Raw genomic sequence first — 71,895 nt, forward strand, 5'->3', positions numbered from 1 at the left:
GGAGGAGGTAGGCCAATGTTGAGTACCCGAAGGGTAATGCCCACATCAGCATGCGCATGTATACTCTGCCTCTCGGCCATCGCCTGCGAAGTGTGTTGTTGTCCCCGTTCAAGCTCTTCACCTCTGCAACTGCAAGCCACGGTTCAAGACACGGTGACCATCAGTCTCTATTCCAAGTTCACCACCGACAAATGAAGCCGCAACCTCATGTTCTTCTTCACGGATCCGAAGGCCGTGATAATAAGATGTAAGTATTTAACGACATTGACCTGCAAGTGCTTCAGAACTGTAGAGAAGGCAGGAGGACTCCGAAGCCGAAATGCTCCCCAAGAATAATCGGGGGGGGGGGGGGGATAATTGCTTGTTTGGCAAGAATTGGAGCAGAAGTCCATGCTAATGGCCAATCTTTTGATAAGATAGCTTCACTATAAGAGGCTAGTACCCTTTTACCCCCTTTCTTGCCACCAATACATGGAAAGCCTTTTTCTGCAGGCACAAATACAATCTTTCCGATCTTTTGGCAAAAATCAGTATTATACAAAGTAGCGAAATTTGCCAAAATCACATTTACAACAGATTCTGCCATAGACCATAACTCAAAGGGAATTTCATTTTTTCTGTCTGACAAGTCTCCATTGAAGTCATCATGATTTTCTGAAGATGACATCACATCATGTCCCATTGTTTCTATTTTCATCGCACACTGTACTATCATATCAGCCTCTGTGGATGTTCGAAGACCCCCTTTTCTGAGTATAGCAAGCCAACCATCTGCCATTAACCTTTCACCAGGGAACTTATTTCTCTCCCCAGAAAATACTACGTTAAAGATTTTGCTCGATTTTACAATTCAAACAAAATCTCGGAGGCTACTGACATAGGCATCTCAAATGGGCCTACTGAATAAGGTACCCGAGGATATTTGGAGACCCACGACCCGAAGCTTTCAAGACCGAGAAGCCCGGTGAACATTGATAAGGAATTTAGAGTTATATTAGGAATCACGAGTCACGTAAGCATACGGGAAAAACTCGGATGGTCTCCCAGAACTTGTAACTTGTACGACACGAAATCCCCCGGCTCTCCCTCCTATATAAAGGGGAGCCGAGGGGAGGAGAGAGAATCAAATCTATTGTCAACATAACCCTAGTTTTCTTAGTCGAGCATCTTTTCGGCTGAACCTTCGAGATCTACTGCGCTCTCGGCCTTCTCTGCTTCCACCCCTGACCCTCCCTCTGCCGGCACCAGCCAGACCTAGGTCTGCGATGCGCCGTGCCTAGCTTGCCCGGCTTGTCCGGCAATTCCACCCTGCCTCCCCGAGGACTGCCCTTCGCTTCCACCGTGCGCCCCCACCACGCAGCAGCCCACCGCGCCGCCAGCCGACGCCGATGATGTCCCGTCCATCCCCATGCCATTCTTCCCCCTTGCACGGCCGCCCGCATCTAGCACAACCACGACGCAGGTATGCTGCGACTGCACATGCCCCCCTCCTCCGCTGTGCCTACCAAGGTTGTGCCCGCCGTCGCCGCCCTGCTTGACTTCGACCCCGGCCGGTGGCGGCGGCATGTCGGCCCATGGCGTCGAGGGACTTGTGTTCGGCATCATCGGGGTGCTCCTCTCAGCGATACTGGTGTGGGTCTACGTCATGGGCCGCGGCGGTGGTCGCCATCACGCGGACGGCCATCCGTGACCATCATCGTCGACATCGCCGCGCAGAGATCCACGACCTCTACCTCCTCGCTGATAGGGTCAGCAGGGCCGGTCCATATTAAATTTGGACATGGAACATGTTTAATAAATATAATTTACATTAATTTTTTACTTTTCTATAAGTTATTGTAGTATTACAATATTAATCTACCTAACTCATTATATAGTTACCATACTTAATTAAATATAAATATTACTCCCTCCAGATCAAAATAATTACCAAAAAATGAATGTATCTACATATTAAAACATGTTTAGATATATCCAATTTTGCACAATTACTTTGAACTTAATTGCCTTGTTTTTTCGTTGCAATTTACATTAATTATTGTACTTGCACTGGGCTAAATATTTGTATTTTGTATGAAAATTTTGTTAATTTCCGATTTACAGAAATTGGCAAATTAAATTGTACCATGCTTGATCTTTTGCATCTACATTATTTTTTATATAAATATATCTAATAATGCGTGCTAGATATAGCTACTGGGTATGTCCTAATAAATATCTTAATATGTATATTTTGAGTGTACCCTTATGTAAGAAAATATATAGAAACTTCTAACTTATAAATTTGGATGTTTGCTTGACTGTCTACCGGGTTTTTGTGGTCCGGTGTGTTTCCTAGGTTATAGTGGGTTCAATCATAATTCGACCAAGCCTGTCGTTTACCTTCAAAAAAACCGCACGAATGAGTAGATGGTGTGAATTCCCTTATTCCACCTTTTCTTCTCCGTGGCGTTTCCCTATGGTCAGTGGCCTCCAAAAATACCTAGTGGAACATGGGTGTAGACGCACCCATTTATTCAAAATTGGAAAAATGCCATTTAAAAGTTTTAAAAATAATTAAAATAAATTTTTGCATGTACATATTATCTTGATACTTACTCGTGCCAACTCTAGATTGTACGCAACGTACATAAAAATGAAAAGAATGAGTGAATGACACTATAATGATTGGATTTGTACTGCTAGAAGAAATACAAATTTCAATTTTCTCGTTTTTGTGTAGGCCTCATATGGTCGTACTTTTAGTTGATTATTGGCACGGGTAAGAATCAAGATAATATGCACATGCAAAATTTCAATTTAATTTTTTTACAGTACTTAAATGTTAATTTTTTTTTTTTGACTTTTTAAAAAGCCGGTGCACCTACACCCATGTGACCTGACCATGTCCACCAAATCTGTGTTGCAGTGGCCTCGCTGCTTATTCTGATTTATGTGTTGTGAATAAAAGAACTTAATGCCAGTATGTGACATGATCTGAACATTACTACTGTATATACATTCCGTTTGTTTCAGTGGACAAATCCTTCCTATGCGTAGTTACTAAGTTTACACATTTGCTCTATCCTCTGTGTGTTGCACGCACATTCATTCTCTGAACTCGTTTCTTCTTACAAGAACCTGAACAAAGCCAGCCACGGCGGCCCCGATGACGAACCAGGTCACACCGGCCAAGACGACCTGGAGCTCGAAGCTGTTGACCACTTCCACAGCAGCCGCGCCGCCGATGTGGTCCTCGATCAAGCCTCCGGCCATGTCCTCCCTGTTGTACCCGACAATCCCCGCGGCAACGATCCCCATCAGCAGCGGTGCCGTCAGGTCGATCCTAGCACGCCTCGTGGGCGCCCTCTCGCCAGTGGCTGGTCTACGGAGGCGCTCCCTCTTTGGCGGCCTGTCGGTCTGAGCGCCCGGTGTCGGGAACGATGCCGAAGACGGCAGGTTCAGCTGCGGGGTCCAGTACTCGTCCCGGCGGCGGGCGTGCACCGCCGACGCTGCCGTGCCTTCCGCTTTGCGCCGTGCGGCTGCCTCCTTGAGCCTCTCCGTCACGGGGTCGTCGGTGGCGGCTGAAGGCGGGGGCGACCGTGGTGGGGGCAACAGGCGGAGAGGGGCAGGGACGGCTGCGGCGGCGGCGGCGCCGGCCGGAGCTCTGAAGGGCCGCCAGTACCACCAGTTGGACAGGGACATGATGGTCTGGACCGCCGATGTCCTCGACTGCCGGGCTACCTCTGACTCCTGCACGCACCATCGACGAAATTAGCAAACAGAGCTTGGCTCTGGTGGTTAGGTTCCTTGTGGTGGAACCAACCCACCCAGGTTCAAGTCCTAGACTTGACATGGGTGTTTGCATTTACCTGGATTTATTCCAGGATTTAACCGGCGCTATGCTTTCAGTGGTAGGTGACGTGCCCGTCAACAGCGAGGCGCCAGTGGTGACTTCGTCAACCTCAAGATATGTCGGCTCAGTCCCTCGGAGGTGCTCATAGGGGTGTTTGTACGTGCGTGTTTGTGAGCGTCTGCGTTGTACTGTGTTCTCAAAAAAAAAAAAAAAAAAAAAAAAAAAAGAAATTAGCTGAGCTGAACGTGTGCAGAGCAGTGGCAATTGGCACTATGTCAGTAGTGGATCAGGCACGACACGAGGCAGCTAGGACTGGGTGAATTTACCTCGGATTGCCTCGTGGTGGACCTCTGCTCCATCTCCTGGAACCTCGCCTTGAACTTGCTGACCTCGGCGAATATGTCCGGCGACCCCGCCGCGTTGGCCTGAGAGAACCGGACTAGCGTACCAGCGTACCCTGCAGTTCCCCGCCTCCCTAAACCTAGCCGCCTCCATCCGCTCCCCCAGGGCGCCGCGATTAGTGCGTCCCTCGCCGGTGAGCAACGACGGCCGGTGACCGGGCTCACCAAGGACCACCAGACCACCTCGTCTTCATGCACGCTCGCCGCCGTCTTCAGCTATGTCGAGCGTGGCCGCATCACGAGCCCTCCCTCCTCTCCCATACTATGGGCATGTGCGAATGCGATGCGATCGCGCGTGTGAGAGTATATGCTCCGAAATTCGAGTGTACTTCAATCTATATTCTTACAATTTTGAATTATTTGTTGGTCACAGGTAGGATCCCAGAACGCACTATCTATGAATGAAGCCCCTGAAGCTTTCTTTGTCCTTGCGTCAGTGCAAGCTCTCCCGGCCGCTCTGGACGAAGGAGCCTCTGGGTTACCACCACCGCTGCTGTTGCAGTGTTTTTGATTCCCCTTCACCGAGGCTGCTCACTCTACCCAACCTTCTCCGCACGGATCCCTCGATTGCAGACACCTCAAAGGTTTCTGCTATGTCCTCTAAGCCTATTTCTTGCATGCAGGAGTAAATTTCTTCTTGTGTTTCGTATGTGAGGTAAAGGATCTTGATGTGTGGAGATGGTTAGGACTTCACTAGATACAAGTGTGAGATCAAGACTCGTTCGTAAATTGGTCAGAATTTGTCAATATGCATTGTCTGCTGTATGTTTTGTCCTAGTTTGAGGGCATCTCCAACTGAAACATACTTTTACTTTGCCATGTCGTACAAGTAAATTGAAGTTCGAATGATGAACATATTACTCTTCAATTTTATAGTTGGCAACATCTATATGGTATAGCAGATAGAATGTGTTAGATGGGAGTTCAGAGTTGCATTATGTGGTAAACTATTGTCCTTGTAAACTATATAAATTTAGCACTTATTTATTATTCGTGGACAGAGGGTTAGAATCAGACTAACCTAATTTTCCTTTCTTGTAACCTAATTTTTCATGGAGTTAAATTGAGGTCTAGTTCTTTAACCAGAATTATATACGAATGAAGTTATCCCCTTCTTTTAATAGCCATGACCGGTGTACTTTAAAATATAAATTGTTAACTTGTTTACAAATTCTAATTTCTTTAATGTGACTACCTAACTTTATTGTATGCACGCTTGACAGTTTACAAGACTGGGTTAATATATATATATATAGAACATGAACTTGCAGATTGATATATTCTACAAAACTGAGGTTGACAACTTGACGTAGTTTTTTTTTTTTTGACAGAATACGACACTTTATTGATTAACTCATATCAATACAAAGGGTCTTCCGGATGCAAGCCGGAGCATAATTGGAAATAAAACCTAAAGACGCTAGATTATAGGGTCTAGCTAAGATGTGTGCCGCTTCATTCAGAGAGCGTTTAACATGCCGAAAAGATGCAACAGATAAGTAAATATTTGGGAAAAAGCAGAAAAGTTGTGTACCCGTTCAATCGTCGTTTCCTTCCGCGCAAGCATCCCTTAAGGAAAAAAGGCAAGCATTTCGATGGCGAGGCAGACCGCCGTCCGAAGCCTGTCCCCCGTAGTGGTGCTGATATATTTGACATGGTCAAGGATTTAAATGTTATCTTTGGAAAGGGTCCAGGCAGTCGACCTGTTCCGAAAGACGATGACGGACACGCGCCCATGTGGAAGAAGAAATCTATTTTCTGGGAGCTAGAATATTGGAAAGTCCTGGAAGTCCGCTCTGCAATCGACGTGATGCACCTGACCAAGAATCTTTGTGTGAATATTCTAGGTTTTCTGGGCGTGTATGGAAAGACAAAAGATACAACAGAAGCACGGGAGGACCAGGAACTTCATAAAGGACGAAACGGCAATCATCCAGGGCAGTTTGTAGGGCCTGCCAGCTATGCTCTTACCAAACAAGAGAAGGAGATCTTTTTTGAAGCCCTATTCAGTATCAAGGTTCCGTCTGGTTTCTCGTCGAATATAAAGGGGATAGTAAATATGAAGGAGAAAAAATTCCAGAACCTGAAGTCCCATGACTGTCACGTGCTTATGACACAATTGCTTCCGATTGCATTGAGGGGACTTCTACCAGAAAATGTTCGACTAGCCATTGTGAAGATATGTGCATTCCTGAACGCAATTTCTCAGAAGGTAATGGATCCAGAAACTTTGTCAGGATTACAGGAAGATGTGGTCCAATGTCTTGTCAGCTTCGAGTTGTTGTTCCCACCATCCTTCTTCAATATTATGACGCACCTCCTCGTTCACCTAGTTGAAGAGATTAGAATTCTCGGTCCTGTATTTCTACACAATATGTTCCCCTTCGAGAGGTTTATGGGAGTCTTAAAGAAATATGTTCATAACCGAGCTAGGCCGGAAGGAAGTATCTCAAAGGGCTACGGAACTGAGGAGGTCATTGAGTTTTGTGTTGACTTTCTTCCTGACCTTAAGCCGATTGGTGTTCCTGAATCTCGGTATGAGGGAGGCTGACTGAAAAGGCACACTAGGAAGGAAAGCAACGGTGTGGAGGGACAAGATTTCTTTCAATCAAGCACACTACACAGTTCTATACAATTCCAGCTTGGTGGCTCCGTACATCGAGAAACATAAGAATGTTTTACGAGAAATAAACCCGGGCCAGCCCGAGTCCTTGGTTACACGTCAACACATGAATACCTTCGGCAGTTGGTTGCAAAGACATCTCATTAATGACCCATCTGCGGTGGAGCAGCTGTACTTGTTGGCCAGGTTACCATCTTCAAACATATGTACATTCCAAGGGTACGAGATAAATGAGAATACATTTTACACGATCGACCAAGATAAAAAGAGCACCAACCAAAACAGCGGTGTCCGCTTCGATGCAACAGACGAGAATGGGCAGACCACCACATATTATGGATACATAGAGGAGATATGGGAACTTGACTATGGTCCCACTTTTAAGGTCCCTTTGTTTCGGTGCAAATGGGTGAAGCTCAGCGCTATACATATTGACGATAAGTACGGTATGATAACAGTGGATCCCAACAATCTTGCGTACCTGGACGAGCCTTTTGTCCTAGCCAGCGAGGTGGCTCAAGTTTTCTACGTGAAGGACATGTCTAGCAAATCAAGAAAAAGAAATCAACAAAAGAATACATCAACCGAGGAGCCAAAGCGCCACATAGTTCTTTCGGGGAAAAGAAACATCGTGGGAGTGGATGACAAGACAGACATGTCAGAAGATTATAATAAGTTTAAAGAAATTCCGCCCTTCACGGTGAAAATTGACCCAAGCATCTTGCTAAATGATGAAGATTCTCCATGGCTACGGCGTAGAAGATCACAACACTAGATGGCGATGTAATAATGTATTCTTCATATATAGTTCCCAAGACAATCTCTACATTTGTGTAATAATGAGAACCCTTTCCCCAACACTGTTAGAGGAGACGGAGTCTTTCACGGGCTTGCATGGAAATTTTTCCGAGGAGCAGCTTCCGAAGATGTCGTAGGGCGTGTGCACCAACGACATCTTTGAGAAGCTGCGCCACGGGAGATTTCCCAACCCTTTCCTTCATCCATGGGAATGAAACTGTGCTTGGCTTGTTGATCTGCTTGGCAAGGCGTATCGATGCTCCTTTTATAGGCACGGCACCGCTTCTACTTTGTCTTATTCCTTCGACAGGCCGTCGTGCGCTACATGCTTTATCTCATCGAGCAGTGCGTCCACCCACGCGTCCTTATCCTGCCGACACCTTTAGTCGCGGTTGCAGCCACCAACCGTGACAAAAGGTTACCGACACATCCTTATCCTGCCGACAGCTTTAGTCGCGGTTGCAGCCACCAACCGTGACAAAAGGTTACCGACACATCCTTATTATCCTGCCGATAGCTTTAGTCGCGGTTGCAGCCACCAACCGTGACAAAAGGCCCTCCTAGATAAGCCTCCCCCAGTCTTTTGTCGCGGTTTGAGCCTCCACCCGGGATGAAAGTTTCGCGCGCCACTTCGTTCCCGCCTATTTTCTTCCCGCATTCTCGCCATTTTTCCACTATATATATGTAGGCTTGGACTCATATCTGCAAACCTCATCACTCTCTCACATGGCTTCCATCGTATGTCTAACACCCCGGGAGGCGGAGGCGCTTTGCGCCTCGAACTACCCCTGCCCGCCCGGCTACCGCGTCCCGACCGGCTGGTTGCTGAGCGTCGGAGGCGTACCGGTCCCTCCTATCCCTCTTGGTGTGCCACGCGAGATGGCCATCACGAACCACTACTATTTCGAGCTCACGCCTGAGCAGCGGAGGAATCCCCAGTGGCATCCCGACTACAGCCCGACTTGGGACAGCTTCTTCATCAATCGGCGTGAGAGGGCGGTTGCCAGGTACGAGGAGGACGGCCCGCCTCCTTCGAACTTCAACGAGGCCGGCCGTCGGATGTGGTGGCGCGGCCGGACTCTCCAGAGCGTCCTGGCCTATCGTGGCCCCCGCCTGCGCTACCCTCAATCCCAGCCCACGCGTGCTCACCCGCCGAGGTTGGACAACCGCGACCCCGATGCTAGCGACGATGACGTCGGTGACTATGATGACTACAGTGGCGAGTATTATAGGGCTAGGCACGACTATGATTGAATGGCTCAAACATTCGAATCTGGCCATGTATCTTAATTTTTAGTTGAGCTCTGTACTTTAATTTCAGTTCAGTCGTAATAAATTTCGTGTCAACCACTTTATTGAACAAACAACCGTCAACGACTTTATAAACTAAATTTAAACTAATAGAACCGACAACGACTTTATTGAAATTACAATAAAATAGATAAATTACTAGTCTAGTCTCAGTCATCGTCGGAGGTTGTCTCCGTCCAAATGTCATCCCACCGAGGGTCGTCTTCGGTCCAAGTTGTATTCGGGTTCTCGAGCTCGAAGTTGGCGACGGCCCGACGGTGGCGCCTGTTGGACCTGCGTTGTGCCCTAAGGATAGCGAAGAACGCGTCGGTGTTCTCGACGTCGTTGGGGAACTGCGCCCTCCACTGGCGCATCAACTGCTCGTCGTGCTCGGCGATGGCGATCTTGCGCTGCACCTGGCGGTGCCGTCGACGGTCCTCGTCGTCGACGAGGCACGGCGGTGGCGCGAGGAACTCTGCCTCCTCTAGCGATTCAACATCCGGGAAGTTCATGTCGCGCCGTGGCCGCCGAAAACGCCACGCCGCCGCGTCGTAAGCGCGCGCCGCCAGCTCCGGCGTGTTGTACGTGCCGAGGGTGAGGCGGAAGCCACCGGCGCGTATCTCGGCGTAGAACCTACCGCTCGGACGCACTCGAACGCCACGGAAACCGGACGCCCCTCGACGACGTGGAGGCATCCCGGAGATGAATGAGCGGAGGAGGCGGTGGCGACGTGTGGTTGCACCCGCACTCGTCGCTATATATAGCGCACGCGGGGCATGGCACGTGTAAGTCACGGCTACACACGTCGCACGCCGGCGTCGACGGGTGAGGCACGTGGAAGCGGTGGCCACACGTCGCACGACGGCGTCGGCGGGTGAGGCACGTGGAAGCGGTGGCCACACGTCGCGCGACGGTGTCGACGGGTGAGGCACGTGGAAGCGGTGGCCACACGTCGCACGACGGCGTCGACGGGACGCGACACGTGGCACGGGGACGCGACACGTGTGGCACGGCGGCGGTGCACAGGGGTGAAACATACCCGACTATCAACGTTTCATATGACGCGAGATGCAAAAAGGTATATGGATGTTCATTACCTTTTTCTGATCAATATTCATATATAAAACATTTGTATTTGAGTTACCATTCAAAAGTTATTGAAATAATGGTTTTTTTAATTTAAAATACAAAAAATAAAGGGTGAAGAGGCTCTAGATGGACTGATCCGTGGCACAGCCCATCCAACGGCTCTAGGCCGTTGGATTCAAACGGCCAGAGCCGTTGGATGGGCTGTGCCGCGGATCAGCTCCAAAGGCCTTTTGTCGCGGGTGGGGCTTGACCCGCGACAAAGACCCCCTTTTGTCGCGGGTGGGGGCTTGACCCGCGACAAAGGGGGGTCTTTTGTCGCGGGTCAAGCCCCCACCCGCGACAAAAGGGGTGGGTATAAGAGCGCGGAGCCGCGGGCGGAGCCGCCACCCGCGACTCCCGGAGGCCAACACTTAGCCGTTTTTGCGCCGCCAGGCTGCCAAAATTGGCCGCGCCGCCGCCGTCTTCTCGCCTCCGGCCGCCGCCCTGCGCCGCCCCCGCCTCTTCCTCTCGGGCCGCCGCCGTTCCTCTGCCGCCTCTCGCGCCGCGCCTCGGCCGCCGCTGCGCTTCTCCTCTCTGCGCCGCGCCGCGCCTCGGCCGCCACCTGCGCGTCGTCCTCGGGCCGCCGCCGCGCCCGGCCGCCACCTGCGCGTCGTCCTCGGGCCGCCGCCGCCGCTGTCTAGCCCGAGGTAGCGCCGCCGCGCCTGCTCGCGGGCGCCCTGGTTTTCATTTTTTTTTTCATTTTTTTTACTTAATTGTGTTAATTAGTTATTAATTAGTTAGTATGTAATTAGTTAGTAATGTACTTAGTTAGTTTAGTTAGTATGTAATTAGTTAGTATATAATGTTTAGTTAGTATGTAATTAGTTCGTATGTAATTAGTTTAGTTAGTATATAATTAGTTTAGTTAGTATGTAATTAGTTAGTATGTAATTAGTTTGTATGTAATTAGTTAGTTTAGTTAGTATGTAATTAGTTAGTTTAGTTAGTTTAGTATGTAATGTAATTAGTTAGTTTAGTTAGTATGTAATTAGTTAGTATGTAATTGATTAGTTTTAGGTTGAAAAATGTTTAGTATATGTATTTACGGGTTTTTAGTATATGTATTTGCTTTATGGGTTTAGTTTGTGCCGACACCCTCTCTCCACCGACACCGACACCCTCTCTCGCAAACCGACACCCTCTCTCTCTCGCAAACTAGCGTCGCCGACACCCTCTCTCTCTCGCAAACACGCGTCGCCGACACACTCTCCCTCTCGCAAACACGCGTCGCCGACACCATCTCCCTCTCGCAAACACGCGTCGCCGACACCCTCTCCCTCTCTCTGGCAAACACGCGTCGCCGACACACTCTCCCTCTCGCAAACACGCGTCGTCGACACCATCTCCCTCTCGCAAACACGCGTCGCCGACACCCTCTCCCTCTCGCAAACACGCGTCGCCAACACCCTCTCCCTCTCGCAAACACGCGTCGCCGACACCCTCTCCCTCTCGCAAACACGTGTCGCCGATTAGGGTTAGGGTTTGGTTTGTGTTTGATTAGGGTTAGGGTTTGGTTTGTGTTTGATTAGGGTTAGGGTTTGGTTTGTGTTTGATTAGGGTTAGGGTTAGAACATGTACTTATCGATTTAATTCTTTTGCAGAAACAATGGATCCATTCGAACGGGACTTGGAACAGGAAGACATGTTCGCGGACATAATCCGCGATGGTACAGAAGCCGACCGAGAAGACCGCGGCTCCGGTGATGGAGAAGCCCGCGGCTCCGGTCATGGAGAAGCCGACGGCTCCGGTGACGGAGAAGCCGACGACGGCTCCGGTGACGGAGAAGCCGACGACGGCTCCGGTGACGGAGAAGCCGACGGCTCCGGTCATGACGAGGTATTAATGGAATTCTATATGTACATATGTATTGAGGCATTAGTATAGAGGCATTAATGCAATTCTATATGTATTCTCTTAGGCCTCCGAAGATAAGATAGAGAAACGAGGCCCGGCAAAGAAGTTGACCAAAAAAGACCACTTCACAATTGAAGCTATATCACCGGAAGGCCAACCGGTGGTACCCGAGAATGTCGGAGTGAAGTTCAAAAATCAGTGCGGAGTTGTGGTTAGAGATCGTATCCCGATCACTGTCAGAGAATGGAACAAGACCAAGAATGTGTCCGAAAATCAGGTTGCCGATAGGTACAAAGACACACTTTTCAGAGACCTCATGGCACATTTCACTTTGCCAGATTTGGGATCGGAGTCTGAGAATGCTAAGCAGCGGGCGCTAGTGAAGAAATGGGCTCTTAAGAAGATGGGGGAACTTTTCCGGGCGTATAAGAACCGGTTATGGAAAAATTATAAGAAAGACAAGAAGCCTCCATTATTCGAGAACTACCTAGCGAAGCAGGAGCATAACTGGGAAGAATTTGTGAGGTACAAAGAATCAGAGGAGGCTGTGAACCTGTCAACGAAAAACAAGAAGAATGCAAGCGAGAAGAAATATCACCATCATACGGGGCGAGGGGGCTACGGAAGAGCCATGCCTAAGTGGGATGCACAAGAGGCTGAGATGGAGCTGAACGGGATCACTCCAGAACCCACGCGAGAAGGATGGGACACTAGGGCTCGAAATTGGTTCCTCGCGCATGGCTGTGAGTATGACATGAAGACAGGGAACATTGTTGAAAGTGACACCAGGGTTAGGGTACCCAGGCAAAAATGGATTGAAGTGACGACAGATATAAAGGCGGGAAAACTAAAGTTTGCTCCCGATAGAGAGAAAGACTTGCTGACGCTTGTCCTCGGTAATCCTGAGAAGGGAGGACGAACAAGAGGCTTCGGCCCTAGTGTTCCGTGGTCGCTTGGGTTTCCGGCCGACGCAGAGACTTATAGAAGCCGAGCGAGAGCTAAACAACGCCAGCTGGAGGTGCAGAATGACCGGATGGCCGAGTTCCAACGCCGACTTGACCAGCAGCAGCGGGAGCTTCAGCAGCAGCAATGGAGATAAATGAACTAAAAGGACAGCGCCCGCCAGATAATACCGCTGACATATCTCAGCGATGAGACAGCAGCGTGGCCGACTCGGAGGCCCCTCCTACACGGATGATGATAGATGTCGGTCCTGGCGACCCCTTGGATGGAATCAAGGAGCAAACACCTTGTGATCTCCATGAGGTGTTCAGGAAGGTTTCTGTTAAGGTGGCGGTCGGCTATGTCTTACCGGCATTTGGACCTGAAGGTGAGCCGGCAACATGGCATGGCAATCCGATTCCAGCTGGCTATGCTCGTGTCGGGGTGGATTCAGTTGTCCCGTCGTGGGAGACATTGGAGCTCGATATCCCTGGAGGTGATGGGGGCTTACACTCGAGAGGTTCTCGGGAGAAATCATTCTCCGGGAAAAGAAGAACATCAGGCTGCCAGGCTGGGTAGCACCTAGTACCGGTCGTCCCGAGGTCACCATCACCTCCAGGTGATCGCAGGCCACCATCACCTCCTCCTACTGATCACATGTCGCCACCATCACCCCGTGGGTACGACGTCGACCACGACATCGGTAGTCCATCTCCATCTCCAGCGCCGCCGCCTCCGCCCACTAAGACTCGGAATGCACCCAGCCGGAAGCGTTTCAAGAGTCCTGTCCGCAAGAAGTCGCCCCTCCCAAAAGTACCAAAGGTTCCTCCCCCCCGTCCTTACGATCGTACCCCGGAGGAAAATGATGCCATTGTTAAGAAATACAATTATGATTTTTTTCATAAGCCAAAACCTCCAGCGCCAGAGCCATACACAGAGAAGCAAATAGAATATGCTACTAGTTTTCTGAACACACCATCGCAGTATGAGTTACACGAGAAGAAGGATGACTATACACGCACTCTTGCGAAGGTAATTGACCAAAAGAAGGATGAAAAGGCTAAGGAGAAGGACATTGCTGGCACGAGCAAATCATCAGCTAGAAGTGCAGATGAGAAAAAGTCAAGTTCAACAAGTGCACCCCTCAAGGCCAAGCAAACGACAAAAGGCAAAAAGAGAACTCAGCCCAAACAATCGATCCCAGCACTCAAAGTGCTTAATGTTCCCAAGCTGTACCAGGAACATCATGGTGGTATCGATATGGAAGAAGCTGCAAGGCTAGCGGCTGCTTGTTCAGTTACCGTGGAGGAATTGCTGTCTGCAGCAGATGCTGCAATACCCACTGCTGATATAGCTCCTAAATTTGTCTACGGGGCCGACTTGGTCAGCAGAGAGCAGCTGCATAAACTGCCAACACATATGCGGAATTTGCATCAGTGGTACCTTGATGCATGCAAGGAGAACATAATGTACATCGTGGCGAGTATACCATGGGAATATTACTACCGAAAGGAGGAGATCCATATTGAGATGAATGAACTCTGGCAGTTATTCAATCTAGAAGCTCTCGACAAATCTCTCATGAGTTGCTATTGCTTGTAAGTTGTTAACTACATATAAGTTCATTTTCATTCAGTTCATGTTCGTTTTCATTGCATATATATACTCATTATATCTTATGGGTTCTCTTATGCAGACTGAAGATCAGTGAATGCAAAAGTAATAATATTATCAATGTTGGGTTTGTTGACCCAGATAAAATACATGTTGAAACGGTGAAGCATAAACGCGAAGAAACGGGGGGAAACCTACTAAGGTTTTTGGGGGAGCAATATTTCTGTGATTCAATATTGTTTCCTTACAACTACGAGTGAGAGTCTTAATGATCTTTTATGCACATTCAATTTTTCTTACTCGATGTTAAGTGTAATTCCTGACGTATATGCATAACATGTGCAGCTTCCACTGGATTCTGCTAGACATTCAACCTGATAAGGGAATAGTTGAAGTAAAAGACCCACTGAGTAGAGGCCTGGACGGGTTCCAGGGACTTGCGAGTTGCTCCAAGTGTAATTTCCTTCATCGCCGCGCTTTATCTTTCGTGAGATATCAATTAATTATCCACTCATTCAATCATTCTTTTGCCTGGCAGGGCTTGGCAAGCTTTGAAGAATGTTCATAAGGAGATTACCTTTGCAAAGAAGCTAACATTTACTCCTGTACCGTGCCCCCAGCAGCCACAAGGGACGAATCTATGTGGATACTACGTTTGCGAGTTCATTCGCATGTTAACCACTGAGAAGCAGAACAAAAATAAATTCGACGTAAGCAATAACATTCACAACTTTATTTATTATCATCAATATTTCGTTATCAAGACTGATATAGTCATACTCATCTCATTTTCGTATATAGGTCGACTTCATGCGGAATGAGACTCCAACCAAAGGAACACGCACTAGGAATCGCGGAGGAACTGGCGAGACTTTTGGTTAGAGAAGTAATAAACAACAAAGGCTTGTTTAGTCCAAATAGATGCTCTACCTCCAAATAGACGGTCGTTAGTACCGTTTGTCGATCGTGAGCTCCATGTATATATGTAGGGAATCTACGAATATGTGTAAGGGGAATCGACTTCTGCTTCCAATATTTGTTTGATCGATCTATATATATATATAATGAATGAACGTGTACAACTTCTAGTAGCGTACAAATATATGCAACTTTTATTTTCGAACGAAAAAAATGAAATAACAGGCGGTCGGTGGCGGGGGGGAGGGGTGCTGCACCCCTCAAACCCTAAAGCAGCAGCGTTGTGCGCGCGCCACGTAGAGGGCCTTTTGTCGCGGGTGGTAATACCGCCCGCGACAAAAGGGCCTGTGCCCTGCGCGCCCCGCGGCTGCCACGTGGTGGACCTTATGTCGCGGGTCGTAAGCGACCCGGGATAAAAGGCCTCCCTTTTATCGCGCCTTGCTTGTCGCGGCTGGCCGCCCGCGACAAAAGGCCCTAACCACCCGGATCAAAAGGCCTGTTTTCCACTAGTGCATATCTGCTAGCTCCGTGAGTCAAAGAAGTTTGATGGAACACCGGCTGAAACCGGCTGATGCTGGTGTCTCCCCGGAAAAAAAACATGAGTATAGCTAGTCTTGTTTCATCCGTAAGTCATTTTCAGTAGGTGTAGGATTACCGCTGTCAAATTGTTGGCTCACATGCATGCTGCAGAGGCTAATTTTCAAAACTTATGACATGGAGTATTGCTTTCTCCGGACAGGGCCGGCCCATAGGGTGGGGCAGAGGGACACTCGCCCCGGGCCCTCAGTACCTATTAGGCCCTAACCTCAATATTTTTTTGCATATTTAATGTATTTGTATTTATATTTTTACTAGAAAATATAGATGTCTTAAGCTGCAGCATACTGTGCCTTTATTCTGACTCCTCTTACCAAAATAAATATTTTAACATTTACTCTCTAGGTCGTACGGTTTAGAATAATTTTAGAAAATATGGAAGACCGAAGCAGCATCTTACTATGTCTCTACTCCGACTCTTTTTAACAGAAAAAATACTTTAATATTTTTAAATAATTTCCCCGATGACACAATTTCTCTCTGGCCTTCCCAAATGCGTAGGACAACGCTGACACTACTAATTTTCTGTGATTAGTTCTATAGATACATATGTATATACACATGGAGTAGCTATTGGTAGAAATAGGAATCATGGAATACATATAGTTAGCTGATCAATATAAATAAATAGTTTCAAATATTTCCACCGAGAATCTGAAGACCATGGATCTTTCAAATGTAGATATTATTTAGTTTTCTAATGCATTACCCTAAAATTCTCTTGCGGAATACTAATATTTTTTAAGTATTTTGTGTGTGACCAAAGTTGCAAACTTGATGGTGATTGTTAAGGGTTCCAAAACACCCATCATGCTTAAACTTTGAGTACCATTTAAAATTTTATAGAAATAGATATATCTAAGGATATATCTAGAGTAGGGGGGCCATGGCCCCCTACCCTAGAAATCTTGGCCATTGTGAACAATGGGCCCATGGTGTTGTGTCGCCCTAGGGCCCCTGAAATCTATGGATTGGCCCCTAAAATCTATGGATCGGCCCGTGACGTAGGCCCACATGAGGATCGTGATAGGATCACCACGATGATGCCGAAGACTAGTCCCTCGACGCCATGGGCCGACATGCCGCCACCGCCGGCCGGGGTCGGAGTCCCTATGAAATTATAGGGCAGCGGCGTTGGGCAGAGCCTTGGCAGGCACGGCGGAGGAGTGGGGCAACTGCAGTCGCAGCATACCGGTGTCGTGATTGTGTTGGACGCGGGCGGCGGTGCTGGGACGGCGGTGTTGTCGCGGGGGTAGAACGGCATGGGGATGGACGGGGCATCGTCCTCGTCTTCGTCGGCGGGCGGCGCGGTGGGCTGCTGCGTGGCGGGGGTGCACGGTGGAAGCGAGGGACAGTCCTCGGGGAGGCAGGGTGGGATTGACGGACAGGCTGGGCAAGGTGGGCACAGCGCAGCGCAGACCTGGGTCTGGCCGGTGTCGGTAGAGGAAGGGTCAGGGGTGGAAGCGGAGAAGGCTGAGAGCGCGGAGAGGAAGATCATGAGCGAGATGAAGGACGGAGACCCACTTGTCGGCGGCCCCCATCGCTGCCCTCCAACAGGGCAGGATCAAGCAAGCAGCCGAGCAGGAGATGCTGCAAGCAGGAGCGAGCAAGGCTAGCCTATGCAGATGAGGGAGGGAAGATGGGAACTGCGAAGAGCGAGCGATGTAGCTAGCGCGTTGGCAAGCAATGGTTTAAATAGGCCGCAGGGGAGGCGGTCCAGGCGGAGGGGGTGGCCGGTCCATCGTCGGTCGTCGCCATGCGTCAGTACAAGTGCGAACGTACGGAGTGCACTGCTGGTCTACACTGTAGAGGTTAGCTAGTCCGGATCGGTTGCCGATACGTACGCCATGCCCAAAATGCATCTACTGCTAACTAGTGCGACTGCCGCTCCATCTGATGCGCGTTCAACGCGATGCTCGGCTCGCCACGCCGTCGGCATTTTACTTACTTAATTTGAACCGGAGATAGGGCCGATCCATAGATTTTAGGGGCCCTAGGGCGACACAACACCATAGGCCCATTGTTCACAATGGCCAAGATTTCCTAGGGTAGGGGGCCATGGCCCCCCTACTCTAGAAATATCCTTAGATATATCTATTTCTATAAAAAAATTAAATGGTACTCAAAGTTTAAGCATGATGGGTGTTTTCGAACCCTTAACAATCTCCATCAAGCTTGCAACTTTGGTCACACACAAAATACTTAAAAAATATTAGTATTATGCAAGAGAATATTAGGATAATGCAATAGAAAACTAAATAATATCTACATTTGAAAGATCCATGGTCTTCAGAATCTCGGTGAAAATATTTGAAACTATTTATTTATATTGATCGAGCTAACTATATGTATTCCATGATTCCTATTTCTACCAATAGCTACTCCATGTGTATATACATACGTATCTATAGAATTAATCACAGAAGATTACGAGTGTCGGTGTTGTCCTACGTATTTGGGATGGCCAGAGAGAAATTGTGTCATCGGGGAAATTATTTAAATAATGCGTGTGACATGATCTGAACATTACTACTGTATATACACTCCGTTTGTTTCAGTGGACAAAACCTTCCTATGCGTAGTTACTAAGTTTACACATTTGCTCTATCCTCTGTGTGTTGCACGCACATTCATTCTCTGAACTCGTTTCTTCTTACAAGAACCTGAACAAAGCCGGCCACGGCGGCCCCGATGACGAACCAGGTCACGCCGGCCAAGACGACCTGCAGCTCGAAGCTGTTGACCACTTCCACAGCAGCCGCGCCGCCGATGTGGTCCTCGATCAAGCCTCCGGCCATGTCCTCCCTGTTGTACCCGACAATCCCCGCGGCAACGATCCCCATCAGCATCGGTGCCGTCAGGTCGATCCTCGCACGCCTCGTGGGCGCCCTCTCGCCGCTGGCTGGTCTACGCGAGCGGCTCTTCGACGGCGCGGAGGTCTGTGCATCCGGCGACGGGAACGAGGCCGAAGACGGCAGGTTCAGCTGCGGGGTCCAGTACTCGTCCCGGCGGCGGGCGTGCACCGCCGACGCCGTCGTGCCTTCCGCTTTGCGCCGGGCGGCTGCCTCCATGAGCCTCTCCGTCACGGGGTCGTCGGCGGCGGCTGAAGAAGGCGGGGGCGACCGTGGTGGGGGCAACAGGCGGAGAGGGGCAGGGACGGCTGCGGCTGCGGCGGCGCCGGCCGGAGCTCTGAAGGGCCGCCAGTACCACCAGTTGGACAGGGACATGATGGTCTGGACCGCCGATGTCCTCGACTGCCGGGCTACCTCTGACTCCTGCACTCACCATCGACGAAATTAGCTCAGCTGAACGTGTGCAGAGCAGTGGCACTTGGCACTATGTCAGTAGTGGATCAGGCACGACACGAGGCAGCTAGGACTGGGTGAAATCAGTACCTCGGATTGCCTCGTGGTGGACCTCTGCTCCATCTCCTGGAACCTCGCCTTGAACTTTCTGACCTCGGCGAAGATGTCCGGCGACCCCGCCGCGTTGGCCTCCGAGACCCGGACTCTGCGCCGCGGCAGCTTGGACATGAGGAACTCCAGCGCCGCCAGGTCCGACCTCTCAACCATCCTAATCGACACAGAGCGATCAAATCAATCAGGTGGAGACTGATAAATCATCAGAAAGTAAAATCAAGGCTCGAATGGAAGCATACGAGATGCAGTCGACGGGGCACGTCTGGATGGCGTCGGCGATGCGGTCCTCGGGGTCGGCCCACTGCGCGACGACGCGGGCGCGGCCGTGGACGGACTCGATGGCGAAGGTGCGGCCGGCGTGGAGCGCGCACTTGAGGCAGCCCACGCAGGCCACCTCGTCGACGAACACGGCGCGGCTCTCGGCCTCCGCGCCGCGCCACGACGAGTAGAGGGGGCGCCCCGTGTACCCCTGGAACTCGGACCGCTTCGCCTGCTCCCGGTCGTAGGCCTGCCGCTGCGCCGGGTCCGACAGCAGCGCGTACACCTCGTTCAGCACCACCGCCATGTCGTGGGAGCCGCCCGCCGTGCCGGCCACGTCCGGGTGGCACCGCTTCTGGAGCGCCCGGTACGCGGCCTTGATCTCCGAGTGCGGCGACGACGGCTCCACCCCCAGCAGCGAGTACAGGTCGTACTCCGTCGCCCACGACGACCCGCGCCCCGCGCCGCCGCTAGAGCTTGATGACGACGACGACGACCCGCCGGTGCTGGTGGACGCGGCCTGGCATCGGTGGTGGTGGCGGGACGAAGGCCTGGAGCTGAAGGACGGCTTGGGGTTGCCGAGGGAGACGGCGGTGTTGAGGAGGAGCGCGGGCATGGCTGCTCCTGGTATGCTCTGCTCTGCTTTGCTGGCTTGGATTTGCCGCTGCCTCCCGAATGGTGGGAGAAGCTTCAGCAAGGCGATGCGTACACGACGTTGTGGAGCGAGATTTTTTCGCTGCAGCTTTGGAACTTTTTGCTCTGCCTTTTACTTCTGCCCACGTAGGTAGATAGCACCGCCTGGGCGCTACTGATATTTTGGGCCACCGTGGCTAGGATCCAGAAAAAAAAGGACGACTTCCTGTAATCAGAATGAGAAATAAACCCAAGAGGTGACAGCTCCATGTCCATGATTTCGTCAGCAAGAAAATGAGATGTTCAGTACTACTTGGAAGGAAAAACCAAACGGTTTCAGCGGCTAGAGAACGAGCCTGAAAAGAAGGAATACCTGATATGTCATGCAAGCATCCTGGCAGCTGTATTTCTACAAGCCTACGGTCATGAACCAGGCCAGCTTGGGGCTTGCATCTTCTCTCATAAAGACTAAACAATATACTACTAGTTCGTATCATGTCAGGAACCGAGCATTGCTAGACAAGTTGGAGTGACAAGAGACTTTGCAACGAATCTGCACTAAAATGCACTGTGGCTATACAAGAGCTAGAGTTATAATATTTACACAGAGGCCCATTGTTTTCCACCCTAGCAAATCATGGAAAGCAAATGGCACGGCAATCATGCCCGGTATGATATGATGACACAACCCGTAACGTCAAACAGATGTCCCTAACCTATTTTCATGGCCTGAATATTTTCATCGTTCTGGATACTTGTGTCCGGCAAAATGGACACCGTGACACCGAGCTCGAGCATCTATTACACAGGACATGGCCGCATGGTATTAGAGTCATGTTGACCTCGGAGTTCAGGCAGACGCGGCATGACCACGCAGACTTGGCAATATCAGCTTCTTTGACTGCCGACTCCGCTTTCTCCTACAGTGGTAGTTCAAACAGGTTTTCAGTGTCATATGCAAGCATATGCAAAAGAAGTGCATTCAGTTGGAATTCAGAAGAGTGACTCTATAATGCCAACTAGGCAGCTTACGATATGCTATGCAGCGCAACAGTGAAGTTTTTTCTACCTAGAGTACTACTATATTTATCAACTATGAAATGATGAATTTCCCAGTCAATGAGTTGACATCCAATGAAAATATTGTTTGATAAAAATCCTGGTGAAAATCTCCTAAAACATGGTACACAAGAACAAAGACTGTCCTAGTAGAGATGACTGACTGACAGACGCTACCAGTAAGAAATGCATCAAGAGATATTGAAGTGAACAAACCTGCTCCATCAATAGAGCCACTTGAGATTCTTTAAGCTGGTCTTGCAAGGTAAGAGTAGTCTGCAGCAGTGTTTCCTTCTCGGCATCCACCCTTACCCCTGCAGCTGAAAGCATATCGTGGACTGCTTGCACCAGCTCAGTGGAAGATACTTTGCCGTATTCAAGCCCAGGAGCCTGTAAACAGTAAATCTACTTTATGGCAACAATTCAGCTTGCAAAGAGTAGAGACGCACAACAAAGGAAACTAACCATATCGCCTGCGACCTCAGTTCTACCACTGATGGACGACTGGCCCGGTGGTCCAGCTTCTTCCACTCTACCACCATCCAGTTGGAAAGGTGCAGAAGAGAGGTCAGCCATTGAAACGCTCTTAAACGAGTAAACCTGACTGGAGAGTAGCATGCGAGTCTCGCCGGGAGCTGTCTCCACTGGAAACCTGTAAAGTGCTTGGCCGGCTGATGGCCTTACATCTTCAGGGACCCTACCGTACCTAAGCTTTTCCCCCTCTTTTCCTGTCTTCCATGCCACAATTTCTCCGCTATAGAATGGTCTTAAAGGAAGGAACTGTACCTGACGAGCATCTTGTGATAATAACTCTGCTCCCAGGGAACCAGCATACCTTCCTTCGCGCTTCGAAACTCCAATGTCAGTGCCTAGATGGAGTATTTCAAGCACTTCTTTCTCTGAACCATCTGGGCATGCAAATACCGAAGCAATAGGCAAGATTACTGGTGCCCCTAATCTATGGCTCACGACAATTCCAACAATGTCATGTATTGTCAAAAAACTTGGGGGCTCTGCAATTAGAATATGACCCGTGGATTTGTTGGCAAAATAAATGCTTCGGTGCTTTCCATTGCTTGACCATTCTGGAATAGAAGGATGCTGAGCAGTCCTTGTAACATCTTGGAGATTGGGAAGCATAAGAAAGCGAGTATGGACATGTTTAACAAGCTGCAGATTCTGTGATATATCCTTCAGTATTGTTTCTATCTGCACTAGATTGAGGGCTTCAAAAGAAGGGAAATGATTGGTTATACCGATCATCACAATCCTTAATGCATCATGCAAAGATTTACTGAGTAGCTTCGCTTTTATTATATCCAAGGTAACTGAGCCAATGCTGTCCAGAACCTGAAGTTCTTCTTTTCCATCAAGTTCCTGACAAGGGAAAATTTAAGTTAATTTGAAATAGAAAATCAATTAAAATTGCTTCCACAATAATCTAACTGGCAACAAAGTTTTAGAACCCATTAGAGAAGTGTACCTCTGTAATGACATCGGAGAGTTTCTTTATGCCCAAGGCCTTGCAAATGTTCTGAGGAAGATCTGGGTGAGCAAACCTTATCCTGGATGTATTTATATTACTCAGCAAATGAGAACCATATGGGTCAATATACACACATGATGTAGCCGAGACAAGCCTGCAGCCATCATCTGGTATTACAGAATCAAAAAGTCCTTCTGAACCATCTGAGATAGCCTGGTTGACTCCTGAAGACATGTAGTCCAAGATTTCCATCACTGCGCGGAGTTCATTTGGGTTCAGGCGCTGGTAACCACATGCCTTTTGGATATCTAGAAGAAGCTCCTTTGCGTAGGAGTTTGTAAGACTTTCCTGCATCCCAATTTCTCTAAGAATGGAGACAGATGGAAGATACAGACTTGGAAGCTCGAAAGCAAAAGGTGACATGTTGATAGTCAGACGAGCAAAGAGTGATTTTGCTGCTATTAAGCGAGTACCATTTGCAACTGGTATAAATGCCAGTTTCTGCAATTCTGTTTTTTCTGCAAAAAAAACAAGCAATTAAAAAATCAGTTTAGAGTAATGGCATATCTCTTTTCACAAAGCAGCAATAACCCATTGCACCTTTCCCTTATGTGTTTCTCTTTATATAGCATAGCAAAGAAGAGCAGGATTTTAAAAATCAGTTTAGAGTAATGGCATAACTCTTTCCACAAAGCAGCAACAACTCATTGCACCTGTCCCTTATGTGTTTCTCTTTATATAGCATAGCAAAGAAGAGCTGGCTCAAAGGCATGTCTTAGTAAGTTCAGTATTAGAAATTTCGCTTTATTATGAGTGATGACTTCTAAGTTCATTACAGTTATGAGTTATGACTTCTTAATGCCCTTATCAAGCAACATGGATAGGCATACTGAAACATGATCATGCAGCTGTTCACTTCTTCATATTATCGGTAAGAAGTAAATCTCACTCAGTAACAGAATGACTCTGGCAGAAATAAATGAAGATATTGAGTGGGTGCAGAAAACAAGCCGCTTGCAATATTTCACTACATCCTATATAGAAATACGGAGTATCTACAGAGCTTGCCCCCGAAGTTTTGGGTGAAAAAGAAACTTAGAAAAAATCTAGAGTTTAGGAGACTCGCACATCCATTTCAGGTTCAAGAATGATGTCGCCATAAAGGCCACACAAAAATATGCAAGATTACACTCAAGTATTAATCCTCACTGAATAGAATCGGGACTGGTTGCAATGTTAAGCATAGCATTAGGTGTCTTATAGTAAAAAAAACAAAAGAGAGAGCACACTTCACCACAAGTAATTGGAATCGAAGACAGTGCAAAGATGAGGAACTAAATATGTTATCACAAATGGCAAACGAATATATGGCATATTCAGTGAAGTAGAAGTAATTAGTTGTTTCTGAGCTACCTGAAGACGATATTGTCCCCCATACTTTATCCAAGTACCGCAAGATCATGAGAAAGGCGTCTTCTACCGTCATTATCCCTGATGAAGATGGCCAGTGCGCCAGCGTGTCCTCACCATTGCCTCTCCCAACAGTCTGTTTAGATCAACCAAAAGTTAAGGAAGAAACATTTTGATAATAAGATGTAAGTATTTAACGACATTGACCTGCAAGTGCTTCAGAACTGTAGAGAAGGCAGGAGGACTCCGAAGCCGAAATGCTCCCCAAGAATAATCAGGGGGGATAATTGCTTGTTTGGCAAGAATTGGAGCAGAACTCCATGCTAATGGCCAGTCTTTTGATAAGATAGCTTCACTATAAGAGGCTAGTACCCTTTTACCCCCTTTCTTGCCACCAATACATGGAAAGCCTTTTTCTGCAGGCACAAATACAATCTTTCCGATCTTTTGGCAAAAATCACTATTATACAAAGTAGCGAAATTTGCCAAAATCACATTTACAACAGATTCTGCCAAAGACCATAACTCAAAGGGAATTTCGTTTTTTCTGTCTGACAAGTCTTCATTGAAGTCATCATGATTTTCTGAAGATGACATCACATCATGTCCCATTGTTTCTATTTTCATCGCACACTGTACTATCATATCAGCCTCTGTGGATGTTCGAAGACCCGCTTTTCTGAGTATAGCAAGCCAACCATCTGCCATGAACCTTTCGCCAGGGAACTTATTTCTCTCCCCAGAAAATACTGAAGCCAGCAAAGCATCCGAAGGGTCAAGTAGTTCCTTTGGTTTGAATAGCTCTGTAGAAAACTCATCTGCATTTGTCACAAAATTAGTCTCCCTCAATGTATTTACTGTAGCTGGATTCAGTTGCAGATCTTTCCAGTTAGCATACAAGTAAGCTAAAATTTCTTCCTGCTCTTGAACTGTTTTACTCCCAAAGCCAGGCAAAGCAAACCTCATTAGTATTTCTTGATCATTTAATTGTTCAACCCCCAAAGCCTGAAGAAACAAATTTCCATCATCTGAGCTAGAAAGACACCGGGAATCACTGGGGTGAAAGAACGCTGTAGGAGAAATAATGCAATGATCGGACCCTAACAGACTAGTGTATGTTCCTGTAACTGTTTTATACATTGGAAGTTCTCTCAAGACCTCCAGTTCTTCTCTCTGATACAGGTGCCTGCTAGATAATCTGAACTCTGAGACAAATAACATGAACAGTCTATCACAGTCTTCACTTGATAGACTGAGTGATGAAGGTAAATGAGCAGCATTTTTTGATGAAACTAACTTAGAAGCAATCATCTGTCCAAGAGCTCGATCACGTGAAGGAAACAAATTGCATATGGCAGCACACTCTGGGAAAGACAAATCGAAAATTGGTATGTTCAACTGATTAAGCAGAGCAGTCAACCATGGAAACTTTGAGTTCATTGACTCGAATGCAGTATCAAGTGCGCTCTTCTGTACAGCTTCACCAGTGTCGTCTCCTTGTGGACCAGACGTGTCAACCTCTCTAGCTGCATCATCAACAACCCCACTAACATGTGACGTCCGAGTAGTTGAATCATCCATCGGAGGTACAAATATTAGATGACAGTCTTTCACAGAGCACAGAACTGGCCTGTTTAGAAAAGCAGGAATCAAGGGCCAATCAGACAAAAGTGAAAGGTCACCATTCAAGGAGCTAAATATTTTCCAGAAGCTTCTAATCCATTTAGGAGTTGGCCCAGTAGTTGATGAATCAGCATTATTGACCCAGGGAATCCATTGTGGCTTCCTCTCGACTGCACGTACCCAATGCTCATCAAATAGGTGCTTCAAATGGCCTGATAATAAGTGAGGAGAAAAACTCCTCAACTTCAGAGGCACATGAATAACCTGAGTGGACAGCAGCAGCGCCAAGAAGGGTTTTTCTACACATTGATGATGGATAAAGCGATCCAACAAGGGGCGCATCAATAGCTGCTGCTCCTCACTGGCAATCCAAAGTTCAGTAGCTCCCAGCCTTGTTAGACATTTTGTTGACGTCGGAAATGGGACACCTTTGAGTTCAGATATGATAGATGACAACACACTATTCTCACCAGCTTGGGCCCTATGGGATGCTGGGCCATTAGTATTGCTGATATCCTCCACAACCCCCCGACCGAAGTCGTATAGGGCCTTCCCGAAGTATGTCATAATTTCAAGTGCGTCGCCCCCAGAAGTACCTGGCCTCTGTGTACTTGTGTGGTAAGACAAGGAGCTCCTTGAAGATGGCATAAAATGTGGTACGGAAGAATTCAATGGTTCAGCAAGTTGACTGTTAAGGTGTGACTGCTCGGGTCTATGTAGATCAGAAAACCGGTATGGGTCCATATCGGAGAAGCAATATGCAAGAACATCTATATATGTTTCAATAGATCGAAGTAAAATGGTTGAAGACTCTTTCAGTAGATTTCTAATCATCTTGGGCCTGATCTCTCTTACAGTAACTCCAACTGCTTGGATTTCACTAACCAACTCCCATGGAACAGAAAAAACAGGATAGTGCTCTTTGATGAAACTACAGACCGTAGCAGATGGAAGGTTATCATCATCCCCGCTCCCTGAGTGAGACAAGAACATACCCTCACCTACTTTAACAAGATTTCCCCGGTAAAGTTGCCAAACAGGGAGATCAGCCAACCGTAAATAGAATGGTCTTATAACTTGCTCTATCAGGGATTGCCAGTCTGCTTTAGATGTTCTTGGTGAATTCAAATTGGTTATAGTAGAACCATGGCCAGTGAGTGCAGCTGTAGGTTGTCTTGATCTTGGCCAAAAAGAATATACTCTATCACCATAAGCCTGTAAAATAATACTCACAGAGTGTGCACACCTTGACTCAATAGCAGAAGATAGAGGGTCCTTCCTAAGCTTTTGAAATTCTAAGACCATCTCAACATATGAATCACGCACACATAGCATAAGTTCCTCATTCCATGCTTCAACCAATTTGTTTCTGTCCATTTCAAGTTCTCGCAAAGATCTATCATGTGTGCTGCCAAAAATGTAACGCCCGCCATCATGCCTCACAATGAAATGGCCTAGAGTCGTAACTGGCATGCTTATTGACCCAGATAGCGGTAGAGGAGATAGGATAGAACTGGATGCATTTATATTGGTTGGTACTCCATTTCGAGCTATGTGAGCTGCTACTCCAGCGACAGGGGTTAAGTTGTAGGCAAGATACCGCCTGAAACAGAAATAAATCAGCATGACAAAGACGTTTTCATCAGCAGACAGATTTAACAAAATTCATGGAAGTTTATTGGGAAATGGTCAAACTAGGTAAATCAAATGGATATTTAATATATAAAAGGCTCACAACTATGGTATGAGCTGAAAGAGACAAACCTGTCAAGAGCCATATTCCGTGTTTGCCCTGATCCAAGGCAGAGGGCAACAAACCATTTATCAATATAACTGCAGCCACTCTCAATGACATGCACATCTATAGCTTGCATTTTGATAGCTGCACTTGTACTTGAAAATATTCTGGATAGCTGAAACTTTCTCCATTTCTTTTCCGAAAATGGGTTCCTCAGAGTAGCTACTGATGGGTCAACAAGCACGGAATAATTCAGGGTTGGCTGAGAGGATCCATCCTCCCATGTTGATAAAGATACCTGATCAAAACATATTGACAGCACACAATAAATGCCGAGGATCATGTTTGAGTTCTATAAATTATGCTCTCAAATCATCCATTAAGACTTTATCATCACTGTGTCTGAATAGATGCCATGTACTGTATTGTCACTATCAAGTGGATGCAGTAAACCTTTTTAGTTGCGACTACTATCTATAAAAATAGTATACAGGTTGGCCATGTATAAATAAAAATAGTAGCTTCATAAAAAAAATAACCATGTAACAAATGTTGTTCGATAAATTATTCTACATCAAAAGGATCAACAGATATCGAAAGAGCTCTGGCATTTCTACCAATAATATTATACTAGTACATCCAATGTTTTAGTCCACAAGAAATAGTGTCCCTCTGAATACACTGAGTAACAAGTTCACATTATACACTGAATAAATCTAGTAACATAGAATAGCAGACCCAAATTATCCCAACAGAATTTAATAAAACAGAAGAGAAGGGTAATACCAATTAACAATATGCCAAAAATCAAATAAAGGAAGTACTTGCTAATAATCTTGGAAGAAATAAATGTCGATATTGAAATATAAGATAGGCTCTTAATCAAACAAACTACAAACAACGTGAAACTTTATCTTAAAGGAATGAACAGTGTAATGTAAATGAAAGTGTCTTATTTGCGGTTTAAAGTAAATTGATGTGGTCACATGATATGGAAGTCGATAGTAGAGCAAGATGTAACACATGCAGCGGAAAGACTTGATGGAATGTACAGAAAGTATTATGGTTCTACTTTAATGTGAAAGCTATCCACGAATAAACCTTACCTGAATGACTGACCGCAGGGACAGGAGAGTACTAGATGGATTCTGTATAAATCGATCAAAAATCTGCTGTACTCTGTTACAACCTGCCTCAAGTTCTTTTAGGCATTTTGATGATAAAGGCATCCGAATAACCGTGGAGTTTGCAGAAGATAATGACGCCTCCTGTGTAACACGCATTGGGATGAATTGATCGCGAAACCTCTCAACCAAGTCATTTCCTGAAAAGCCAGCAGTGTTAAGGGCTTTATCCAAACTATAAAAACATGAGCAGATACTAAACGAGGACTTCCTCCAAAATATACTAATATAAACGACAACGAATAAACAATGAAATTAACATGTGCATACAATTTGCGTAACAGTAATACAACAGTTCAATTGATGAACTATTGCAGTGGCATAAATAATACATCCAGCAGACATGGAATAATATGCATCTCAATGTGGATTCAAAACAAATTTAATGGATTAATGAGTTCATTAAGTTTTGACCCTCGACAGAGCCCTCTGCCCAAAGGGAATTTGGCGCAGATCATCAGATGGTGAAACTTATTTCTTTTAGCTTATTTTCCGTTTCTTGTCTAATTTTGGATCATGTAAAAAACCAAATATATAATCTAGGATAGTATATCTTTATCCAAATTTAAGCTGGTGGTCCCTGCAATTTGCAAGTATACATAGAAAAAAATGGTCAATCTAATGATTAACATCTTGATCAGACTCAGCAGTTGGAAAGTATCACAAGTTTGAAGACTTTAAGCAAATTGTGATACAAATTATTCTCAATGTGCAATGCTTATGTTTAGACCAATAATCCTGAACATTTTGAATGAAGCATAAGCCAGTGATTATACTTTTCAAGTCACAAGATATTTCCACGACAAAGTCCATATTGCTTATAGCTGTGATTAAGTGATGAAAAAGCCTAACAGTTTCTTTCTACTGGCAGAAAAGTGTATCCATTGTGGTAAAGAAAAGTGGCTCCAAGGTTTTCTAAGGATCTTATATAAGTAGGCCACATTTGCCTTGGCTCAGACTTTACTTTGGACATTTGAATATGCCCTAACAATTCCTAACCAATGAGAATGTGAAAAATAATTATACAGATGAATTCAGTGAATGTAATTGAGGTAATAACTGTACCTATCAAAGAGAAGAATTTGGCAGATGAGGTGGCAGTGGAGGTCGCACCACCAGTCAAGCCCAAAGGATCGAAAACGTAGAAATAACCAGCAGATAGAATAGTCAAGGCATCACATACAAAATAGCTGCTAAGAAGTCCCAAACCATAGTTAAGAATGTTTCCCCTCAGTTTCCAAGGAGGAGGAAGTTGGAGGCTGCAAACTTCTTCTCGGCTTATCATGGTTCCTTCAAAGACCACTGTCAATGAAGAACCCTGAAGGTCACCTACAGTTTTTTGGGGGGGAAACAATCATTAAGCATACATTAAATGGGTCAACATTCAGGTAAGCAGAAAAAACAAAATAATAACTACTGATAGCAGACTGTTTTTTGGAGTAAAGAAAAATACTCCCTCCGTCCCAAAAAGGATGTATCAGATTAATGTATAGATACATCTGGATTTAGAAAAAGTTGAGACATACTTTTCAGGGCAGAAGGAGTATCATTGAAATAAATGGACAGAGAGACGGTTTCTAGCATACCTAGATTTTGCTGCAATAAGGACTGCTTTGGATGATCTCGTTTATCATATATTAGGTGCACTTTCTTTGCATTGCAAGAGTCAGCAAGCTCTATAAGGTCAAACAAAAGGAAATCACTCTCACCATACAGAGCCAGCAACTCGCTTATTTTAGCATATTCCATGCATGGCAAATCTCTCATTAGCTCATCATCCAGTAACGAAGATCCGCGAAGAGATCGTACCCCTAATCTATTAGCCAGATCATTACCAATAGTATGATGCACAAAATGCTTTGAACTAGGATCCGTATCCATCCAGGGTGCATCATTATAGATAAGATTTCTCGAAGGTGTCAGGACACCAAATGAATCTGGAATCACCAACGAATTCAGTACAGCATCAGCTGCTTGACTGTCAGGATAACAATCCACAAATGCTTCTAAAACACAATGAACAAAACTCAGTTGCTCTGCAGACAATTGCTCTCCTTTGGCATCACCTTGTAAGCGACGAAGCACATTAAGATAATCTATTGCATCAAATGTCTGCCTCACACCCAACTTCAAGAGTAAACTTTTATATTCCGACAGTTCAGACGGAACTGCATAGAGATAAGGATGATATTTTACAGGTGATTCAAATGCAAGTGCATCTGGAGGCACAAACCTGTCCCCTATATAAACCCATGGAATTCCATCCAGATTCTTTTTTAGAATGTTGGCATCACCACTGTCAACAATATCTTGTAATTTCGAGTAGATTAGTTTGATCTCCTTTTGTAGGACTGCATCAATGTCTGTGTCTTCAGAAAACATCTTCAGTTCATCATAAGACTTGGAAAGCTCAACTAATTGTGACAACAAAATGTTCAAATTTGGTGTGTCTAACCAACCAAGTTTTCTTTGCAGATACATGGAACAAGAATCAGCACTCAGTATCCGCATTTTTGATGAAACAAGCCACATTTGTGATCTCGGCCTTGTAATGACTGGGGTTGCTACATGATCTTCGGATATGAACCATGGAATTCCTTTGAGTAACGGTGCAACATGGACAGGACACCAAGAAATGTTTTTCAGCTCTGACCAAAACTCATGCTCTGGTAGGTCAAGATCAAAGTTTGAGAACAAAGACATAATAGTTAGGTCTGGGTCACACCTATCCTCTTTATTTTCTGCCTCCAAATTTCCATCAGTGTTAGAAGCTTCCACAGCACCATCCTCATTGAAGGTATCCTTGTCCTCCATGTTTGACGTCTTCCATTCAAGCACATTAAGATATGTAAGTAGCATCTGTCCACGCACAAATGCATCATCATCCTGTCCTGAATTGTGCACCAGTGAGACTGACCTTGCAATGTCAAGCAAAGTACTAAATCCCATTTTTCTTTTCAGTCCAAAACTTGCCAATAATTCAATCATTTCAGTTGCCATGAACTTTTCTGAAGGAAAGAAGGTTTCTTTGTGCAGTAACTTATGGAACTCTGGCACACCAGGATCATAAAGCCTGAAGAATTACAAGTGTTACCTTATTTATACTGAAGTCCAGAGAGTAAATGAAGGACAAAAGAGAAGAAATCAAAATAAATGTTTAGGTTATTGACACCTCATCCTAGTGGAATCGCAAATAAAAAAAGCAATTGGAGCATACAAGAAAATCAAAATAAGGTCTACCAACCTAAATGCTCCACTAGCAATTGGAGTAACATTTTCACATGTCACACACACACACACACACACACACACACACAGAGAGAGAGAGAGAGAGACCTGGAAGGATGTAGCCATGCTCCACTAGCTGTTAAGACAAAAGGGATTTCAGACAATAGATCTCTCACAGAACTATTGTTTTCTATCAACAGCTTCACATCACGAACAATTGCTGAAAGAACAGCTGGCTGTGATAGAAACTCTGACATCCGAGGAAGCACATGGTCCGTGTAAAATTCAGCCTTTTCAGGTTCCCTGATACCAAAGTATGACACTAAAATCGACTTTTCCTTTTCAGACTCGGTTCTTATAAAGCTTCCATTCAACAGATCTTCATGTACACCATCAGGTTTAAGCCACTTTCTAGGAGTTGTCAAACTAACAAGCTCCCTAGATTTATAAGATTCAAATATAGGGAGGTTCCTGATTGTATTCATATGTGATGTGTTTATCTGATTTCCTGAAAACCACTTTGACTGGAAAATAAAACTGCGGAGCTCATGTGTTTCTGCCAATGAAGTATTCTGGAACAGTTCTTTAATATCCTGGACATTAGAAGCAACAGAATGCAGAGCATTAAGAACACCAGCTGCAGTGGATTCCTGAACATAATTAGCTAACTGTGGATGCTCTATCTGCAGATCAGGTCTCAGAAAGAAACAGCCCAGTTTCTGAAGCAATGAGTGCATATTTTCACTCCAGCCATCATCTCTTATTACATTTGAAGCACTACCAAGTTGCATAAGCTTGCCATCTGCAAGCGGTAGTATGGGCCATTTTGCAAATATTGAAAGATCTTCACATGAATGAAGCAAGAAATTCCAAAGTGACATCATCCATTCCACGCTTGGCTGGCCTTGCTGTTCAGGAAACCAAGATACCTGCTTGGCGTGCTGCCATTCAGGCGGCAAAATTCTGGGCAACAGCTCAACGAGGATACTGCAAGTAAATAAGTAAATGTTTGAGCGTGCAGAAGAAGCTATGTCAAACAACTGCTTCAAAACACCATCTGGTAAAGAGTTATCAATAACAAGATGTGGTATGGAATCCTTAAGAAAGTCAAATTCCATTTGTGAAGTAAAGAATACTCTTTCACCCTCCCCTCGGTTATTAAATGTTGTGAATGATCCATTTACCAAAGGAAGAAGAGCCAATCCATGCAATTTATCAGAAAGGGAAGGATCATCGATATCACTCAGGCAATACTCCAGGGCAACTATGGCCTCTTCTCTGCTTCTGAACCCACGCTTCCGTCGGATCAACAAATTCCTTAACAAATGAGGATTCAGGAGATGAACTGATGGATATGCATTCCTGAAACTGTCTACTATTGGCTTGGATACAGATACCAAAGGCAAACCAGCTTGCGAGAGCACTTCCGCCAGCTCGGTTGCCTTTGAGAAACTGAAATCAGGGAAAATAGCTTGCCTTGTTGACACCCAATGGCCACCTCGAGCTTTTGTATACAAAACATGAAGTCCAAGTTCTGCAATCGATACATACAGCTTCCTCACCATGGAAGACCACGGCTCCACACTTACAGCAGTAGGCCAAAATGAGAGAAACAGGTCAGAGGGACCAAGCTCTTCTGCCATGGCTGCAAGGAGGTGCCCATAAGCAGGAGCAGCAACATCTTCAAGCAGTGCAAGATTCCATTCAGATCGCACTCTTCCTCCTCCAGCCATGTCATTTCCTATCCAGATATCCCTCCGATTTGAAGATAGTTCAAAATAAGCATTTACATGCACTGGTATGCTAGTATTAATTGGTAGAGGAAGAAAGCAAAAGGCCCGACCCTCAAATAAATTCCTTCCCTGAGAAGATCGAAGAGCTAAATGCTTGAGAACAAAATCGTCACGGTTGACTTCAGCTTCACCAGACAGTTCTTTGGTATCGTCCACACTCACAGAATGCAGATATGCAGCAACAGATGCCCAGGGAACAAAGAAATGAGACTTACTATCGGAGGCAGTTGACAACTTTCTAGCATGACCCCCACCTATACACTCGGTTAAGATCCATGAATGCACAAAGTGCGCAGTAGGGCTTTGCTCAAGAATAGCAACCTTTTGACAACTCCAGGGTAAATCACTGTCTTTTGTCTTATTCAACTTATTGAAGAAAGTATTTCTATCCATTCCTGCTGATTGATTTCCATTTACATATGCAAGCATCGTATTAAGTGCATGTGGCTCTTTGGACACCTCGCAACTGTTATGCTTCGAGGCACAATGAACAAGTCGCATCTCCTGGGAGTCATGTTCCTTGACATACAAAGTTATCTTTTTAACATTGCGGAGAAAAAGTAGAGCCTCAGATACAACTTCAGAGAATGAAGAGAAAAGCATCTCTACATCATGGGTTGCATATTGTTCACGCTTTATTTGACTTCTACAAGCAGCGGCTTCATTCCTGAGAGGAAACCGGAAAAGTGTACCTGGAAATGGCTGTTCCAGGTCACAACCAAAGTGTAAGAATGGTGTGAACTGATCAGGGAACTGTTCTAAGATCCTCCGTCCTACAAATTTTATCCTTAAACCTGGATGAGAAGGGGATATTCCTGGTAAATAACATGCATGTGGATCAAACATGACAATATTCTCGCCAGAAACAAATCCAGGCATGTCAGTGAAGTGATAGACACAATTGAAGCCAAGACCAAACCTTCCTATAGCAAAAGGCTTCTCAAGTTTGCTGTCTTGACCGATTCGTGAAATGGAATAAAGATCTTGTGGACTAAAAACTGAATCGTTAAAGCAGTAGAGAGCAGGCCCCTGCCATTCAGCCATTTCAGGTGAAAGAATTGATGAAGTACCATACTGGGTTTTATCCAATAGAAAAACAACCTCAGAAGCTTTAGCATCTTCCGCATTCTGTACCAGCTCAAAGAGAATCCCAGGACCATCTGCATACATCTCCACAATATGCTTGAGTCTTGTAGTCAAATCTTCATGTTGTCCAAAAGCCTCTGCAACCCCTGATAAACTCAAATTCATTGAATCGGAACTCTCAGCAAGCAAGAGACGGCGAAGAGAGCGAACACCGAGCCTTTCTGCCACATCATTAGAAATATTACCATGCACAAAGTTGTGAACATACTTCTTTGAGCTGAAAGCAATGCTCGACGCATTACCAATGATGTCATGACCAGAGTCAAGAAGCCAAGGGGCATCATTAAATACTAGTTCAGAAGATAGACAGAGCCTAGCCGAAGAATCAGGTAAATATATCTGTGTTTGCTGATCCTGAAACCGGAACTCAGCTAGATGCTGCACCACCAAGACAGCTGTTCTTAGTTCTTCAGCTTCTAGGGAAGCTGTGGCTTTCCTCGTGGCCATTCTGGTCAGAATACTAGCATAATCCACAGGGCTAAGGTGCTCCTTTATGCCAAGATCCAAGAACAAATCCTTGAAAACTGCTAAATCAATTGGAATGACACGAATGTAAGGTGCAAGGTGGAGGTGGCCACTAAGAACAACTTCCTCAACTTTCGCAAATCCATCACCCACCCAAATCCATCTGCAGCCCTCAAGAACGACTTTGACAATATCCATTTCATCAGAACCAATCAAATTAGTCAGTAACGAATAAATCTTAGGCATCACCAAAGCTAATTCTTGCCGAAGGACTTGATCGGTCACAATTTCATTGTTCTTACCAAGCTCAAGCAACTGAGCCGCGATTACACTTCCAGAAGGAGGAGATGACCATCCTAAGCTGTAAGACAAAGCTGAGGAAGTGCATTCACCATCAAGTATACGCGAGCTGGCAGAAACGATCCACATATCCTCCTGCAGCCTTACTTGCTTAGGTGGAGCTATCATGGAGGATACTGAAGGCCATGGCAGTGTTGGGCTTGGTGCAGTGACCAACACAGGACACCAACAAATCATTCTCAAGTCACTCCAGAACTTATCTAGATCAAATCCCCCAGAAGTATCACGAGGCCTCAGCGCAGTAGTAACTTTCACAAGCATATTTAACCTCTTCCGGACATCAAGTGCCTTATGTACATGCCACTTTTGAGCATGAATTTCAAGATATGAAAGAAGCACTTTACCCCTTGAATGAGCCTTCTCCTGATCTTTGTGCACAAGCGAATCAATTTGTCGGGCACTTTCTATTATAGTATCAGTAGAAACAGAGGTTCTAAGACCCAAACAGAGCAACATATCAAGAACTTCTGGGTTTTCAAATAAGCCGCTGGGAAAGCAGTCTGATTCCTGCAGAAGAGCATAGAGTTCTTCCACCCGAGGATCATAAAGAGATTGAGGACTTCTCAAGGTCCCATTAATAGTTGGGACGAATCTAAGGACTTTCAAGCCTTCCTTAAACCTTGGATCCTCCAAGGACAGCTGGGGCAGATCTTGTAAGATGGTCAGTAGAACTGAATCACGAACCCCTGTTTGCAACTGATCTAACTTGTTCAGAACATACCTCTGGTAGAAGATTGATTTTGACAAGCGCTCAACACCATAGTACCTCATTATGATATCTTCATTGCTTGGGGATATACAGAACAGGAAATCAGAGTTGAGTAGGTGCTCAGGAACACCAAGAGGTGGCATATACTTTCTTGAATGGGACAAATCGGAGAAGCCATAAGAACTGGGACATCCTCCATCAAATACTCTGAAGATGGGCAACTCTTTGCATAACTTTATGTTCGTATCAGAAAGGCAGACTCCTAAGTACCATTTTGGATCCAGAAGAAACTGGTACAGCTCATTTTTCTCACCAGGTGTGATGTGTTGAAACAGCGCATGCAAATCTACTCCCTCTAGTGAAACAATCCCAAAGATTGAATGGATAACTCCAGTAGCATCGCCTTTATACACGTAATGAGCCAGTTGTTGATATGCACTTAAATACTTGGTGTCTAGTATCTTGCAACCTAACTTGGCCAAGAGTTCCTTCATCAAACTAGATAGCGACTCTGTTTCAATTAACTTTGATACTGTAGATGCTCTGTAAAGGTGTCCAGAAGTTGAAGGCAGTATAGGCCAGTCAGTAAACAAATCAAGATCATACGAGTGTTCCCCAATATACTGCCAAAAGAGTTTAAACCAGTCTGCCGTAGGAGATGATCCACCCGATAATTGACCCCAAGGAACTTGGTTTCTACACTTCCATCCAGGAGGAAATAGCCTGGGGAAGAACTGAAGAAAGATTGGACCATCAATCAGTGAAATGTTTACCTGGGAACTTTTGGCTATCTGATGCAACTTTTCTAGTAGCACGGGGGTGATACTTCGGTCAATTATTCTGTCACCAAGCGCAGAAAGAAGCTCATATTCTGTCTTACTGCAGACATAATAGTGGTTCCCTTGTGAAATATCAGAAAACATCCCATACTGCTTATTTGCTAGTGGAATCAGTGGGAGGCCATTCATGCATTTACCAATATCAGCACTATCCAGATCATTAAGGCAATATTCCAGTAATATTAGCTTATGAGATTTTCCTAACATACCAAGTTTTACAAAATCTCGGAGGTAATGTCTCACTGTAGCAGGAATGACCCGTTTTAGAGACTTCACATAGAATTTCGAAAACATATCAACAATTTCACTTGGTACACGAACAACAGGCGTGCCTAACAACACAAGAGCTTCACTAAGATCATTGCTTCTCAAGAACCCCTCATCATGAAGCAAAGCCTCAGCCGGTGATATCCATGTCCCACCTTTGATCTCTGAGTGCAAAACTGGAGAGCCGTAGATAACTTTGTATATTTGTTCCACAAGAATACTCCAGGGTTCCTCGTATACACCAGTTGGCCATAAGGAATAATACAATATTGTGGAGTCTGAAAGTGTCCGTAACGCCAGCAACAGTTCTCTGAACAATGGAGCAAGAACATCTTCTAGCAATAGCCTGTTCCAATCAGAGCGAAGCTTACCACCCCTGTCCATGTCAGCTCCGTACCAAATGTCACGCCGATTGGACGAAACTTCAAAATAACCATTTACATGCACAGATAACCCTGTCCTTACTGGCAAAGGAAGAAAACAGAATGCATGACCTTGTCTGAGATGACTATCCTGTAAAATTCAGTAATTACCATAAAGCATAAAAACAGCAAACGCTAACAAACGAAAATCAAGACACTGAAATAATGTGCCATGTCATAGAAAAAAAAAGTGCTATTGTGCCAGGCCATGATGTTCATTCTGCAACATAAATCAACCAAATAATTTGTAGTTCTAGAAACTATGACTCACCATTGAAGTTTTTAAGCTAAAAGGATTCCGTGAACTTAAACCAAAAGGAATGACACTACACAGAACCCCTCTTTTAGACAAGAGCACTGTTGTTGATGTGATTTTTAATTAAGCAACAGCAGAAAACAACAGGCAGGGCCCAGCCGTTGCCACCAAAGAGAATAACCATTAAACAATGGTCATTGCATTAGCCATAGCTAATAGACCAAAACAATTACCTATAAATCTGTGTGATCTAGTCACATACCCATGTCGCTAGTTTAAGTGCAAAATCAGATGAAAACAAACAAGCTTTACAGTCCACACAACCGATCACGAGTTCCATTCCATGAACAACCAAAAGAAATAACTGTTGACATGTATGAATGACAGCTACTATAAATCTATAATCACGAACCAAAAGCAGAAAGCATGCCCAAAAGTAAAAAATAATAATGCCAGTGGTTCATAAACTGAACAAAGAACAAATCCAAGATAGTAACGGGAGTATATGTATATCTAGTCTAGGTTAGCAAACTGAAACTGAATTCGTCCATTACCTCAGGCCCCAATTTGGAGATGCAAGCAGCAACAGAAGCCCAAGGCAGTAGATGAAGATCATATTCATTGGCAGCACCAGTTGCGAAAATGCCTATTTTACTTAATGCGGATGCCATTCCCTGTACAATAAAATAGGTATGGCTCTTTTTCTCAAACTTGTCTCCCAGGTATGCCTCCGATACAAAATCCATAGCAAAGGAATCTATGTTTTGCTCAAGGGATTCATCAGAAGTGCCAGAGAACCTGATTAGAGCTTGGCGATGCCACGACAGATTATCATCCTTTGACCGTAAGGAGCAAGAGTATACTAGCTTTGGCTCAATCATATCAGACTCCCACACGTACATTTCAAGCGCGAGGACATTCTTAAGAAAAAGCAAATTGTATACAGCTTCCTCGTACAGCTGAGCAAAGAGAAACAAGACGTCATCTTCCGTGTACACCTGTCTCGATAACCGGCTGGAGGATGCTTGCTCGGCATTCCTCAAAGGGAAACGAAACAAGGTTCCTTGAAACGGCGCCTCCATGTCGCAGCCGAATGCTCGATAGGGCGAGAGCTGATCGCTGTACAACGCGACTGCTGTAGAGCTGACATAGTCTATGCGCTTCCCAGGATTTGCCGCCGACACGTTTGGAAGGTAAGCGCCCTGGGGATCGAACATGACGACGTACTTGCCGCTCACGAACGACGGCAGGTCGGTCAAGTGGTACACCGAGTTGAAACCAACCCTGCAGAAACGTAAGCCATGGGGAGTTACATGGGTGAAACGTTGACAAAACAGTTACAGGTCGCAAAATACAAATAACTTGCTTCCTAAGCTTTCCAGATAGTACCGACTTAGTGAACATGTGGCAATGAGTTGTAGAACTAGAATAGTAAGTTAGTAACGGCATTATCATTCATGTGTGTAGTAGAAAGGTGCATAGCATTGCAAAACGAATGGCAACAGCGGAACTCAAGCTGTACTCGATCATTAAATAAGGAAGGATCTGCAGGGTCATAATCAAACTAACTATCCTTGCTGAGACTGCTGCTACATTCCTGTGTAAATCATGAATGATCATGCCCAGCAAACAAAGCACCCCAGCAATCATGGCATCGGAACATAAAACAGAAATAAACAGGGAATACAGACGCCAGCGCAATTCCAGTGGTCGGGAAGCTCAGATTGCAGATTACAGCTCGAAGCAAGGTTGGCATTGACTAACTAGTGGGAGAGAGTTGGGGAGGGAGGGTACCCGAAGCGTCCGGTCTTCCATGCCTGGGAGACCTTCTTGCTGTCCCCGATGCGCGAGATGCTGGCGAAGTCGTCGTCGGTGAAGACGGCGTCGTTGTGCGCCAGCAGCGCCGGGCCCTGCCACTGGGCGAGCGCCGGGGCGAGCAGGGAGCGGGCGCCGTGGGCGCGGCGGTCGAGGCAGAGGCGGACGCGGGAGGCGCCGGCGTCGTCCGCGTTCTGGATGAGCTCGCGCAGCGCGGTGGTGCCCTCCGGGTAGTTGGCCAGCACCTCGCGGATGCGGCGCGTGAGGTCCACCCGCTGGCCGAAGTCCTCGAGCAGCATGCCCCCGCCGCCCACCGGATCCATGGCGGTCCGGCGATCGGGACGGAGCTAGCGGGGCATTGGGGCTAGGGTTTGGAGATGGGATTGATGGGGATTTGGGTTTGCCGATTTGGGTGTTTTGTTTGGTTGGTTGGTGGCTTGCTTGCTTGGAGAGATTTTGACTTGTGACTCGTCGCCGGCATTTGCTTCTCTTTTCTTGGAGGGGAATTTTACTTTTTGCCACTATTTTCTTTGGTCTTCTACAATTTGCCCTCATTTACATTAGACTAGTTTTTTTGCCCCAGCTTTCTTTGAACCTTTATGATTTGCCCTCGCTCAAACTGGACCCACACCCAAAGACAAAAATGCCCCGCTCGGCCTGGTTCCAACTTACAAGGAAGCAGCGAGTTGACCGAGTTCTGTATACGCCGTTCTCGCCGATGCAGCGCCGAAGCGGCAGGGCTCGTCGTCGTTGATGGCCAGCCCCCGGCGACTTGCACGTCCCTTGCCGCCCGGATCGACGCCTCCCTTCAAAAATCTGGCGTTCTTCTCCATGTCCGGCGAGATCCTATTCTCCTAGCTTCCGATCTCCATCCTTCCCAGCGCGGAGGCGACGGCACTAGGCCCAAAGCGGCGGCCAAGTGCGGCTGACAGAGGCGATGCAGGAGTCAATCAGCAGCGCGAGCCGGCGCGGGAGCATGGCGAGGTTCCGTGGCTGCAAGGACAAGCGCGGCGCCATGAGCAAGCCCACGAGGCCGGTGAGCGCGAAGAAGACATGGGCCAGTGGCAGCCTCCTCCGCCTCGGCGGTGCGACGAGGCCGACCTCACCCACTCTTACTTCCAGAGGTGGCGACCTCAGCGCAGAGTGCCAGCAGCACCGAGGCGACGAACCAAATTACAGTATGTCTGAGATTAGAGAGGGATTGGGGATGGAGGGTGTTTGGTCTTTTCACGCCGTCTTAATTCTGAAAAATATAATAAACAATCTAGAAGGGGCAAATGATTAAGGTGCAAAGAAAATAGGGGCAAAAAATCTAGTCCAATGTAAATGAGGGCAAATGGTAGAAGACCAAAGAAAGTAGTGGCAAAAAATAAAATTTCCCTTTCTTGGAGGGGAAGCGAGTGGCCCGGTCGCCGCCGGCCCGCCTGCCTGGCTGGTCGTCGGGACCCACGCTCCGGGGTGAGGATATCTTCAGCGGCCTGATGTATTTTGAACACTAAGAATAATAGCCACGTCCGTTTACATCCGGCTGCGGATGCGGAAATGGTCATCGGGTTAGCATTATCCGTTTGCTTCTAGGGTGCTCCTAGCGGCCCGATGCATTCTGTCTGGCGATGCTGGTTTAGGATTATTTGCGCCGAATATATCCAATATAACAAACAAATTTAGCCATAGAAAATAGAGAAAATAGAGGTTCTAAAATACTTTATTACTTCAACCAAATAAATACGAAAGTCTATATGCATTAAGCACTAAAATATATAGAGCATAGTCCACAATTACATAGATGAGATTGGCTACTCATCCATCTATTGATGCCCAGCCAGTCCTCACTCATGGCCATTCAAATTCTTCTAGAGACGTTTCAAAATGTTGCTATCAGAGACTTCGACATTCGAATGTAGAAACTCCTCCCATGTACCTGTCACAGGGTTTGGCTCAACCAACTCACCCTAAAACTCACATCCGTTTTCATTGCGGCCACCGGGGCGCTCATGTTGTGCATGACCACACAACAGGTCATCACTTCATGCATGATCTGAAGATACCATGTTCTAGTTGGGCGACGAACAGTAGCCCACCGAGGTTGGAGCACACTAAATGCACGCTCCATATCTTTCTTGCAAGCCTCTTGCACCTTGGTAAATCTCTTTCCTTTTTATGTTTGGGGATTACGGGTTGTCTTCACTAGTTTGGTATAGTCAGGATAAATGTCATCAACAAGATAATATGGCTTATCATATGCATTGCCATTGATCGTATACCTCACCTTTGGAGTTGCCTTTCATAAGCCGGTTGAACACCCGAGAGCAGTTGAGCACATTGATGTCATTGTGGGAACCGGCCATACCAAACAAAAAATGCCAGATTCACAAATTTTGCGATGCCACTTCCTCCAGAATAATAGTGCATCCCTCGGCATGGCCGTTGTACTGGACCTGCCATGCAAATTGTCGTGGATATGCTAACTAGGTATACCACAATAGGCCCTTGATTCTGGTAAGCCCGGGTGGCCCAAATATGGTGGTGAGGCCCATGGCCCGACCGGGCGGCAGTTGCCGGAAACCAACGAAGGAGGGTGATGTCTACGGGAGCTTCTATTCTTGTAGACAGTGTTGGGCCTCCAAGAGCAGAGGTTTGTAGAACAGCAGCAAGTTTCCCTTGAGTGGATTACCCAAGGTTTATCGATCTCAGGGAGGAAGAGGTCAAAGATATCCCTCTCAAGCAACCCTGCAACCACAAAGCAAGAAGTCTCTTGTGTCCCCAACACACCTAATAGGTGCACTAGTTCGACGAAGAGATAGTGAAATACAGGTGGTATGAATAAGCAGTAGCAACGACACCAAAAAAGTGCTTTGCCCAGGACGGTAAACAAGCAAAGAGTAACGTAAAGAGTAGTAACGCAAAGAAACAAGAAACAAGCAGCGATAGCAGTATTTAGGAACAAGGCCTAGGGATCAGACTTTCACTAGTGGACACTCTCAACATTGATCACATAACAGAATAGATAAATGCATACTCTACACTCTTGTTGGATGATGAACACATTGCGTAGGATTACACGAATCCTCAATGCCGGAGTTAACAAGCTCCACAATTGAATGTTCATATTTAAATAACCTTAGAGTGCATGAAAGATCAATAAGACTAAACCAAGTACTAACATAGCATGCACACTACTACCATCACACTATGAAAGGAGGAATAGATCACATCAATACCATCATAGTAATAGTTAACTTCATAATCTACAAGAGATCACAATCATAAACTACGCCAAGTACTACATGATGCACACACTGTCCACATTACATCATGCAGGAGGAATAGAGTACTTTAATAACATCACTAGAGTAGCACATAGATAAATAGTGATACAAAACTCATATGAATCTCAATCATGTAAAGCAGCTCATGAGATTATTGTATTGAGGTACATGGGAGAGAGATGAACCACATAGCTACAGCGGAGCCCTCAGCCTCGGGGGTGGATTACTCCCTCCTCATCATGGAGGCAGCGTTGGCGGTGAAGATGGCGGTGAAGACGGCGGTGGAGATGGCTCCGGGGGCACTTCCCCGTCCCGACAGGGTGCCGGAACAGAGACTTCTGTCCCCCGAATTGGAGTTTCGCGATGGCGACGGCGTTACAGTAGTTTTCTGGAGTTTCGTCAATTGGCGTCGAAGATTTAGGTCACGAGGCATCTTATAGGCGAAGAGGCGGCGCAAGGAGGCGGCTGGGGCCCCCACACCATAGGCTGGCGCGGCCAGGGGGCCACCCGCGCCGCCTTATGGTGTGGGCCCCCTGCTGCCCGCCTCCGACTCTCCTTCGGTGTTCCGGAAGCTTCCGGAAATTCTAAGACTTTCGGTGTTGATTTCATCCGATTCTGAAAATATTTCCTTACTAGGATTTCTGAAACCAAAAACAGCAGAAAACAGCAACTGGCCTTTCGGCATCTCGTCAATAGGTTAGTTCAGGAAAACGCATCAAAACGATATAAAGTGTGAACAAAACATGTAGATATCATCAATAATGTGACATGAAACATAAGAAATTATCGATACGTCGGAGACGTATCAGCATCCCCAAGCTTAGTTTCTGCTCGTCCCGAGCAAGTAAACGATAAACAAAGATAATTTCTCAAGTGACATGCTATCATAATCTTGATCAATACTATTGTAAAGCATATGAGATGAATGCAGCGATTCGAGGCAATGATGAAGATAATGAGTAAACTATTGAATCATATAGCAAAGACTTTTTATGAATAATACTTTCAAGACAAGCATCAATAAGACTTGCATAAGAGTTACTCATAAAGCAATAAATTCGAAGTAAAGGTATTGAAGCAACACAAAGGAAGATAAAGTTTCAGCAATTGCTTTCAACTTGTAACATGTATATCTCATGGATAGTTGTCAACATAAAGCAATATAACAAGTGCAATAAGTAAACATGTAAGAATCAATGCACACAGTTGATACAAGTGTTTGCTTCTAAGACAGAAAGAATAGGTAAACTGACTCAACAATAAAGTAGAAGATAGACCCTTCACAGAGGGAAGCATTGATTACTATATTTGTGCTAGAGCTTTTTATTTTGAAAACAAGAAACAATTTTGTCAACGGTAGTAATAAAGCATATGTGTTATGTATAAGACATCTTATAAGTTGCAGGCCTCATGCATAGTATACTAATAGTGCTCGCACCTTGTCCTAATTAGCTTGGGTTAACACGGATTATCATTGCATAGCATATGTTTCAACCAAGTGTCACAAAGGGGTACCTCTATGCCGCATGTACAAAGGTCTAAGGAGAAAGCTCGCACTGGATTTCTCGCTTTTGATTATTCTCAACTTAGACATCCATACCGGGACAACATAGACAACAGATAATGGACTCCTCTTTAATGCATAAGCATTCAACAACAGTTATTATTCTCATAAGAGATTGAGGATTAGCTGTCCACACTGAAACTTCCACCATGAATCATGGCTTTAGTTAGCGGCCCAATGTTCTTCTCTAACAGTATGCATACTCAAACCATTTGATTGTGAAAACCGCCCTTACTTCAGACAAGACGAACATGCATAGCAACTCACATGATATTCAACAAAGGTAAAAGAGTTGATGGCGTCCCCAGAAAACATGGTTACCGCTCAACAAGCAACTTACTAAGAAATAAGACACATAAGTACATATTCTTCACCACGATAGTTTTTAAGCTATTTTATCCCATGAGCTATATATTGCAAAGGTAAAGAATAGAAATTTTAAAGGTAGCACTCAAGTAATGTACTTTGGAATGGCGGAGAAATACCATGTGGTAGTAGGTATGGTGGACACAAATGGCATGGTTATTGGCTCAAGGATTTGGATGCACGAGAAGAATTCCTCTCAATACAAGGCTAGGCTAGCAAGGTTGTTTGAAGCAAACTCAAGTATGAAACGGTGCAGCAAGACTCACATATGAACATATTGCAAACATTATAAGACTTTACATCGTCTCCTTGTTGTTCAAACACCTTAACCAGAAAATATCTAGACTCTAGAGAAACTAATCATGCAAACCAAATTTTAACAAGCTCTATGTAGTTCTTCACTAATGGGTACAAGGTACATGATGCAAGAGCTTAAACATGATCTATATGAGCACAACAATTGCCAAGTATCAAATTATTCAAGACATTATACCAATTACCACATGTAGCATTTCCCGTTTCCAACCATATAACAATTAACGAAGCAGTTTTAACCTTCGCCAAGAAAATTAAAGGCTAAGAACACCTGTGTTCCTATGAACCAGCGGAGCGTGTCTCTCTCCCACACAAGCATTTATTCAAACAAAAACAAAAACAAGAAACATACAGACGCTCCAAGTAAAATACATAAGATGTGACTGAATAAAAATATAGTTTCAAGAGAAGGAACCTGATAATTTGTCGATGAAGAAGGGGATGCCTTGGGCATCCCCAAGCTTAGACGCTTGAGTCTTCTTGAAATATGCAGGGATGAACCACCGGGGCATCCCCAAGCTTAGGCTTTTCACTCTTCTTGATCATAGTATATCATCCTCCTCTCTTGACCCTTGAAAACTTCCTTCACACCAAACTTCTCATAAACTTAATTAGAGGGGTTAGTACATAATGAAAAACTCACATGTTCAGAGGTGACACAATCATTCTTAACACTTATGGACATTGCTCAAAGCTACTGGAAGGTAATGGAACAAAGAAATCCACCCAACACAGCGAAAGAAGCAATGCGAAATAAAAGGCAGAATCTGTCAAAACAGAACAGTCCGTAAAGACTAATTTTTAATAAATACTTCCGTTGCTCAAATTAGAAAACTCAAAACTAATGAAAGTTGCGTACATATCTGAGGAACACGCACGTAAATTGGCATATTTTTCTGAGTTACCTACAGAGAAAACAGCCCAGATTCGTGACAGATAGAAATCTGTTTCTGCGCAGAAATCCAAATCTAGTATCAACCTTCGATTAGAGGCTTCACTTGGCACAACAAGACACAAAACTAAGATAAGGAGAGGTTGCTACAGTAGTAAACAATTTCCAAGATACAAATATAAAACAAAGTACTGTAGCAAAATAACACATGGGTTATCTCCCAAGAAGTTCTTTCTTTATAGCCATTAAGATGGGCTCAGCAGTTTTAATGATGTTCTTGCAAGAAATAGAATTTGAAGCAAAAGAGAGCGTCAAGAGGCAAATTCAAAACATATTTAAGTCTAACCCACTTCCTATGCAAAGGAATCTTGTACACAAATGAATTCATGAAGAACAAAGTGACAAGCATAAGAGGATAAAACACGAGTAACTTCAAGATTCTCAACATAAAGAGGGAAAACTTAATATTATTAAGATGCATATAACCATGTTTCCCTCTCTCATAATAACTTTCAGTAGCATCATTGATGAAATCCACAATATACCCATCACTTAAAACATTCTTATCATGGTTCATATGCATAGAAGTATCATTAATTTTGGCATAAGAAGAGTTCTTCTCATTAACAGTAATTGGAGCAAGATTATTATCAAGAATTTGAACATGGTAAACAAGTTGCATATTAAGGGAATTGTTTTTGGTAATCCAATCATGACTATGACAAGTTTCATAAGGATAGTTATAACCTATATCATAGCATTCTTTATAATAATCATCAAAGGTCGGAGGCACAGTGTCATCATAAGAAATAGAATAGTTATCTTTCACAGTTGGTTTATCTGTGTCCATACCATCATTGTTATTAGAAGGAGATGTATCAAACACATAATGATCAGTAGCAAAAGGATTTTCAAACACCTCTTCCCCAAGCTTAGAGCTTTCTATATCATTATGGGAGGAAGCATGGATAGCACTGACACTATGGCAATTATCATCATCATTTTCAAAATTAGTTTCCCAAAGATTTGCAATATCAAAAGTAGTGTGCTCATTCAAATCATGATCACTAATGTATGTAAAGGGCATAGAAAGATCATCATATTCAGATTCATTGTCATAATAATCATTAGGAGCAACATACTTACGGTTACCTAGCGTTATCTCATTCACGCGGGGATGTGTCGTTACCTCTTTCTTTTTATTCTCCTTCTTCTTCTTCTTCGTTCCCTTCTTCTTCTTCTTCTCTTCCTTCTCCTCGTTCCCTTCTTCAGGAGGAAGAGGCTTGAAGGGTGGCTTGTCCGCATAACCTGATTTACTTTCAGAAACAATAGAAGAAACTTGGGAGGATCCCTCCTTTTCATTAATTAGTTGAAAACACACAGCGGTCCTATCATATTTTGGCAAGGTGTCATCTTCTAAAATATTTTGTATGTAAGTATTTGTATGGCTATTATCAATGCAATAAGAAAAACACCCATGCAGGACATCATCAATATCAAGATCACTCATATGTAACAAAGAGATTTTTCTCGACAGTTCTTCACACCCCAAAAATAAAGTAAGTTCATCATGCTGATTAGGAGTAACTTCATCATCACAATACAAATTTGCAGCACTCATTGGGTTCAAATTATCATTGGAGGAGCATTGAAAATTAAAATGACCCACTTCATGGAAAACTTCACAAATAAAAGGATAGGGGGCACAAACTTTTTTACCAAGATCATCTAGAGCTCTAGACCACTGTCTAGTTTTTTCATTCATATGGTGGATACAATATTCATCTTCGATTTGATTAATTCCACAGGGTCTATGTATTCCACAAAAATTAACATACTTATAGGAAATAGCATTCTTAGGAGTTTGAACATGCTTTTTGCAATCATTAACAACAATTTCATCCTTCATGCAAGCCTCTTTAAAAGGTTCATGATACTTATCAAAATTCTTTTTAGGCAATTCGAAATGAGAAGCAAAGGCTTTATAAAGATTTGCAGCAACTTGAGAGTCAAGACCATAAGTAGCACTCATATCTCGAAATTTATCCGTATCCATAAAAGCTTCAATGCATTCATAATCATAATTTATACCTGACTCTTCACCTTTGTTGTTCTCCCATCCTTCAGCGTTGTCCTCAATCCGATCAAGAAGATCCCACCTAGCTTCAACCTCCTTGCTTGTGAAAGATCCCTCCGAACAGGCATTCAGATAGTCCTTGTGTTGTCCTGAAAGCCTCGCATAAAAATTGTTAACAATAACACTACGGGGGAGCTCATGAATGGGACATTTGAGCATTAGTGACTTTAGTCTCCCCCACGCTTGAGAAATACTCTCTCCATCACGAGGATAAAAGTTATAAATATAATTCCTATCAATATGCACTTCATGAGGAGGATAAAATTTAGAATAAAACCGGGGCACAATATCATTCCATTCAAGAGAATCCCCATTATCCAGTAATTTATACCAATGCGCTGCTTTACCAGACAGCGATATAGAGAATAATTTCTTCCTTACTTCATCCATCGCAATACCTACACACTTGAATAAACCGCATAATTCTTGCAAGAACAATAAATGATCTCCAGGGTGGACAGTTCCATCCCCTGTATAACGGTTATCCATAACGCGTTCAATAATTTTCATAGGTATTTTATACGGAATACTTTCAGCAGGTGGATTTAAAATATCAGAGGCATCATTAGAGTTATCGCATATGGGAGATAATGCATTATCAGAGTGAAATAGTTCTTCCAAAGCTGAGGAACAAAAAAGATTATTTTTATATAAACTAGCTTCCCCAAGCTTAGACTTATCCATAGTATTAGCAACAATGGTGTTCAAAGTATTCATGCTAACATGTTCCATGGGTTTTTTAATTTTCGGATCAAACCATCCATGTCTTAAATCTGGAAATAAAGTAAGAAGCTCATTGTTGTCCATTATGCCTAACTAGTGTAAACAAGAAACAAAAAGATGCAATTGCAGGATCTAAAGGAAATAGCTTCGAGCACAAACACAATGGCGCCAGAAAATGCATCACTGGAACCGAAGTATGAGTGCCTTTTACCTTTCCTCCCCGGCAACGGCGCCAGAAAAGTGCTTGATGTCTACGGGAGCTTCTATTCTTGTAGACAGTGTTGGGCCTCCAAGAGCAGAGGTTTGTAGAACAGCAGCAAGTTTCCCTTGAGTGGATTACCCAAGGTTTATCGATCTCAGGGAGGAAGAGGTCAAAGATATCCCTCTCAAGCAACCCTGCAACCACAAAGCAAGAAGTCTCTTGTGTCCCCAACACACCTAATAGGTGCACTAGTTCGGCGAAGAGATAGTGAAATACAGGTGGTATGAATAAGCAGTAGCAACGACACTAGAAAAGTGCTTTGCCCAGGACGGTAAACAAGCAGTAGTAACGCAGCAGTAGTAACGCAGTAAAACAGTAAACAAGCAGCGATAGCAGTATTTAGGAACAAGGCCTAGGGATCAGACTTTCACTAGTGGACACTCTCAACATTGATCACATAACAGAATAGATAAATGCATACTCTACACTCTTGTTGGATGATGAACACATTGCGTAGGATTACACGAATCCTCAACGCCGGAGTTAACAAGCTCCACAATTCAATGTTCATATTTAAATAACCTTAGAGTGCATGAAAGATCAATAAGACTAAACCAAGTACTAACATAGCATGCACACTACTACCATCACACTATGAAAGGAGGAATAGATCACATCAATACCATCATAGTAATAGTTAACTTCATAATCTACAAGAGATCACAATCATAAACTACGCCAAGTACTACATGATGCACACACTGTCCACATTACATCATGCAGGAGGAATAGAGTACTTTAATAACATCACTAGAGTAGCACATAGATAAATAGTGATACAAAACTCATATGAATCTCAATCATGTAAAGCAGCTCATGAGATTATTGTATTGAGGTACATGGGAGAGAGATGAACCACATAGCTACAGCGGAGCCCTCAGTCTCGGGGGTGGATTACTCCCTCCTCATCATGGAGGCAGCGTTGGCGGTGAAGATGGCGGTGAAGACGACGGTGGAGATGGCTCCGGGGGCACTTCCCCGTCCCGGCAGGGTGCCGGAACAGAGACTTCTGTCCCCCGAATTGGAGTTTCGCGATGGCGGCGGCGTTACAGTAGTTTTCTGGAGTTTCGTCAATTGGTGTCGAATATTTAGGTCACGAGGCATCTTATAGGCGAAGAGGCGGCGCAAGGAGGCGGCTGGGGCCCCCACACCATAGGCTGGCGCGGCCAGGGGGCCACCCGCGCCGCCTTATGGTGTGGGCCCCCTGCTGCCCGCCTCCGACTCTCCTTCGGTGTTCCGGAAGCTTCCGGGAATTCTAAGACTTTCGGTGTTGATTTCGTCCGATTCCGAAAATATTTCCTTACTAGGATTTCTGAAACCAAAAACAGCAGAAAACAGCAACTGGCCTTTCGGCATCTCGTCAATAGGTTAGTTCCGGAAAACGCATCAAAACGATATAAAGTGTGAACAAAACATGTAGATATCATCAATAATGTGACATGGAACATAAGAAATTATCGATACGTCGGAGACGTATCAGAGGGATCCGGTCCAGAGATGAGTTGTCGGATCCGGCCCATGGCAAAGATCGGTCGGATCAGCGACGTGCACGACAAAGAATGCTTAACGTAGTCTAGGCTTAGTCGTATCTGTAAGATCTTTACCTTTGTAACCCCTATATCTGAAACTTTTATAGGATGGATCTTGTGAGCCCCTAGGGCAGAACAAGACATCTCATTGCAACCGCACATTAGCAGCACGTAGGATATTGTCGCCGTTGCGAGATATGAAGCTGGGTAACTCGTGCAACCCTGTCCCGGTGACTCCTCGCCCAATCGCTCCCCATCTCTCTCCTACGTGAGGCTCCCCTCACCGGAGTACCGTCGAATACGCAATGACACTTGGCGCCCACCATGGGGCCAACGGTGTCGGGAGGCTGGATCCGGGCACGTCCTCTACACTGGCAACATCCCCATCATCCCCAACGACGAGTGCTGGGTTCCGGCTAAGGAGAACTCCATCCATTGTTCCGTCATCCCATCGGCGGAAGTCACATCTTCATAAGGCGAAACTAGTCGCTCAACTAGGTCTGTCGGATCAAGCCCTGCACGACCGTCATTGAGCAGGACACGTTTGCGGAAGATTGATCTGGGCGGGAACCGTCTTTAGCCGGATCTGCCTCAGATCGAACAAATACAAGGCTCACCCAAACCATCCCTATTGTGAATATGACGGTGGAAGACCGATGCAGATCCTCCTGAGCTTCCCTAGCGTTAGAGAAGCAAAGGTATCACTTCGTCCACTACATCGGATCTACGTCCGGATCCGCTCCCGAGGGGACCGCACGATCCGACGAGCCAATCGTAGAGGCCAAAAATGACGAATCTATTATGTATGCTCTCAGCCCTGGACTTGATGCACTAGTAAGGAAAAGCCTGCCTGTCGCGTGCCAAATTGGGCTATTAGTCGCGAGCCCCGGCACACGATTGGTACCTCGCTAGTGGAAAGGACCTAATAGTCGCGTAGGACCGGACACGCAACTAGTAAGCCTGTTACCTGTCGTGTGCACCGTCCGCACGTTGCATAGTAATCGCATGCCCGCGACGCGCGACTAGTAATACGCTACATGCCGTGTGCTAGCCGCACCCGCTTCTATTAGTTTATTAGTCGTGTGTGCCCCCACGCGGCTGGTACGTTGTACTGGCCGCGTTTCCTGCCTGCCCGCTACAACTACCCCGTGTTGGGTTCTAGATTTGTGATACGCGTACAACACGCGTCCGTTGGGAACCCCAAGAGGAAGGTGTATTGCGTACAGCAGCAAGTTTTTCCTCAGTAAGAAACCAAGGTTATCGAACCAGTAGGAGCCAAGAAGCACGTTGAAGGTTGTTGGTGCCGGAGTGTAGTGCGGCGCAACACCAGGGATTCCAGCGCCAACGTGGAACCTGCATAACACAATCCAAGTACTTTGCCCCAACTTAACAGTGAGGTTGTCAATCTCACCGGCTTGTTGTAACAAAGGATTAGATGTATATTGTGGAAAATGATGTTTGCAAAGAACAGTAAGAACAAGTATTGCAGTAGATTGTATTCGATGTAAAAGAATGGACCGGGGTCCACAGTTCACTAGTGGTGTCTCTCCAATAAGATAAACCATGTTGGGTGAACAAATTACAGTTGGGCAATTGACAAATAGAGAGGGCATGACAATGCACATACATATCATGATGAGTAATGTGGAATTCAATTGGGCATTACGACAAAGTACATAGACCGCTATCCAGCATGCATCTATGCCTAAAAAGTCCACCTTCAGGTTATCATCCGAACCCCTTCCAGTATTAAGTTGCAAACAACAGACAATTACATTAAGTATGGTGCGTAATGTAATCAACACAAATATCCTTAGACAAAGCATTGATGTTTTATCCCTAGTGGCAACAGCACATCCACAACCTTAGAACTTTCTATCACTGTCCCAGATTTAATGGAGGCATGAACCCACTATCGAGCATAAATACTCCCTCTTGGAGTTACAAGTATCAACTTGGCCAGAGCCTCTACTAGCAACGGAGAGCATGCAAGATCATAAACAACACATATATGATAGATTGATAATCAACATAACATAGTATTCCATTTTCATCGGATCCCAACAAACGCAACATGTAGCATTACAAATAGATGATCTTGATCATGTTAGGCAGCTCACAAGATCTACAATGATAGCACATGAGGAGAAGACAACCATCTAGCTACTGCTATGGACCCATAGTCCAAGGGTGAACTACTCACACATCAATCCGGAGGCGATCATGGCGATGAAGAGTCCTCCGGGAGATGATTCCCCTCTCCGGCAGGGTGCCGGAGGCGATCTCCTGAATCCCCCGAGATGGGATTGGCGGCGGCGGCGTCTCTGGAAGGTTTTCCGTATCGTGGCTCTCGGTACTGGGGTTTTCGCGACGAAGGCTTTAAGTAGGCGGAAGGGTAGGTCAGGGGGTGTCACGAGGGGGCCACACAACAGGGCGGCGCGGGCCCCCCCTTGGCCGCGTCGCCTTAGTGTGGCGCCACCTCGTGGCCCCACTTCGTTTCCCTTTCGGTCTTCTGGAAGTTTCGTGGAAAAATAAGACCCTGGGCGTTGATTTCGTCCAATTCCGAGAATATTTTCTTACTAGAATTTCTGAAACCAAAAACAGCAGAAAACAACAACTGGCTCTTCGGCATCTCATCAATAGGTTAGTGCCGGAAAATGCATAAATATGACATAAAGTATGTATAAAACATGTGAGTATCATCATAAAAGTAGCATGGAACATAAGAAATTATAGATACGTTTGAGACGTATCAATTTGCTTCGTCGCTTCCAGCAATTCAAGCAATTCTCAATTCAAAGCAGGTATGCATAACAAAATTCATTCACATTGGTTCATCACAATAATACACAAGTTAGTATACATGTAGATACAACTAGGATGCATCTAACCCATGAGAATCACATACAACACAACTGCAATCACAAGCAACATTGTGGAGACTAGGATGGCCCTCTTCCAGTTCTTCTTCTCTGTTCCTCCTTCACCGCTTCCCCTAACAGGTTCTTCGGTCACATAGTGGCCCTCTATTTCCCCGAGATAGAAAGTCACCGTTTTGGCAAAATCATCTCCTTCCCGGCCTCCGCCCGCTGGTGTCGTCCATGCCCAGTCTCCGTGAGCTATTTCTTTGGTGCGCGAGAAACCACATCGAAATGGGTATACTCTACTTTTACGCCTAGTTAACTCGATTATTTCTTGATCTGTCGGATTGTATGGTCGGGGTCACATATTACTAGTCCATTCGGTGTGAAAAGTTGTGCCACGTGACAACCCGCAATAAGGACACGTGGCGACATAGTAAACGCTCGAGTCTTAGTCTGATTGGCCTATTTGGCTAATCTTGTTTCGTCCACGTTTCGACTAACGTCATCATAAACGACAAATGTGATGCCACCCAACAGACTGGACACCTCAATCATTAGCTTGACACACCTGATGCAATGGTCGCTGAATGGGGAACCGACACTATGATGGAGTTTTCGCGTCACGATGATATGGGTCGGGTGAGCTTCGGGATTAGGCGAATCTTCACGGATCCATGACGGGATGCCCAAACTGTCAGCCAGGCCATCTGTGACGCGGGGTTGCCCATGGATTTCCAAATCATCAGCATCACGTGTTCGTGACGGTTTTTTGACTTTCACTGACGATGTAAAATCGTAAGGGAACCTCGAACTGGTTGTAGTGTAGGAACTTTTTTGAAAAAAATAATGTTTGACATGTAGTAAACCGGGATTGAGGAAAAAAATGATTTAATGAGTTCAAGTCGAGAAGAATGGGAGAGGGAGTTTGCCTTATAAGTAGAGAGTTTTGATGATGAGGATTGTTCTCCCGATCTTTCACGCTGCACCTTGATGATCCATAGGACCGATAGATCTTGAACTCCCTTGATAAATTCAAGGATACCCAAGCACACGTGATTACTCTTGACAACTCAAGAACTCACACATCTTTATTGATAGATAACTAGACGAATGTCCGAGACGCCGTCATGGAGCCAACCCCTGATACGTCTCAAACGTATCTATAATTTCTTATGTTCCATGCTACTTTTATGATGATACTCACATGTTTTATACACATTATATGTCATTATTATGCATTTTCCGGCACTAACCTATTAACGAGATGCCGAAGAGCCAGTTGCTGTTTTCTGATGTTTTTGGTTTCAGAAATCCTAGTAAGGAAATATTCTCAGAATTGGACGAAATCAAAGCCCAGGTTCCTATTTTTCCACGAAGCTTCCAGAAGTCCGAGGGAGAGACGAAGTGGGGCCACGAGGTGGCGCCACACTAAGGCGGCGCGGCCAAGGGGGGGCCCGCGCCGCCCTATTGTGTGGCCCCCTCGTGAGCCCCCCTGACCTATCTCCTCCGCCTGCTTAAAGCCTTCGTCGTGAAACCCCCAGTACCGAGAGCCACGATACGAGAAAACCTACTGAGACGCCGCCGCCGCCAATCCCATCTTGGGGGATTCTGGAGATCACCTCCGGCACCCTGCCGGAGAGGGGAATCATCTCCCGGAGGACTCTACACCGCCATGGTCGCCTCCGGATTGATGTGTGAGTAGTTCACCCCTGGACTATGGGTCCATAGCAGTAGCTAGATGGTTGTCTTCTCCCCATTGTGCTTCATTGTCTGATCTTGTGAGCTGCCTATCATGATCAAGATCATCTATCTGTAATGCTACATGTGTGTTTGTTGGGATCCGATGAATAGAGAATACTATGTTATGTTGATTATCAATCTATCTATGTGTTGTTTATGATCTTGCATGCTCTCCGTTGCTAGTAGAGGCTCTGGCCAAGTCATTGCTTGTAACTCCAAGAGGGAGTATTTATGCTCGATAGTGGGTTCATGTCTCCGTGAATCTGGGGGAGTGACAGAAACCTCTAAGATTATGGATGTGCTGTTGCCACTAGGGATAAAACATTGATGCTATGTTCGAGGATATAGTTATTGATTACATTACGCACCATACTTAATGCAATTGTCTGTTGTTTACAACTTAATACCGGAAGGGGTTCGGATGATAACCTGAAAGTGGACTTTTTAGGCATAGATGCATGCTGGATAGCGGTCTATGTACTTTGTCGTAATGCCCAATTAAATCTCACAATACTCATCATGTCATGTATGTGCATTGTCATGTCCTCTCTATTTGTCAATTGCCCAACTGTAATTTGTTTACCCAATATGCTATTTCTTATGGGAGAGACACCTCTAGTGAACTGTGGACCCCGGTCCATTCTTTTACATCGAATACAATCTCTGCATATCTTGTTTCTACTGTTTTCTGCAAACAATCATCATCCACACTATACATCTAATCCTTTGTTACAGCAAGCCGGTGAGATTGACAACCTCACTGTTTCGTTGGGGCAAAGTACTTTGGTTGTGTTGTGCAGGTTCCACGTTGGCGCCGGAATCCCTGGTGTTGCGCCGCACTACACTCCGTCGCCATCAACCTTCAACGTGCTTCTTGGCTCCTACTGGTTCGATAAACCTTGGTTTCTTTCTGAGGGAAAACTTGCTGTTGTGCGCATCATACCTTCCTCTTGGGGTTCCCAACGAACGTGTGAGTTACACGCCATCAAGCTCTTTTTCTGGCGCCGTTGCCGGGGAACGAAGAAAAGTTACACCACAAAGATTTTCAACTCCCACGTCAACTACGCGCCAGCAGCATCTTTTTCTGGCGCCGTTGCCGGGGAGATCAAGACACGCTGCAAGGTGAGTCTCCACAACCCAATCTCTTTACTTTGTTTTTGTCTTGCTTTATTTTATTTACTACTTTGTTTGCTGCATTATATCAGAATACAAAAAATTAGTTGCTAGTTTTACTTTATTTACTATCTTGTTTGCTATATCAAAAACACAAAAAAATTAGTTACTTGCATTTACTTTATCTAGTTTGCTTTATTTACTATTGCTAAAATGGCTACTCCTGAAAATACTAAGTTGTGTGACTTCACAACCACAAATAATAATGATTTCTTATGCACACCTATTGCTCCACCCGCTACTACAGCAGAATTCTTTGAAATTAAACCTGCTTTACTAAATCTTGTTATGCGAGAGCAATTTTCTGGTGTTAGTTCTGATGATGCTGCTGCCCATCTCAATAATTTTGTTGAACTTTGTGAAATGCAAAAGTATAAAGATGTAGATGGTGACATAATAAAATTAAAATTGTTCCCTTTCTCACTAAGAGGAAGAGCTAAAGATTGGTTGCTATCTCTGCCTAAGAATAGTATTGATTCATGGACTAAATGCAAGGATGCTTTTATTGGTAGATATTATCCCTATATCTGTGAGGAGTAGCATAATGAATTTTAAACAATTAGATACTGAGCATGTTGCACAAGCATGGGAAAAATGAAATCTTTGGTTAAAAATTGCCCAACCCATGGACTGACTACTTGGATGATCATCCAAACCTTTTATGCAGGACTGAATTTTTCTTCGCGGAACCTATTGGATTCAGCTGCTGGAGGTACCTTTATGTCCATCACCCTTGGTGAAGCAACAAAGCTTCTTGATAATATGATGATTAATTACTCTGAATGGCACACGGAAAGAGCTCCACAAGGTAAGAAGGTAAATTCTGTCGAAGAAACCTCTTCCTTGAGTGATAAGATTGATGCTATTATGTCTATGCTTGTGAATGATAGGACAAATGTTGATCCTAATAATGTTCCGTTAGCTTCATTGGTTGCACAAGAAGAACATGTTGATGTAAACTACATTAAAAATAATAATTTCAACAACAATGCTTACCGGAACAATTCTAGTAACAACTATAGGCCATATCCTTATAATAATGGCAACGGCTATGGGAATTCTTACAACAATAATAAGAATACACCCCCTGGTCTTGAAGCCATGCTTAAAGAATTTATTAGTACACAAACTGCTTTTAATAAATCTGTTGAAGAAAAGCTTGGGAAAATTGATATACTTGCTTCTAAAGTTGATAGTCTTGCTGCTGATGTTGATCTCTTGAAATTGAAAGTTATGCCTAATAGGGATAATGAAAATAAAATTGTTACTACAGCAAATGCCATCCAAGTTAGAATTAATGAGAATATAAGATTAATGGCTGAACTGCATGCTAGGTGGGAAAGAGAAGAAAATAAAAAACTAGCTAAAAAAGATAATATAGCTAAAGTTTGGACTATTACCACCACTAGTAATGCTAATGCTACACATGTTGCTGCACCTCCTACTAATAATGGCAAAAGAATTGGTGTAGGCAATGGTTCCACTTCTAATGCAAAGCGCGAAAAACTGCCTGAAACTGCTAAAACTGCTGAAACTGCCTGTGATAAAACTGCTGAAATTTTTTCCAACATTGGGGACAATGATCCCATTGCTTTAGATCATAATGATTTAGATTTTGATGATTGTCATATCTCTGAAGTTATAAAGTTCTTACAAAAACTTGCTAAAAGTCCTAATGCTAGTGCTATAAATTTGGCTTTCACGAAACATATTACAAATGCTCTCATAAAAGCTAGAGAAGAGAAACTAGAACGCGAAACTTCTATTCCTAGAAAGCTAGAGGATGGTTGGGAGCCGATCATTAAGATGAAGGTCAAGAACTTTGGATGTAATGCTTTATGTGATCTTGGTGCAAGTATTTCTGTTATGCCTAAGAAAATTTATGATATGCTTGACTTGCCACCATTGAAAAATTGTTATTTGGATGTTAATCTTGTTGATAATGCTATAAAGAAACCTTTGGAGAGAGTTGATAATGTTCGCATTACCGTTAACAATAATCTTGTCCCCGTTGATTTTGTTGTCTTGGATATTGAATGCAATGCATCTTGTCCCATTATATTGGGAAGACCTTTTCTTCGAACTGTTGGTGCTACCATTGATATGAAGGAAGGTAATATTAAATATCAATTTCCTCTCAAGAAAGGTATGGAACACTTCCCTAGAAAGAGAATGAAGTTACCTTTTGATTCTATTATTAGAACAAAATATGATGTTGATGCTTCACTTCTCGATAATACTTGATACACACTTTCTGCGCCTAGCTGAAAGGCGTTAAAGAAAAGCGCTTATGGGAGACAACCCATGTTTTTACTACAGTAATTTTATTTTATATTTGAGTCTTGGAAGTTGTTTACTACTGTAGCAACCTCTCCTTATCTTAGTTTTATTGCATTGTTGTGCCAAGTAAAGTCTCTGATAAAAGTATGATACTAGATTTGGATTACTGCGCAGAAACAGTTTTCTTTGCTGTCACGAATCTGGGGCTAATTCTCTGTAGGAAACTCAGAAAATTATGCCAATTTACGTGAGTGATCCTCAGATATGTACGCAACTTTCATTAGTTTTAAGTTTTTTCATTTGAGCAAGTCTGGTGCCTGTTAGAAATTCGTCTTTACGAACTGTTCTGTTTTGACAGATTCTGCCTTTTATTTTGCATTGCCTGTTTTGTCATGCTTGATGGATTTCTTTGTTCCATTACCTTTCAGTAGCTTTGTGCAATGTCCAGAAGTATAAAGAATGATTGTGTCACCTCTGAATATGTGAATTTTAATTATGCACTAACCCTCTAATGAGTTGCTTTGAGTTTGGTGTGGAGGAAGTTTTCAAGGATCAAGAGAGGAGGATGATATACACTATGATCAAGGAGAGTGAAAGTTCTAAGCTTGGGGATGCCCCGGTGGTTCACCCCAGCATATATCAAGAAGACTCAAGCGTCTAAGCTTGGGGATGCCCAAGGCATCCCCTTCTTCATCGACAACATTATCAGGTTCCTCCCCTGAAACTATATTTTTATTCCGTCACATCTTATGTACTTTGCTTGGAGCGTCTATTTGTTTTTGTTTTTGTTTTGTTTGAATAAAATGGATCCTAGCATTCATTGTATGGGAGAGAGACACGCTCCGCTGTTGCATATGGACAAATATGTCCTTAGCTTTACTCATAGTATTCATGGCGAAAGTTTCTTCTTCGTTAAATTGTTATATGGTTGGAATTGGAAAATGATATATGTGGTAATTGGTATAACATCTTGAATAATGTGATACTTGGCAATTGTTGTGCTCATGTTTAAGCTCTTGCATCATATACTTTGCACCTATTAATGAAGAAATACATAGAGCATGCTAAAATCTGATTTGCATGTTTGGTTTCTCTAAGGTCTAGATAATTTCTAGTATTGAGTTTGAACAACAAGGAAGACGGTATAGAGTCTTATAATGTTTACAATATGTCTTTTATGTGAGTTTTGCTGTACCGCATCATCCTTGTGTTTGTTTCGAATAACCTTGCTAGCCTAAACCTTGTATCGAGAGGGAATACTTCACATGCATCCAAAATCCTTGAGCCAACCACTATGCCATTTGTGTCCACCATACCTACCTACCACATGGTATTTCTCCGCCATTCCAAAGTATATCGCTTGAGTGCTACCTTTAAAATTTCCATTCTTTACCTTTACAATATATAGCTCATGGGACAAATAGCTTAAAAACTATCGTGGTATTGAATATGTACTTATGCACTTTATCTCTTATTAAGTTGCTTGTTGTGCGATAACCATGTTTCTGGGGACGCCATCAACTATTTCTTTGTTGAATATCATGTGAGTTGCTATGCATGTTCGTCTTGTCTGAAGTAAGAGTGATTTATCATGATCAAATGGTTTGAGTATGCATATTGTTAGAGAAGAACATTGGGCCGCTAACTAAAGCCATGATCCATGGTGGAAGTTTCAGTTTGGACAATAAACCTCAATCTCTTATGAGAATATTAATTGTTGTTGAATGCTTATGCATTAAAGAGGAGTCCATTATCTGTTGTCTATGTTGTCCCGGTATGGATGTCTAAGTTGAGAATAACCAAAAGCGAGAAATCCAATGCGAGCATTCTCCTTAGACCTTTGTACAGGCGGCATAGAGGTACCCCTTTGTGACACTTGGTTGAAACATGTGCTATGCTATGATAATCCATGTAAATCCAAACTAATTAGGACAAGGTGCGGGCACTATTAGTATACTATGCATGAGGCTTGCAACTTGTAGGGTATAATTTACATAACTCATATGCTTTATTACTACCGTTGACAAAATTGCTTCTTGTTTTCAAAATAAAAGCTCTAGCACAAATATAGCAATCGATGCTTTCCTCTTTGAAGGACCATTCTTTTACTTTTATGTTGAGTCAGTTCACCTATTTCTCTCCACCTTAAGAAGCAAACACTTGTGTGAACTGTGCATTGATTCCTACATACTTGCATATTGCACTTGTTATATTGCTTTGCATTGACAACTATCCATGAGATATACATGTTACAAGTTGAAAGCAACCGCTGAAACTTTATCTTCCTTTGTGTTGTTTCAATGCTTTCTACTTTGAATTTATTGCTTTATGAGTTAACTCTTATGCAAGACTTATTGATGCTTGTCTTTAAGTACTATTCATGAAAAGTCTTTGCTTTATGATTCAGTTGTTTACTCATGTCATTTACTATTGTTTTGATCGCTGCATTCATTACATGTGCTTACAATAGTATGATCAAGATTATGTTGGTAGCATTGTCACTTAAGAAATTATCTTTGTTATCGTTTACCTACTCGGGACGAGTAGGAACTAAGCTTGGGGATGCTTGATACGTCTCAAACGTATCTATAATTTCTTATGTTCCATGCTACTTTTATGATGATACTCACATGTTTTATACACATTATATGTCATTATTATGCATTTTCCGGCACTAACCTATTAACGAGATGCCGAAGAGCCGATTCTTGTTTTCTGCTGTTTTTGGTTTCAGAAATCCTAGTAAGGAAATATTCTCGGAATTGGACGAAATCAAAGCCCAGGTTCCTATTTTTCCACGAAGCTTCCAGAAGTCCGAGGGAGAGACGAAGTGGGGCCACGAGGTGGCGCCACACTAAGGCGGCGCGGCCAAGGGGGGGGGGGGGCGCCGCCCTGTTGTGTGGCCCCCTCGTGAGCCCCCCTGACCTATCTCCTCCGCCTACTTAAAGCCTTCGTCGCGAAACCCCCAGTACCGAGAGCCACGATACGAGAAAACCTACTGAGACACCGCCGCCGCCAATCCCATCTCGGGGGATTCTGGAGATCACCTCCGGCACCCTGCCGGAGAGGGGAATCATCTCCCGGAGGACTCTACACCGCCATGGTCGCCTCCGGATTGATGTGTGAGTAGTTCACCCCTGGACTATGGGTCCATAGCAGTAGCTAGATGGTTGTCTTCTCCCCATTGTGCTTCATTGTCTGATCTTGTGAGCTGCCTATCATGATCAAGATCATCTATCTGTAATGATACATGTGTGTTTGTTGGGATCCGATGAATAGAGAATACTATGTTATGTTGATTATCAATCTATCTATGTGTTGTTTATGATCTTGCATGCTCTCCGTTGCTAGTAGAGGCTCTGGCCAAGTCATTGCTTGTAACTCCAAGAGGGAGTATTTATGCTCGATAGTGGGTTCATGTCTCCGTGAATGCGGGGAGTGACAGAAACCTCTAAGATTATGGATGTCTTTGTTGCCACTAGGGATAAAACATTGATGCTATGTTCGAGGATATAGTTATTGATTACATTACGCACCATACTTAATGCAATTGTCTGTTGTTTACAACTTAATACCGGAAGGGGTTCGGATGATAACCTGAAAGTGGACTTTTTAGGCATAGATGCATGCTGGATAGCGGTCTATGTACTTTGTCGTAATGCCCAATTAAATCTCACAATACTCATCATGTCATGTATGTGCATTGTCATGTCCTCTCTATTTGTCAATTGCCCAACTGTAATTTGTTTACCCAATATGCTATTTCTTATGGGAGAGACACCTCTAGTGAACTGTGGACCCCGGTCCATTCTTTTACATCGAATACAATCATCGCAATCTTTTGTTTCTACTTGTTTTCTGCAAACAATCATCATCCACACTATACATCTAATCCTTTGTTACAGCAAGCCGGTGAGATTGACAACCTCACTGTTTCGTTGGGGCAAAGTACTTTGGTTGTGTTGTGCAGGTTCCACGTTGGCGCCGGAATCCCTGGTGTTGCGCCGCACTACACTCCGTCGCCATCAACCTTCAACGTGCTTCTTGGCTCCTACTGGTTCGATAAACCTTGGTTTCTTTCTGAGGGAAAACTTGCTGCTGTGCGCATCATACCTTCCTCTTGGGGTTCCCAACGAACGTGTGAGTTACACGCCATCAACCCCGCAGGGCTGGTCTTGAGCTTCAGGATTACAAGATTTAATTCAACCAAAGCTAAACCTAAAACTAGCCGCACCACCACATGACCTGACTACATTATTCCCTAATAATAATACTACGATACAATAATGGTACAACCTTAGACTTAATCCTCGTATCAATGGTTGTCCTAGTGTACCAAGCTGCTTGGATATCCATATCATCCGCCCCTTTTTCAAGAAGCGTTGTCCCCAACGCGTGAGGGTCTGCTAGAAAAAGGGTGGCGTCAGATAAGCAACATCGCCGGTCTTCATCCTCAAGCCTCGCCAGTCTTCCACACCTCATCCTCCCTCTCGACTAGCTTGACTTGTTCTTGGCGCTATTTGGTCTTCGACGCCATCAACCTGACTGAAGACACAAGTATCCAACTGAAGCGCACCATACATATCACCCAAAACAAACAGAACAAATTCTTGTCCGCCTTAGATCCAAATAAGTTGAAAACCTGAGTATGCACCCTTTTGAAACACCAATGTCTTCCTCCTTGAAGAGCAAAATTTCTTCCACTCCGCGACAAACAAACAACAGCAGCATAAGTGGCGCTGCAGGTCTGGACGCCGATACTGCTGGACTGCACGCCTGGAACGGCCGGCCTGGGGCCCAGCACTGCCGGCCTGTAGGCCGGATGAGCCTCCACTGCTCCCTGGATCCGCCCCGGTGGGCACCGGTGCTGGACCCGGTTTTGGCCGGCAAGCCCGGCCTGATAGCCGATCAGACCGGCCATGGCGTCGGAGCCACCGGTGTGGTTGCCGGTTCTGCCGGCCTTGTGGCCAGCCCGGCCGGTTGTATGGCTGGTCAACTGAGTCTTGGCGCCGACCGCCGGACGGAAACTATTTCTTCTTCCTCACGATTTTTCTGTCCTTCGCGATTTTTCCTGCCGCGGCAGAGATTTCCGGCGAACTGTCATGGCAGAGATTCTGCAGCACTATTCCTTCCTCTTCCTTGCCGCCCACTTCCTCCTCCTCGATCTTCACCAACAGCATGGCGGCGACGTACCCAATGGTAGCCACGGCAACCGAGCAGAAACAAACGAGCAACAAAGCAATCTGCACCGTGATCAACCTAGCAAACTGATACCACATGATGAGGATTGTTCTCCCGATCTTTCACGATACACCTTGATGATCCATAGGACCGATAGATCTTGAACTCCCTTGACAAATTCAAGGATACCCAAGCACACATGATTACTCTTGACAACTCAAGAACTCACACATCTTTATTGATAGATAACTAGACGAACGCCCGAGACGTCGTCATGGAGCCAACCCCGCAGGACTGGTCTTGATCTTCAGGATTACAAGATTTAATTCAACCAAAGCTAAACCTAACCCTAGCCGCACCACCACATGACCTGGCTACATTATTCCCTAATAATAATACTACGATACAATAATGGTACAACCTTAGACTTAATCATCGTATCAATGGTTATCCTAGTGTACCAAGCTGCCTGGATATCCATATCATTTGAGTTGAACTTACCTACGATGAAATTATAAGATTTTGTCATGTTTTTGGCTGGAAAAATGAGAGGGTGTCCAAGATGAATAAAAGTTTCATCAATGAGAGGGACATGAAAAATGTGTCTGATTTGATTTTGAATTTGATGTCAAAAGCCTTGCTGAACACTATTCCCGATTTTGACCAGTTAGGAAGCTGACCTGAGTGTTGGTAGCTTTGTAAGGTTTGTTGAATGATGTGGGCTTCTTATAGATTTGCTTCTCCACATATAAGGTCATCTGCAAATAGAAGAGAGTTGATTAGGGTGCAATTTGATCCAAGTCTGATTCCTGCAAGAGTCGCTTCTGTTAGATCTTGTTGAAGAAGCAAGGACAATTCATTTATAGTCGGAACAAATAGATATGGGGATAGGGGGCATCCTTGACGAATACCACGAGCACTGGCAAATTTTTCATATGTTTGTCCGTTAATTATAACATAAAACGAAGATATGGAAATGCAAGAATGGATAAGTTTAATGAAATGACCGTGCTTAGGGCCGACACAATGAAACTCCATTCAAGTCTGTCAAAAGCCTTAGTAAGGTCTATTTTCAGCATAAAAGCATTGTTCTTCCAGGATGATAATTGAAAGGAGTGTGTTATTTCTTGGGCTACTATAATGTTATCACTTATGCGCCGACCTTGGACGATAATTTGTTGAGAAGGATAGATAAAGTCTAGGAGGTGTGGCTTTAATCTATTAGCAATGCATTTGGTAATAATTTTGTAGATAACATTGCAAAGGTTGATTGGTCGATAATCTGCAGGCACCTGAGTGAGTAATTTTTTAGAATGAGAGCAATGTGAGTGTCATTAGCATGCATCGAAAGAATACCAATAATGAAGAGTATTCTCATCTCCGAGTTTGCACAACCGATAGGTGTACCTTTGTTTCCAGTAAACGTTGAGCTTCTTGTACTCAGGGCATCTCCAATGACCGACACATATTGAACGTCCAAAGTGGTCGCACACGTCCGTTGAAATGATCAAAATCGACCGCTAGTCTCTTTGCGCCGGGTCCCCCCTAGCGGCACTATGCATTTTTTTTGCATTCGTTTAACATAAACATAATTTACATAGTGAATAAAGGAAAATATAAATATAAATACTAAAAGTCGCATGTGCTGCCTGCTACCCTATCCTACTCCTCGTCATGGTCGTCGAGCATGATGAATTCCAGTATCTGCCACGACCAGTTGGCAACCGACAGAACATAGGCCGGTGCCGCCGGTGGTGGAGGTGGAGGTGGAGGAGCCCACGGGTTGAACGGCGGAGGTGGAGGTGGCGTCGGGTGCGAGGCCGAGTTCTGCAGCGCCCGTTGTACGACCTCGTCCTCCATGAGGCCTGGCGGCATGATGTCGGTGGCGTACCGGGGCAGCGGCGGCTGCACCGGTTGGTCCACCTGCGACACGACGAGGCCGAGCTTCTCGATCTCCTTGTCGGTCATCGCCGGCGGGTAGTCGAACTTCCGGCCCTCTGCCATGGCCGCCTGCCACTCGTAGAAGATGCAGGCGACAAAGTCGTCTGAGTCGTCCTTGGCTTCCTCGTTGTGGTAGGCTAGCGTGTCATCGTCGTCCCTTGGAGGCGCAGGAGGAGCCGTTGGCTACAGGGTTCGACGATGAGGCGGCGGTGGCCACTCAAATGGGAAGCCCCGGTCGCCGAGGAAGCCCACTTTCCTCCTCGGATCCTCCTCGGTCTAGCGCCAGGTGTGCCATTTATTGGAGTCCATGGCGAAGGTGGGATCGTCGCGGAGACGCCTAAGCCGGTTCTCGGCGCTCCTCTCCGGCTCGCGAGGGGGCACCGACGGGACAAGCACCCGACGACAGATGAGCCGGCCAGTCGCCGCCAGGCAGGTGGACACCCCCCCCCAGCGGTTGCATGTCACCCAGTTTGCGTGCAGCACCCGCGCCATATCGACGAGGAGCGGCACCCTGTTCAGTCGTGCGTCCTTCTTGGTGCCGCTGTCGGACGCCTCGGAGTCGTGCTTCTTCTTCCCCATGGTGATGCGGCGGCGTGCGGTGGTGAGGGTGGAAGCGGAGGTATCGGTGATGTGGGCGATGGCAGGGACGATGCCGGTCGCCTTTTAAAGGCTGGGCACTCGCGCAGGACACGATGCCACTGATGGCGGTGCAGAAGTCCAGCTGTCGCCCGCTAGTGCGCATGCAGAAGAGAAAGCGGCACCATTGATAGTGAAGGCTGCGACACAGACGCGGAAGCGAAGACCGGCGAAACGACGGTCGTGAAAGTGATGCGCTCGAAATAGACCTCTAGATCGCTGCCAGACGGGCCCGTGAGAAAATGGAGCGATCACGCGAGGCGACCGTGTAACGTCCACCAAGACGCATCTGATATGCAAATATGCGCCGAACGATCCGGTGCTGCTGGACCTGAATAGAGATGCATTTTTTTAACCACGCCGTCGCAAACAGTCACTCCGGGTGGCCCCGCTGAAGATGCCGTCACAAGATAGCTGGCAGCGTTCGATGGCCGGGTCAGGATCCCCTTCGATGGCTGCTGTACTTAAGATTGCAAGTAGAGGAGTGCATACCAGGGATAGGCATCCCACCGCAGTGCGTCCACGAGCCGTGCCCGTGCGCCGTATGGTCTATCTCCGTCCTGCCACTGATTGGTACGCCGGCGGCTGACCGGATGGTCCTAGTCTCACGCCGCCGCCGAAGGCCGAACTACGGGCTGCCCTGGTCCGTGCATCCGTCGGCGTCGTGGCCGTCTGGTCGCCTGTGTAGGGGAGGTCCAATTCCGCCCGTCGGAGGCCCCGCTGGACTGGAATAGACAAAGGAATTTGGGGATTTGCTCGCTGCTTCGTCTTGGTGGGGAGGAAACAGGAAACAGATGGGTGCCGAAGAAAATGAGATGCGTGAATCAACTCACGTGGTCAACTTGGTAGTGGGCTGCTCGGCTGTCCCATGGGCCCCATATTAATCTTTTTAAGTTACTAACTTTTATCTATTCGTGAAAAAATAATTATTTGCTCGGATGATATGTGTGAGTACTAGAGTCAACTGAAGATCCATTTTATCAAACCGGGTCAGCGACCCAAAATAAAGTGGAGCACGACCCACATCCCGCATTAGCTTACCGGAGATGTATACCCCTTCTCGAACCTGGTTCCCTGATGTGCTGACCCGCGATCTTCGACCCCGTTCCTCCACCCGGGCGACTTGGATTTCTGGCAACTATGAGCAAAACACATAAGGAATAGCAATCCCGGGCGTTGCGCAGGGCGGCCAACTGTAACGTGCAACAAGCAGCGGTGGCGAAAAGGGGCGGCCATCGCCGAGACGCAGCATTAAGGCTGCTCGGCGCTCACACATGGTCATCGTCAGGCACCAGTATCTCTGCACCGAGGGCACGAACCGCAATGTCATCTAGCTGGAGGACATCGACTTGATCTCCAAGCTGGAGAATGGTGGAGGGAACACCGGTGGTGCGGCGCCGCCCCCTATCTTGGACAACACCCAAGTGCACAACGCGGGCATCGATCGGTCACGGTGGAGTCGGCTAGGATGTGCAAAAGTGGACTTACATGTTGGAATGGTTTGAAGCAAATAAATAACAACATATATATGCATATTTATCGACAATTTTATAGGGCTGTTTAAACTTTAAAGTTCCACAAGCTTATGAATATATATCCAGCAATTGAAAATATGACTTTTTCATGACAGTTGAATATATAAATTTTTCATGACAGAGCATAGACAGTCGAGGAACATATAAGATGGCAGAGAAGCACTACTAGTGACAAGTAAAACTAGGCAGTGAAGTGAAGAGTACATAATAACGAAATACTAGCTAGTAAAAGTAAGCACATCGAGTCGTTGCCGGATTTGTCAATGTGGAGCACGTAGAGGCAGATCTGGTTGATGATGACATAGATCGACGGACTGTGAGGCAGCAAGGCAGACGCGAACGCGATGCCGCCTAGTTGGACTCGTCATAGATGGAGCTGATGTCACCGGCCTCGATGTCGAAGCTCACCCGGGACATAGACAAAGTAGATGGCGATGAAGATGACGACACAGACGAAGGCGTGGCGCTGTCGACGACCACGGTGAAGGAAGTCCGGCCGCCGCGACGACGATGGCGGCGACAGCGGTGGCGACGACGGCGACGGCGACCATTGCCGCGGCCTGTCACGTACGACCAGTACGACCAGACGAAGACGGCGGAGAGTATCACCCCAATGATGGCGAAGACGAGGCCCTCTACGCCATGCGCCGATAGGCCGCCGCCGGCCGGGGTGGGAGACCAAGTGAAGTTGCAGGGCGGAGGTGTCGGGCATAGGCTTGGCAGACACGGCGGAGGAGTGGGACAAGGGCACTCGCAGCATGCCTGCGTGATGGTGCCGGCCGCGAGGGGCTGTGCAGGGGCGGCGGTGTAGCTGGGGAAGAATGGCATGGGGATGGACGGGATGTTGTCGTCGTCGGCGGGCGGCGCGGTGGGCTGCTGCGGCGTGGCGACGGTGCATGGTGGCAGGGACGGGCATTCCTCCGGCAGGCACGGTAGGATGGCAAGGCAGGCCGGACATGGCGGACACGGTTCAGCGCAAACTTGCTGGGTCTGGCCGGCAGAGGGAGAATAGGGGGTGGCCATGGTTGCGCGCTGGCTGGGGAAGAAGCTAGCTTGAGAGCTTTGTTTGCTTTTGTTGGCGATTGGTAGAGGAGGGAGGGAAGATGGAAGGCGGTGTAGCTAGCTCGGGGCGCGCCTTGGCTGCAGGGGCTGGGCAACAGGATAGAGGTAGCAAGGGTTTAAATAGGCGCTGGCTCGGACGCGTGTGACCGCGCGAGAGTTTCAGCAGCAGGCTACATTTTACCACCGTTATCGATCGTTTCAGCAGCAGGTCACATGTTTGATCACCACATCTATATATGCAAGTGGAGCAATATTAGGGTACCTTTTACTCTCTTTTGTGCAAAAGTTGAACTAAAATAATGTTGTCATAAAAAATTGTTAGTTTATTTTTTTTAACCAAATAGGATAGAGGGTACCCTAATCTTGGCCTACTTGCATTTCTACATCTACCACAATCTTACGGATCTAGGGTATAACATCAAGGAGCGGAGCTTTCTTAGAGTGAGAAGAACACCATTTAGCACCGATGCCGGGAAAGAGGGCAAATCTGGTAGGATCACGGTCGTCGTGCTCAAGGGAGAACCTGGCAGGACAACCAGCTCTGTGCTCGAGGAGAAACACGTGACATACAGTCGAAGCCCTCGTATCTATCCACATCTACCACATGCTTAGCTCCAAGCTAGAATTAAAATTTGAGAATCTTACAACCACCCGAAGAAGTGAGGTAGAGGAAGAAGCCGGCAGGCCGTCAACGACACTAAGCTGGAGGACCTAGTCCGTGAGGAAGCTCCCGCCATCTCCATGGACTTGGAGTGGTACAAGTGGTCGAAGAGGAGGAGAATGGTGGATTTGGATTTAGCGGTGAGAGCGGGACACCTAAATACAGTGATGAAATTGCACGGGCGTTAACTGAATTTGTCCCGCCGTAATTTCATCATTGAGCGCAAGCTCGTGCCTTCTCCATCGATGGCTCCGCCCGCCAGGATGCTGCATTTTCGCTTTTAGGTGAGACTAGGGTAGACGTCACATGCTCATCTTCATGTTCGTTGTCGCTCCCACGTTGATGTCCCTTCCAACTTGCTCACGGCTCATCTTCGTGTCCGTCGTCGCGGCAGCGACGACGTCCACTCTCGACTTGGGTTACCCTAAGAGGCCGCTGCTTCCTTGAGTCGCACGGATCATCGCAGACTCGCCATCCGTAAGAGGCCGCTGCTTTCCCGGGCTTCATGTGCTCGTTTCCATGTTCGTCGGCGCGGGAGCACTAACGTCCATTTCAACTCGCTTACCGCTCGTCTTCGTGTCCGTTGTCGCTGCCGCGATGACGTGCACTCTCGACTCGGGTTACCCTAAGAGGCCGTTGCTTCTTTGAGACGCACGGCTTGTCTCCGACTCGCCAACTCTAAGAGGCCGCTACTTTCCCGGGCGTCACGTGCTCATCTTCGTGTCCGTTATCGCTCCCCTGTCGACGACCCTTTTGACTCGTTAACGGCTTGTCTTCGCGTCCGTTGTCGCTGCCACGACGACGTCCACTCTCGAATCGGGTTACCCTAAGAGGGTGCTGCTTTCCCGGGCGGCATGTGCTCGTCCTTGTGTCCGTCGTCGCTCCCGTGCCTACATCCCTTCCAACTCGCTCACGGCTCGTCTTCGAGTCCGTCATCGCTGCCGCGTAGACGTCTGCTCTTCACTTGGGTTACCCTAAGAGGCCGCTTTTTCCCTCAGATGCACGTCTTGTCTCCGATTCGCCAACCTTAAGAGGCCGCTGCTTTTCCGGGCATCACACACTCGTCTCCGTGTCCCTTCCGACTCGCTCACGGCTCGTATATATTCACGACAGTTTCATCAGATAAGTCAAAGAGAAATATGACATTTTGTTAGTTCTGCTATTTTACATTCTTTAGACCTTTAACTTCTGCAAGGAAACATATCATGCATTTCACATTATTTTTTATAGTTCTGGGGAGTGGTATTTTGGCTCATGGGAGCACTCCCTTTATTTTGAAATACAACATAGACATATTTTGAAATGTAAAAAAACTGAAACTAAAAATCCACGCATACATCTTCACGTGTTGCGCGACAACAAAATCGTTTCATGAAAATTCGACTTGTCTTGTGGTGTGTGTAAAAAAGATAAAATTCGGTGCTAGAAATAAGGCCTTTAACAAAATAATTTTTCTCTTTTTTACATAGACCACAAAAAATATAGATTTTTCGCGAAACTTGACGAACACATATATTATGGAGATGTACATGTATAATTTTTTGTCAAAAATTTTCAACACTTCGAAATACATTTTTGTGGTAGAGGGATCGTATGCACTCGGGAGCCGAATTAAATTTCTAATAGTTTTTTGTGCATTTTAAACAATTTAACT

The 71,895-nt window shown here is 45.4% G+C and overlaps 3 protein-coding genes across 8 annotated transcripts; all 3 read right to left on the bottom strand.

Annotated features, from left to right (window-relative positions):
* Positions 1-2,967: 2,967 nt before the first annotated feature.
* On the bottom strand, positions 2,968-17,265 carry LOC139835917 (chaperone protein dnaJ C76, chloroplastic-like). Its single transcript, XM_071825818.1, has 3 exons — positions 17,016-17,265; positions 4,162-4,292; positions 2,968-3,732 (listed from the first exon to the last, which is right to left on the bottom strand). Exons 1-3 carry the CDS (start codon positions 17,263-17,265, stop codon positions 3,088-3,090), a joined length of 1,026 nt encoding a protein of 341 aa, XP_071681919.1. The 3' UTR covers positions 2,968-3,087.
* Positions 17,266-18,484: 1,219 nt separating this feature from the next.
* LOC127337179 (chaperone protein dnaJ C76, chloroplastic) lies at positions 18,485-20,698 on the bottom strand. Its single transcript, XM_051364115.2, has 3 exons — positions 19,660-20,698; positions 19,397-19,574; positions 18,485-19,276 (listed from the first exon to the last, which is right to left on the bottom strand). Exons 1-3 carry the CDS (start codon positions 20,292-20,294, stop codon positions 18,632-18,634), a joined length of 1,458 nt encoding a protein of 485 aa, XP_051220075.1. The 5' UTR covers positions 20,295-20,698; the 3' UTR covers positions 18,485-18,631.
* A 137-nt stretch (positions 20,699-20,835) lies between these two features.
* LOC127337175 (uncharacterized) lies at positions 20,836-40,540 on the bottom strand. Of its 6 annotated transcripts, XM_071826842.1 has the most exons (14): positions 40,091-40,540; positions 38,851-39,580; positions 32,148-38,131; positions 30,398-31,884; positions 29,877-30,140; positions 28,734-28,951; positions 27,654-27,925; positions 24,474-27,492; positions 24,270-24,402; positions 22,854-23,374; positions 21,836-22,747; positions 21,587-21,760; positions 21,154-21,231; positions 20,836-21,109 (listed from the first exon to the last, which is right to left on the bottom strand). In XM_071826842.1, the coding sequence occupies exons 1-14, from the start codon at positions 40,432-40,434 to the stop codon at positions 21,023-21,025; spliced, it is 14,223 nt and encodes a 4,740-aa protein (XP_071682943.1). In that variant the 5' UTR covers positions 40,435-40,540; the 3' UTR covers positions 20,836-21,022. The 6 variants fall into 6 exon arrangements, with proteins under 6 accessions (XP_071682943.1, XP_051220068.1, XP_051220071.1 ...); XM_051364108.2 differs by having other exon boundaries at positions 20,836-21,231; positions 40,091-40,539; XM_051364111.1 differs by lacking the exon at positions 40,091-40,540 and having other exon boundaries at positions 20,836-21,231; positions 32,148-38,126; positions 38,851-38,970; positions 39,095-39,230.
* Between the last annotated feature and the right edge of the window lie 31,355 nt (positions 40,541-71,895).

This window comes from Lolium perenne, chromosome 2, assembly GCF_019359855.2.
Source record: "Lolium perenne isolate Kyuss_39 chromosome 2, Kyuss_2.0, whole genome shotgun sequence".
Taxonomy (NCBI): domain Eukaryota; kingdom Viridiplantae; phylum Streptophyta; class Magnoliopsida; order Poales; family Poaceae; genus Lolium; species Lolium perenne.

What these genes read in the sequence shown, in the direction of transcription:
- LOC139835917 (XM_071825818.1), bottom strand. Translation starts at nt 17,265, where the DNA reads ATGCCGTTCTACCCCCGCGACAACACCGCCGTCCCAGCACCGCCGCCC. An exon ending in GATCCTATCACGATCCTCAT is followed by an intron (nt 4,293 to 17,015) that starts GTGGGCCTACGT and finishes GGGGAACTGCAG; the next exon opens with GGTACGCTGGTACGCTAGTC. An exon ending in CCACCACGAGGCAATCCGAG is followed by an intron (nt 3,733 to 4,161) that starts GTAAATTCACCC and finishes TGGTGCGTGCAG; the next exon opens with GAGTCAGAGGTAGCCCGGCA.
- LOC127337179 (XM_051364115.2), bottom strand. Translation starts at nt 20,294, where the DNA reads ATGCCCGCGCTCCTCCTCAACACCGCCGTCTCCCTCGGCAACCCCAAG. An exon ending in TGCCCCGTCGACTGCATCTC is followed by an intron (nt 19,575 to 19,659) that starts GTATGCTTCCAT and finishes TGTGTCGATTAG; the next exon opens with GATGGTTGAGAGGTCGGACC. An exon ending in CCACCACGAGGCAATCCGAG is followed by an intron (nt 19,277 to 19,396) that starts GTACTGATTTCA and finishes TGGTGAGTGCAG; the next exon opens with GAGTCAGAGGTAGCCCGGCA.
- LOC127337175 (XM_051364108.2), bottom strand. Translation starts at nt 40,434, where the DNA reads ATGGATCCGGTGGGCGGCGGGGGCATGCTGCTCGAGGACTTCGGCCAG. An exon ending in TCTCCAAATTGGGGCCTGAG is followed by an intron (nt 38,132 to 38,850) that starts GTAATGGACGAA and finishes TGAATTTTACAG; the next exon opens with GATAGTCATCTCAGACAAGG. An exon ending in CTTATTGCAGCAAAATCTAG is followed by an intron (nt 30,141 to 30,397) that starts GTATGCTAGAAA and finishes AAAAAACTGTAG; the next exon opens with GTGACCTTCAGGGTTCTTCA.